The following is a 65,399-nucleotide window of genomic DNA, read 5'->3' on the forward strand; positions in this document are numbered from 1 at the left end:
TGCTGGGGAAAATGGAAGGAAAAAGGAAGAGAGGCCGACCAAGGGCAAGATGGATGGACGGTATCCTTGAAGTGACTGGCTTGATCTTGAAGGAACTGGGGGGCGGCGATGGCTGACTGGGAGCTCTGGCATGGACTGGTCCATGAGGTCACAAAGAGTCAGAAGTGACTGAACGAATAAACAACAACAAAATCATTTCACTTGACGTTTTTAATTCACTAGACCACTCTTGTGACTTTGTGCCATAGCTTCTGCTGTTTTTCCCTCCTCTACACATTCCTTTTGAAGTGTTCTTAAGTTGTTATCATTTTCTTATCATTATACGTTTCTTCGTACTAAAATTTTCTCTTGATTTTGTCTTTAATTCTATTAAGCTTTAACCACAAGGGGGCACCGATGACAGGGGAGGAATATTTCCTTTGTTCTATATGCCATTTTCTTTTGTTACTCAAATTGCTTTTTAATTGTTTTCCTTTTGTAAGAGACAGTCCTTATGTTTTTATGCAATAGTATGCTATTATTCAACAATCCACTTTTTTTTTAAAAAAAAAAATACCCTTGAAGAACTTCCTCACTGTGAGGGCTGTTTGGCAGTGGAACTCTCTCCCCCGGACTGTGACGGAGGCTCCTTCTTTGGAGGCTTTTAAGCAGAGGCCGGATGGCCATCTGTCGGGGGTGCTTTGAATGCGATTTCCTGCTTCTTGGCAGGGGGTTGGACTGGATGGTCCATGAGGTCTCTTCCAATTCTACTATTCTATGATTCTATCATTCTAAGTGATGTTGAAACTTCTGCCTCATACACTACCAACAGAAAGCAATCTCTTCTTCAAAGAGTAGCAACTTTCTTTCTGACTCTGTTTCCAACAAAGAGGTTGGAAAGAGGAGAAGAAGATATGAGGCATGGTTCCAAAATGCCAGGAACTAAAACTTTGAATCAGCGTTTCTCAACTTGGGGGTCGGGACCCTTGAGGGGGTTGCAAGGGAGCTTTCAGAGGGGTCGCCAAAGACTGTCAGAAAACACATATTTCTGATGGTCTTAGGAACCCAAATCCCTCCAATATTTTGTGTTGGTCATGGAGGTTCTGTGTGGGAAGTTTGGCCCAATTCGATTGTTGGTGGGGCTCAAGGGACTCTTTGATTGTAGGTGAACTACAATGCCCATTATTTAATATCAGTCCTACCATTAAGTGTGTCTGCCTCTAATCAAAATATGACATGAGCGTGACAGTACATCAGCAGATAAGGAGGTTTTGGATCTTATGAATCCCATAGCTTTTCCTTGAACTCCCTTGCCCTGGGCATTCCCCTTCCAGCATATCTTCTTTTTGTGTGTGAGCACTCATTCCAGCTAAGAATTTTCTGCTCAATGAAGGAAGCCTCCAAGGGTTTCCTATTTCCTTTCTTGCAAGGTTATGTCCCCTCAACTTTAATAACTGGAAATAATGTTTTGGTCCCAACAACAATTAGTGCATAGCTACGCTTTTGCTACCTTCTCAGTAAAGCTTTTTTCTTTTGCTTGAAAGCAAGACTTTTATTTAAGAGACAGGCTAGGCCTACACTTAACAAGGATGGCATGCATGATATCCGCCAAACCCCAGTGGGATCACCAACCACCAGGTATAAAATTAGAGTTGGCCTTCTGCATACAGATTCCTCATCCATGGTTTCAATGGCCCTTTGAAGGGCTGGTGGGGCCCCTGATGAGAATGAGTTTGATGCCCTTGCCATAGATCAGTGGTTCTTAACCTGTGGGTCCCCAGATGTTTTGGCCTTCAACTCCCAGAAATCCTAACAGCTGGTAAACTGACTGGGATTTCTGGGAGTTGTAACCAGAACACCTGGGGACCCACAAGTTGAGAACCACTGCCATCGAGGTTAGCTCCGTCATTGCCCATCTTTCACTGTCAACTGAAGACATGGATGTTCCGGAGCGCGTTTGAATAAATAGCTCATCTGACTTGGTATCTACTCTTTGTTTACAACCTTAATGGCACTTTATCTTGTTCCTCACTCTACATGCTATAGCACTTTAAGTGAAATTGTTTCCTTGTTCCTTCTTTACTCATTTTGATTCTATTCTTGAACCTGGTGGAATGATGTATTAGTCACCCTCTGCTGTGCAGAACAATTTGATGTTCCGGTTTTTAAGTAGCTATTACTGTATATACTCGAGTATAAGCCTAGTTTTTCAGCCCTTTTTTTAAGAGTGAAAAAGCCCCCCTCGGCTTATACTCGGGTGAGGGTCCTGGTTGGCTTATATTTGGGTCAGCTTATACTTGAGAATATATGGTACATTTATTATCTTTCTTTATTATTATTGGTATTATTACATTTATTATTTTTCTCTACTATTGTTGCTACTATTACATTTATTTTACTCTATTTTTATTATTATTATTAATACATTTATTATTTCACTCTGATCTTATTATTATATTTATTATTTTACTCTATTTATTACTACATGTATTATTTTCCTGTATTTATTATTATTATTATTATTATTATTATTATTATTATTATATGTATTATTTTACTCTATTATTATTAAAAGGATACATAAGCACATTTACATTGAAGTAGATGAGAATAATGATTTAATCAGAGTCGGAGAGTCTTATCTTAAATTAGAGTTTTATATAAATATTCAAAATCATTTTACCTACCGATGCCTCAATTAATGTAATTTTATTGGTATCTCTTTTTATTTCTGAAATTTACCACCCTCGGCTTATACTCAAGTCAATGTTTTCCCAGTTTTTTTTTGCGGTAAAATTAGGCTTATATTCGGGTCAGCTTATACTCGAGCATATACGGTATGTTGTTTTTATCTTGTATTGCATTGTTTTTAAATCTCATTGTTTTAGTGGATCATGTGTATTGTATGCTATGTTGTCATAATCTCATTGTAAGCCGCCCTGAGTCCCCACAGGGAGATGGTAGCGGGGTATAAATAAAGTTATTATTTTTTATTATTATAGAGGATTCAATGAACTGAAGGAGAGAGAGGCTTGAAGTTGAGTATCATGTGGCCTTTTGTTTCGGAATACCATTGCGTCTTCCTGACATCAATGGGACACATGAAGAAAACTTGTGGAATTCCTTGTGGAATCTGTTTGCTGCCAAATGATCTAATATGGCAGGCTGTAGATCTGGCTTTGAGATTTCAGAAAGATATACTAAACAAAGGCTGCCTTAACATTAAGCACCCCTCCAAAGAGAATAATGAGAGAAGAAAGATTGATATCAAATTTATGGCCCAGAAAGGAGATGGTAAAACCAGAACCTGGAAGAGATTTGGATGCTGATGGCCTCAGATTTAATTGTCCTCACAATTAAAATTGATACAAAACATGCTGCTGCTGCTCAGTCACATAGTCGTTTCTGACTCTTCATCACCTCCTGGATCAGTCCACGCCAGAGCTCCCTGTTGGCCGTCACCGCCCCCAGTTCCTTCAAGGTCGAGCCAGTAACTTCAAGGATACCGTCCATCTCACCCTTGGTTGGCCTCTCTTCCTTTTTCCTTCCTTTTTCCCCAGCATCATGATCTTTTCCATGCTTTCCTGTCTCCTCATGATGTGGCCAAAATACTTCAGCTTTGCCTCTACTATTGGGCTCTATTGCCTCTACTATTGCCTCTACTATTGGGCTCTATTGCCTCTACTATTTCCTGGAGGATGGACTGGTTGGATCTTCTTGTGGTCCAAGCCAATCTCAGGATTTTCCTCGGGCACCAGAGTTCAAAAGCATCTCTCTTCCTTCGCTCAGCCTTCCTTATGGTCCAGTTCTCGCATCCATAGGTCACTATGGGGAATACCATTGCTTTGACTATGCAGACCTTCGTTGCCAGTGTGATGTCTCTGCTCTTCACTATTTTGTCAAGCTTGGCCATTGCTCTCCTCCCAAGAAGTAGACCTCTTCTGATTTCCTGGCTGCAGTCTGTGTCTGCAGTGATCTTCACGCCTAGAAATATAAAGTCTGTCACTGCCTCCACGTTTTCTCCTTCTATTTGCCAGTTATCAATAGGTGTGGTTGCCATAATCTTGGTTTTCTTGACGTTTAACTGCAACCCAGCTTTTACACTTTCTTCTTTCACTTTGGTGATAAGGCTCCTCAGCTCTTCCTTGCTTTCGGCCATCAGAGTGGTATCATCTGCATACCTAAGTTTGTTAATGTTTCTTCCAGCAATTTTAACTCCGGCCTTGGATTCCTCAAGCCCCGCACGTCGCATGATGTGTTCTGCGTACAAGTTGAATAGGGAGGGTGAAAGTATGCAGTCCTGCCGCACTCCTTTCCCAATCTTGAACCAGTCTGTTGTTCCGTGATCTCTTCTTACTGTGGCTACTTGGTCTTTCTCCGGAGACAAACAAGGTGACTTGGTATCAGGGCCGGCCCCACTATAGAGGCACCTGATGCCGCCGCCTCGGGCGCAGGCCCGGGGGGCGGCGTCAGGCTGGGCGGGAGGCGGGGCACCGCCCTGACGGTGCCCCGCCTCCCGCCCAGTGCGCCCTGGCCCGTCTGGCCTTTTCTAGCTGGCCAGACTGCAGCGGAGGTCCCTGCAGGCCGCAATCGCGGCCTGCAGGGACCTCCGCTGCAGTCTGGCCAGCTAGAAAAGGCCAGACGGGCGAGCAGGAGTAGCGTGGGAGGCGGAGCCAGCTCTGACGCCGCCCCCCCCCCACCCAGCGTGCCTTGGCCCTGCCTCCCACGCAGCATGGGAGGCGGGGCCAGGGCACGCTGGGCGGGGGGGGGGCAGAGCTGGCCCCGCCTCCCACGCTACTCCCGCTCGCCCGTCTGGCCTTTTCTAGCTGGCCAGACTGCAGCGGAGGTCCCTTCAGGCCGCAATTGCGGCCTGGAGGGACCTCCGCTGCAGTCTGGCCAGCTAGAAAAGGCCAGACGGGCAAGCGGGAGTAGCGTGGGAGGTGGGGCCAACTCTGGCGCCGCCCCCCCGCCCAGCGTGCCCTGGCCCCGCCTCCCACGCTGCGTGGGAGGCGGGGCCAGGGCACGCTGGGTGGGGGGCGGGGCCAACTCTGGCCCCGCCCCCTCACTATTCGCCCTGGCCCCGCCTCCCACGCAGCGTGGGAGGCGGGGCCAGGGCACGCTGGGCGGGGCCAGGGCGCGGGAGGCGGGGCCGGTGGCTGGGGCGCTTTTTAGCACCCCCGCTTCACATTAAAAAATATCTCCGGCCGGCCCTGCTTGGTATCCCCATACCACCAAGAACATGCCATAGTTTATTATGATCCACACAGTCTAAGGCTTTAGAATAGTCAATAAAGCCGAAGTAGATGTTTTTCTGAAACTCCCTGGCTTCCTCCATTATCCAGCGGATATTGGCAATTTGGTGTCTCGTTCCTCTACCTTTTCTGAACCCAGCTTGGACATCTGGCAACTCTTGCTCCATGTATTGCTGGAGTCTGCCTTGCAGGATCTTGAGCATTACCTTACTGCCATGGGAAATAAGGGCCACTTTATGGAAGTTTGAGCCTTCTTTAGCGTTTCCCTTTTTTGGTACAGGGATATAAATTGATTTTTTCCAATCTGATGGCCAATCTTGTTTTTTCCATATTTGCTGGCATATGGCATGCATCACTTTGACAGCATCACCTTCCAAGATTTTAAACAACTCAGCTGGGATCCCGTCGTCTTCTGCTGCCTTGTTATTAGCAATGCTTCTTAAGGCCCATTCAACCTCACCCTCAGGATGTCTGGTTCTAATTCACTCACCACACCGTCAAAGCTATCTTCTATATTATTATCCTTCCTATACAGATCTTCTATACAAAACATACATCTCAGCAAAGATCACCAGAGTGGAAAGAAATGCTTGCCACCCAGCAATCAAACCTATCTCCCTCCCTGGAATCTAGATGTTCACACACAGTAATTCCAGCAACATAATAGATTTTTCTGGAAACTGCGATGAAGTGAGTTATAGAATATCACATGAAAACGTGTGTCAAAACAAAGAACTTTTGAGCCAAATCCAGCTTGCCATGTCATTTTATGTAGTCCTCCAGATGCTGGATTCCAATTCCTGTATCATTAGACATCATGACTAGAGTTGATGGGAGATGTGATAGAGTCACACCTGGAAGGCTGCAGTTTGTCCTTTTTTGTCCGGAGGGTGGAGTTTGTATTTAAATGCAAGGCTTGTGGATTTCACATCAGACTTTCAAATATCAGAGCTATAAATGCTCTTGGGCTCCACACAGTGGATATAATCAAAAGTGGTGGGAGTTGTTGTTCAATTATGCCTGGAGACGCAAACTGGGTGCAAACTAAAGAACACCAAGCACTATGTTATAACATTATAGCTGGTCCTCTGGATTCTTCATCCATGGATCTCATGGCCCTTTTAAGGTAGCCAAAAGGCTGATGTAGCCCTTGATGAAAATGAGCTTGATTCATCTGGTCTACACTGACCATGTAATACCATTTCAAACTACATTTTATAGCAGTGTAGATGGGACCAGAGTCTTCTGAACCTGGTGAAGAAGAGAAGGAAATGGGAGAGGACATGCTGTTTCTTGGCAATCCGCTTACTAGCATCCTGCAAACCTTTTCAGAACAAACAGACTCCAATGGAATGGGGGAATGCTGAGATGGCCTCAGTCTCAGGCTGGATTGCCATCTGTCTGGGGCGCTTTGAATGTGATTTTCCTGTTGCTTGGCAGGGGGTTGGGCTGCATGACCCATGAGGTCTCTTCCAACTCCACGATTCTATGATTCTTAAATGATTCTCAGCTTAAGCCATTTGCAGAATTGGTGTGATAAGACCTGAAATTGAGGAACAGGGAGCTTCTGTTGTGAGAGAATTGGCTGTCTGCAAGGACGTTGCCCAGGGGATGCCCGGGCGTCTTGATGTTTTTAACCATCCTTGTGAGAAGCTTCTCTCATGTCCCCGCATGGAGCTGTAGCTGATAGAGGGAGCTCATCTGCACTCTCCCCGGGTTAGATTTGAACTGTCAACCTTCAGGTAAGTGACCCAACCTTCATGTCACCAGTCCTGCCGGCACAAGGGTTTAACCCATTGCACCACCGGGGGCTCCTTATCTCTTTGGTGTGGGAGGCGTTAGACACATGTGATTGTACTGAGCATGTTCAGACTCAGGACTTCATTTTGTATTCAGTATGTGTTTGGTCTTCAATGAAAGCAGGTTGCTGTTTGGACTTCAATGGATGCATGTTTGCTTTTGGACTTCAGTGAGTACAAGAGTACAACTATACATAAAAACTATGTACAATTGATTAAGAATGATACCCTGTGTACTCACCACAGAGAGAAACCTACATTCTATCCATAACTGAACTCTAATAAGAAATGTATCTGCATGGTGAATTAATGCAAGATGTTTGTGAGTAAACAAGACATGTTAATTTTCAAAGACTTTATTTTTGAGTGCATATTTTAACTAAGAGCTTTCAAGGGAGTGTATATCTTTGGGGCAATTTCAACTTCAAAGAAACAACCATCCTCTGCTAACCAAATATATTTTTGTAGGGGCATGTCTTTATCCTTGGCAGTTTAAAGACATGGTTCTTCAATTTAACAGCAGAGTTACCTGTGTGCCATTCCATGAATATCACTTGTTCAAAGGGTTGACTTCTAACAAGGTCATGCTTTTTTTGACTAGTGGTTTTCAAAAGGTGGTCTCCACATGTTCATAGAGATTCACATTTGTCAAATGGATATGTGCCCAGAGACTGGGTGCAGTTATTTCAAATAGGTTATGGGATTTACAATAGTCCAAAAGAAAGCCCGTCATGTGCATCATTGCTCTGTGGTCTCTGCAGTCACCATAATTGACTTCATCACACAGGGCCTTTTTGACCAACAACTGAAGTGGAAGCATTGTACAATGCTTCCCTCAGAACATGGGATAATTCCCAGACAGGTGTCCTGATGGTCTAGTTTTTCTAAATCATTTCAAGTAAGATGGTGATCCTCTCCTTCCTACAGTCTTGGGGAACTCAATCCCCTCTATTGTGGAGATCCTTGTTTTTATGACCCCAAATAACTTTCTGGCTCCAACTTTTCTTCTTCAGTTGTATGTCATGGTTGATTTGCAGACTGATACAATTCAAGTCTGGTTTATCGCTCATAAATTACTTTCCTTCTCAGCTTAGATCTGAACAAGAACAAAATGCTTGGATACACTGTGCATTTCCGAATAGCATATATTCATTTAAGAGGACAGCTTATTCTCCATTTTATTTGATTGCCATAGTTTACTGGAAAGTACTTCCTACTGGGATGTTTATATATGATGCCTGATGAAGTAGAACACTCTAGCCAGTAGTTAAATATGTTGTTTGCATCTGAAAGGACATGGGACCGATTCATTGTTTTCTGCTAATTGTCAATCTTGCAAACAAAACACACTTTAACTGAAACCTACTAAAATCTGGGAACAGAGACTTCCTTGCTTAACTGTGAAGATAGCTGCCTCTTGTTGCACCAGGCTTGATGGCTCAGTGGAAAGTATTGAAAATTGATACCTGCATTGTATGGTGAATGGACAGTTAACAATCCAATTAGTTTATGTTTTGTCTAGAACTTTTCATTGGTCTACTCTTTGTGCTTCTACCACAAAATGTTCTGATTGTCATGGTTTTTCAATCCAGCATTTTCCCAGTTTCCTCTGGGGAGCACAGTTTTCCAAACAAGGAAGGACTTCCATCTCCATCTCTGTAGGATTTGAGAATTTCAAGCGCATCTAAGCAGACATGATATAATCCAGACATGAAGTGCTTCTACCTATGGTTTTTTCTCCTCCTCCTTCTCCCTTCTGAGGTAAGGTTTAGAGACATATCCTATGGCATGTGTATCAGAACCAATAACACAGTGACTGCTTTTTTGGTATCTTCTGGGTTTGGTTCCAGGACCTCCCTTAGATACCAAAAACTGTGGCCGCTCAAATCCCATTATAGACTATGGCATAGTAAAATGGTGGTCCCTTATATAAAATGATGGTCCCTTATACAAAATGGCAAAATCAAAGTTTGCTTTTTGGATTATTTTTTTGGTGGGGGAGACATTTTCAAGCTGTAGGTGGTTGAATCCATGGATGGTTGAATCCATCACCCTGGAGCCAAACCTCAATAGATATCAAGGTGCCACTGTGTCTCTTCTAGAAAGAATTCAGTTTGGTTTAATCTAATTAAATGAGAGTCAATTTTTGAGGGAAGGATGAGGTCTTTATGAACATTGTTATACATTTTTTTTGTTTTCTAAAACAGTATGTGCTTTACTGTAAAATATAGCAAAATGTGAACAACTTGGGGCAAGATACATTTGGATGAAATTCCACCATTGCAGAACAAGTTTGAAATAAAAGGTAAAGGTAAAGGTTTCCACTGACGTTAAGTCCAGTCGTGTTCGACTCTGGGGGTTGGTGCTCATCTCCATTTCTAAGCCAAAGAGCCAGCGTTGTCCATAGACACCTCCAAGGTCATGTGGCCGGTATGACTGCATGGAGCGCTGTTACCTTCCCTCCGGAGTGGTACCTATTGATCTACTCACATTTGCATGTTTTCGAACTGCTAGGTTGGCAGGTGTGATATCCCCTGAACCCTTGGGCCGTGATCCTGCCTCCATTATGGACCACAGTGACGAGGAAATGGGGTTTGTGCCGATTCAGCAAGACTCTGCCTCTTTCCAGATGCTCCCCATTGACAATTCTAGTTCACAGCTCATTAAAAAGGCCCTTGAAACGGAGCCTTCTCCCACCAGTTCCCCTCCCTTTGATAGACGAGTGTTTTGGGAATCTAGTAGGTTTGAGAAAGCTGGCAGGAGAAGGAGCGCGCGATTAGCAGCTAGAGAATCTGCTGATTAACCTGTTTTCCCCTGAGAATTCTCAGGGAGGATCGCATCTGGTTGAAGATGCTGTTTTAGCTCTTTTCCCAAGGGAAAAGAGCATTTGGACACCTGCTCTGTGAATTGATTTGAAGTTCCTTAAAAGTTCTGTGTGCTGGCTAGCCAGCGTGGAGTCAACGTGTCAGTTGGAGGATTAACTTCACTTCCAGCCAAGTGTGGACCGCGTTTGGATCCACTACCTTCCAGCCTAGCCATGCCTTACCTAGCCGTGTTTCCTTGCCTTGTCTCGCCGTGATTCCAGCCTTGCCTTGTCGTGTCGTGATTCCAGCCTTGTCTTCAATTCCTTGCCTTGGACTTGCTTTGAACTCTAGTAAAAGACTTGGACGTTTCCCCACTCAAACTGCTTGGAAGTTTGAGTGCGTTTCGGTTTTTGGATTACAAACTTTAAACTCTAATATTAGACATTGGACATTATATTCTTGGGCTATATTTGACCTTTCCTGAAAGGTCTATTGATGAACTATATCTTCTACTTGTTTTTGTTTTATTTCTTCAATTCTTTAATAAAGATATTAGATTGTTGATTGGCCTTAGTGTATTGGTTTCCAGTGCTCTCGCAGCCTGGGGTGTCACAGCAGGAGCTGGGGCTAACAGTAGGCACTCATTCTGCTCCCGGGATTTGAACCTGGGACATTTCGTTCTGCAAGTTCAGCAGCTCAGCGCTTTAACACACTGCGCCACCACCAAGGCCCAAGTTGGAAATAGCCATAGTCAAAAAATAGCATTACAAAATTATGGGGTGTTGGCGTTTCATTTCAAAAGTGTTTCTAAAGTATACTTAGTGATAATTTCGTTGCTATAACAAGAGTAATGAAATTTCATTACTTTTTCGTTATAGTAATTGCACAAGTAGGGGAACTTCAGGGGCATTTCCTCCCTCATTTTTACAGCTGTTGAGGTGAAACTTGCTACAATGGTAGAACACATTTACCACTGTTATCCCATCAAGTTTCAGAAGGTTTTACTTATCCACAGAGTTTTGGGGAATTTTCAAAGTTTTTATAAACAACATTAAAAAACACAAGAGCTATCTCATTGAATATTCTACACAATAACACAAGATAACAGGGGATCATCCTCCCCCACATCATACATCTACTGATTTTAGGGAATTGCTTAAATGTTGACATATTTTTTTAAAGCTACAACAGCTATTTAATTGACTGTCTCTCATATTAACCAATAGAACTTCCATTTAGGGATTTCTTCCCAGCCCAGCACACAGATTTACTTACTAGAAGTATCAGTCAGTCCTCTTCGCAGATTCAACAATTTATTGGAAGTTGGCTGCTACTATGAAGGAACAAATCTCTCCCCTATCCTGACTGGGGCTTTCTGATGCTGAGCAGAATTCTGGGAAATGTAGTTTAGGGCAGGGCCTTTTGAATTCTCTGCCCAAGGGCTCCTCACCTTTCCAAACTACATTCCCCAAAATTCTGTGCTTTTTCCCCAGCAAATTCTGATTTTTCCCTTTTGCTTCCCTCTCCTAATGGTGAGAGGCCATTAATTTAAAGAGAAAAGGCAGCCTTTTTGGCTTTGCTTTGCTTCCTTGCACCAAAAATGAAACTGACTTTGGGAGGCTTCCAAGGTTTACAAAATGTAAGTTTCAGTTCTTCGGTTTTTGGTGCGGATCAAGCCCACGTGTCTGAAATCACCTCGTAAGTATGAATTTAACTAATTTGATCTGACTTACGAGGACTAACTAAAAAATTGCACACCCTAATAGGTTTGCTGTGTGATTTTAATGTAGTGATGTGAGAATCCTTCTGTTGTGGATCCATGGCACATTCTCATTGGAGCCAACATGATGAAGTGAATATTCGGTGACTTTAGGATGCTAGATTGAAGGGAACTCTTTGCTTAAGGGTATGAATGGATATTTCTTGAAAATTGGTTTGCTTTGGGTTAGATGAATCAATGGTCTGAAGTTTTGTGAGACACATTGCTGTGAACTTTTCTTCTACTCTGCTGTACATGAGGAAGTGTCCGTTAGGAAATCAAAGCAGTTCATGCTTCAGACTTGTTACTCATTGTTCTTGTGGCAGAACTACAAAAGCGGATACACAAAGATCATCTCATTACATTTTAATAGCTATAGTTTTTAGAAGCTTGCATCTAATGTTCCTTCCAGCTTCTTCTAAAACCTGCTGTCTTCTAGAGACCTTTTAAAAAGAGAGATATCTTTGTGGGTTTTGAAAATTGAAATTGAAACCCACTAAAGGGACCATAAGCCAGAAAATAGTAAACTTTTGCCTATATATCTTTGCTTCTGCATATGCCCCTCCCTTTCTGTGAGCTGGTGCCTTTCCCCAGAAAGTTCCAAGGAGAGAAGAAAGCTCAGAGTAAACAAGTTAGGTCATTGATATCACTTGTGCCAAGTGGATGTGACAGGTGAGGAAGACCCTCAGCCATTGGTCAATTTTAGATAAGCCAAAGGTATATATTCTTTGTTAACTGCTCACAATTTGTGATGGCCATTTGCATGGTACGGGACCCATTGAAATGGGTGCCTATGGCTGTTTGCCTTATCATAGCTGTGATAATAAACTTTGCTTTTTGCATCTCTTATGAGACTGGGCTTCCTGCCTGATTTCCCTCCTGAGCCAGGACCCATTGAAGGTAATTGTCTTACACCACCATAGGTTCAGTTATAAATGATTTTCTTGACTATTCTAATTTTTGGCAAACATTTGTAGGAAACCCGGATGCTGAGAAGAGTGAAGAAGCTGATAGAACCCAAAGATGAACGTCTTATATCAAAGAGGACCACAGATGTATGGATTCCACGTGAGTAACTCATGATGGCGTAATGATGGGTCGGATGCACTGGAGATGGGAAAATCTCTTTCATTTTTCTGCTACATTTGAATTATAAATCAAATATAGGGTCCAATTAGACACGTTTCTCCCCACTACGTTATGTGATCTCTGCCACTGCATTATTACTCAGTCATAGTTTTCTGAGCATTGGGAAACTTCTTTATTTTGCCAGGAAACAAATAGTATAGTCACAGTTCACAATCCAGAACAGGTAAAACTTCATAACTCATCCACAAAACTTTGCTGAGGGCATCAAAAGTTTCCTTGTTGAAATACAATTCCCAGAAACCCTCAGCCATGTTTGGAATGGGATTCTGGTAACTGTACTACACAAAGTAACATTTTCAAGACCAAGCTCTTTGACTTGAACTGAAGAATAGTCTGACACAACCTGCTGTTGACACAATAGCAAAACGAAGTCAACAAATCAGATTTGAGGGTAATACCTATCCTTTTTTGTCACCACAAACATGTGTTTGGGAGACATAGTTGATAGAAGTTTGAACTATCAGCTTCTACATCTTACTGCCCTCCAGATATTTGGGACTCCAGCTCCCAGAATCCCTACCCAGCTTGTCCAATGTTCAGGAGCCTAAGTCCAAAATACCACAAGTTGTGCAGGCCTGATCTAGCATAATTCTTAACCACAACTCTCACCGTGTTTTCTCTTTTTTTATGTAATACATACCCAGAATACATCCCAGCCCAGTTCTGTCCTGGATCGTGCAAGAAAAAGTGTGCGACAGATGAAGAGCCAGAACCAAGAGTCTTATGCCAAGTGTCCTCCGACATCTACTGCTGTAAAAAAAAATTGTGAGAGGAAAAGATCACAAGATTATGACTTCTCAAAGCAAATAGCTGTGCCATAGAATTCAAATAACGGAAAGGAGAAAGATTTAAATAGAAGCAATAGAAATATTTCACATTTAAGTTACTTGATGGTTGGTTCACCAGTGGAGAGTTCCTTCCAAATGGAGGATATCTCCAGACGTAATGAAAAACCTCTAAACAGAAAAAAAAGAAGACCTAGTGACCTTTGTATACATCTGAGAAAGTTTTAGCTTTGCTTGGAGACAGATATGCGTGGAAGGAAATGAGACCATTGGAAAAGAACCTTTTGTATGAACACTGGGATTAAAGTCATTAATAGCTTGTACTGTGTGCATTCTTCAAACATACGTACTTTGCTCCTCCAAAAAGAATTATGTTCCTTTTGGATGCCAGCTTTCTTGTTGCCATCCAGAACATTCCCAAAAAGACACTACTGGCCCTAAATTTGCAGCAGAAGCAGCTTGACATTACTATGTGGCTAAAATTCATTCTCTCTCTTTCTAGTTTCTATCTTCTAAATGGGGAAAAAAACACAAGCTTGTAGAATCTGCAGCTGTTTGTTCTTGCCTGTCCCTACTAGTAAGGAAAATATTTGGCCACTTTGCTCTTCTCCCGCTGCTCTGGGCAGTTTTCTGCTGCCCTGGAATTGGAGCAATGGATTTGAATTACAGGAAAGGAAATTCCAATTGTACATTAGGAAGAACTTCCTGTCTGTAAGAAGAGCTGTTCAGCAGTGGAACTCTCTGCTCAGAGTGTGTTGGAAGCTCTTTCTTTGGAGGTTTTTAAACAAAACCTGGATGACAATCTGTCAGGAGTATATATTGAAAAAGAAGCCCTCAAACTGAAGACAAAGGAATATAGGGAAATGACCCTCCTTTTCTAGGGAGAATGAGACAACTTTTTGAGACCAAATACAGTTTAATCAATAACCAGAACGTCACTCTCCCAGGTCTGAGGTCAGTGCTCTTAACTGTAATGCCACCCTGGCTGTTATGTATTAAGTTTGCCTCTTTTCTTGCAAACCACAGTTTAGCCCTAAGTAATACTTACTTTCAAGGATTAGAAGTTGGGCCAGCTCAGCCCCGGGCATCTTTCTGGCTTCATTTTCATCAAGATTAACACATTAGCAAGAGAAATGATCTCTCAGAATTCAGAAATCTTGAAAAGATCATTTCATTTTATGTCAGGTACTCTGTTTTAAATATTTATACATGAGTCCAAGGTATTACACAAAGAATACATTCCAAGATCTTTTGTGTAATACAATGTTCACATTATTTTTGATCTCAAATGAATGATGTCCTGGACTTTTGGCTGAAATATACCACAGAACTGTGCTGGAGGAACTACAGTAGAGTCTCACTTATCCAAGGCTCACTTATCCAAGGTTCTGGATTATCCAATGCATTTTTGTAGTCAATGTTTTCAATATATTGTGATATTTTGGTGCTAAATTCGTAAATACAGTAATTACAACATAACATCACTGCATATTGAACTACTTTTTCTGTCAATTTTTTTGTATAACATGATGTTTTGGTGCTTAATTTGTAGAATCATAACCTAATTTGATGTTTAATAGGCTTTTCCTTAATCCCTCCTTATTATCCAAGATATTCATTTATCCAAGGTTCTGCCGGCCCATTTAGCTTGGATAAGTGAGACTCTACTGTAGTTGTTTATTTTATTTTATTTTTTTCCAACATTTATATCTCGCCCTTCTCACCCGAAGGGACTCAGGGCGGCTTACAACAAATGGCAACAAATTCAATGCCTACACATAGTTAAAAATCATAGCAGTAGATAGAATCAATTAAAAACTATTAAATACAATATAAACATTTAAAACATATGGTTAGATCAATTCATCCAAGAAACATCATGCTGTAGCCATAAATCGGTCCATGTTGTCAATCCGTTGTAGCGGATTGGTGATGATAAATGGAAGATCTTACGTGTGTCTGCGATCCAGAGTCACCTGCAGAATAATAACATGCCACTTTGGTTTGCAGAACAAAAATACAAGAACTTTACTGATTTCAATGTCACCACAATTTGGAAGCACCCCTGGCAGTGAGACCAGGGAGGTGCTGTTGGCAAAAACCCGGGCTGGTGTTATCAGCCCCAGCAATTTCAGCTCTTCAGCCAGGTTGCCCAGACGTTGAGAGCTCCATTGGCGAGCTAGGAAGACAAGCCAAAAGGAAAAACAGCTCTGGAAGCAGGAGTGAAATTCAGCCAATGATGATGATGATGATGATGATGATGATGATGATGATAATGCGTTATTTTTATACCCCGCTTCCATCTCCCCGAAGGGACTCGGGGCGGCTTACATGGGACCAAGCGTGGATAAAAACAGCAAACCAAACAAAAACATCCAAAAATACAGACACAGATATTAAAATTCAACACTCTAAACATAGCAAAAAGTATAAAATGATAATCATACTAAAACATGGATTTGGCACCCAAGTAGAGGGGGTAAAAATGAACTGGGCAAAGTGCAGAGTTTATTCACGTGAATAAGATGCTAGCTTGTGATTCCTCAGAAAGAAGTTAGAATATCAGAAACAGCAAGCAGTCTCCTTTTATACATTTTAATTTCAAAATTTCCCGCCACCTGGCATCAGGAAGTCTCGCGAGGGCAGGACCAGCTGGCGAGAGCGGGAAGCTGGTACCAGGACCAATCAGGAGCCCAGCCTCAGCCTCTCGACCAATCACAGAGAGGGGGCTTGACCGACAGCCGGGGATGGGGGGAGACAAAGGTTTAAGTGGCGGATAATGAGTCTCTTTATTTAAACAAGAAAAATAATAAACATGATTGAGGGCATCTTGGCCCTACCCAGAAAAGGTTATTGTATGCAGGATGAACATGACCATGCCCCATCAAGGGGGCCGACCCAGTGATTCCGGATCATGGCAGTTCTAAACAGTACATATGATACAATCATGCAAATTGCAGAGGCAAGGGGTTTTGGAGGAAGCAATCAGGTTTTCTTGCGAGCCGAAAGGTCCCGGTCACCAAGACACCTTTGTGTTGAAACGGTACTTCCCCGAGGTGGACGGGGAGAGGTGATGGGGCCATCTGCCCTGCCCGAATGGCTATGGCGTTACAGATGTCCAGATAATGTCCATAAGCTTGAGGCTGGGAGAGGCTGAAAAAAATCCCCTTAGCAAAGGTTTCGTCTTTGGCATGCAGACTCGAGGCAAAAACATGGAAAAGGGCCACAAAAGACATGGCCATCCGGACTGTGTTTAGACATAAAAAAAAAAACAAGAAAAATAAAGTCCTAATTAGAGGGAGATAAATAATTGTTTTTTTTCCCATTACTGCCAGTTAGAAGGCTAAGCTCTGCCCACTTTGTCTCCTAGCAACCCACTCAGCCATTTAAAGGCGCCCAGGGCCTCTTCAACCAGGCCTCTTCCACACTGCCTAAAAAATACAAACTATTTCCCCTTGACAGAAAACCCCCAAGCTCTGAAGCCATAAGGCTTCTCTGTCCCATACAAAGGATGCCCTATGTAGAAAGCGGCCAGGCTTTTAAGCTGCAAGACTATTCAGTGCAGATCAAGCTGGCCAAACAAGGATTCCTCTACTAAGGAAGTAGCCAGGCTTCAAAGCGGCTCTTTGATTGAGGGTGCTACTCCAGTTACTCCAGAAAACGGCCAAGCTTTAAGGCTGCAAGGCTATTCACTGCTATTCCACCTGGCCAACATATGATTCCCATAAGCCACAGCAACGAGTGGCCGGGCAAAGCTAGTCATATTATAAAACATAATATCAGGGTAGAAGAGTAATGCAAGGGAAAAACACGTTCGGGAAACTTAGCATTCACGAGATATATAGTTTCCCAAGTACTGTCACGACCCAGGCGGCAGAGGCACCAATAACCATACACAGAGGCCAGAATCTAACTAATATCTTTATTGAAGGAATATATAAAGTTAATAAAAACAAGTATAGAAAATAGTCCAGAATTAGACCCTTCAGGAAAGGTCAGAATTAGTCCAAAAAAGCAATGTCCAATAAGAAATATTAAGGTCCAAAGTTGTAATCCAATAACCGAAACACTCACTTTGCCAAGCAAAGTGAGGGGAGATGACAAGGTCCTTTAGTCCATAAAACTTGAGCGTGGCTAGGAAATAACTTGATACTTGAAACAAGGCTTGAACGTGGAACAAGGTAACTAAGAACAAGAACAAGGTCCGTGGAATAACTTGGTAAAATCCGTGAAACAAGGCAAGGATTAGTCCTGGGAAACAAGGCAAAGTCCGTAGGTAAACAAGGCTGGGAAGCAAGGCGAAGGCTGGATAGCAAGGCAAGGCTTGAGCTGAAGCGAGGCTTGAATCGGAGCGCGCTGTCCAGACACAACTCGCTCCGCAGGCTGACGAATTGACTCCGCGAAGTTGCTACGCGGGCAAAACACCTATATAGAGTCCAACTTTCTCACCAGAGCGGTTCTCTGGGAATCAGAAACGAAAGCTAAACTCTGAGACCAGATGTTAAACTCCTTAAAGATTCTCACGAGAACCAATGTTAATTGGCAACATTCTTAGCTGCTATCCTCGCACTCCTGCGCGAAGCTGAATCCAAACTTCTCTGTTGTTTACAAAACTCCCGGCGCAAGAACACGGGAGAAGTAGGCTCTGGGGTTGTTTGACATACTTCTGGGGCACAACTTTCTTGCAGGTGCAAGGTTTCCAGATCTGCCTGGGAAGTATCTGGCTGAGAGGAATCCAGTTCAGACTGGGAAGGTAAAAAACCCAAGTTTTCATCTTCATCAGGGATTACAATGTCCTGAGCAGGACTACAAGGCCCATGGTTCATCACACTATCCCCCTCCTCAGGGCCCCTCCCAAACTGGGGTCCTCTCCCCGAGGCGCGAGGTCGCGGTTTGGTGGGATAGGTCAGATGGAAGCGACGGGTTAGATCAGGAGCATGGACTGTGGAGGCGTCTTCCCAAGAGCGTTCCTCAGGCCCAAAACCCACCCAGTCAATGAGATATTGTAGGCGGCGGCGATGAAAGCGAGAATCCAAAATGTCCTCAACCTCGAACTCCTCCTCCCCATTCATCAAAACAGGAGGGGGGGCCGGTTGGTCTGTATCAGGACGCACACCATCCGCCGGAAGGAGCAGGGAACGGTGAAACACTGGGTGAATGCGCATTGAACGCGGAAGTTGGAGTTTGAAAGTCACGGGGTTTAATTGCGCCACCACTGGATAGGGGCCAATGAAGCGGGCATCTAACTTCCGGCATGGGCGGTGGGAGGGCAGAAAGCGAGTGGACAGAAAAACCCGATCTCCTACCTTGATTTCGGGGCCCGGCTGGCGGTGTTTGTCAGCGTGGCGTTTATAGTCCTCCTTGGCTTGGTCCAGTTGCTGGAGCAAAAGTTGTTGCACCGCTGTGAGTTCCTGCAGCCAATCCTCTGCTGCGGGAACTTCTGAAGTTTCAATGACAGGGGGAAAGAAACGTGGATGGAAACCGTAGTTTGCAAAGAACGGCGTTTCTTTTGTAGAAGCTTGAACTCCATTATTGTAGGCAAACTCAGACAGTGGTAACAGAGAAGCCCAATTGTCCTGTTGGTAGTTTACATAACAGCGAAGATACTGCTCCAAAGTGGCATTAGTGCGCTCCGTTTGCCCATCTGTTTGGGGATGATGAGCTGAAGATAAGCGAGAGTCTATGCCCAGTAGTTTTTGTAGTGCCTTCCAAAAACGAGAGGTGAATTGAGATCCACGGTCTGTGACTAAACTCTTGGGCAATCCATGTAGTCTGAAAACATGCTGAAGAAATAGATCCGCAGTTTCTTTGGCCGTGGGGAGGCCTTCGCAGGGAATGAAATGGGCTAACTTGGTGAATAGGTCCACCACCACTAAGATCGTGGTGAATCCACAGGAAGGTGGTAGGTCAGTGATGAAATCCGCGGAAATTATTTCCCATGGGCGAGATGGGGTAGGAAGGGGGTGTAAAAGCCCTGAGGGCTTCTCCCTTCGTATCTTGGAGCGCTGGCATACTGGGCAGGTGTTGACATATTTTTCCACATCCTTGCGGATCTTGGGCCACCAAAAATCTCTTAGGATCAAATGCATGGTTTTAAATAGTCCGAAGTGTCCTGCTGGTTTGCAGTCATGACACAGACGAAGCGCTTTTTCCCTGCCCGGTCCGGGTGGGATATAAACATGATTTCTATAGCAGAGCAGCCCATCTTTAAGCGAAAAGGGAAAATGCAGACCTTGGCGAAGTTGGTCCTGCGCCCAGGCATCTGCTTGCTGACTAGCCCTGATTTCTTGAGCACAGATGGGTCCTGGAGTAGGGGAAATTGAACCAATGGGACTGGATTTGGTGTTCCCCACTGTGAGCGTGGCAAAGTTCTCAGGTTGTAGCAGTTGGGATTCAAAGGTCTCCTTGCGTCCTGCAGCGTATTCCGGTTTACGTGACAGGGCGTCTGCTTGCTTGGTTTGAGCTGGGGTCACATAATGGATCTGGAAGTTGAAACGTTCAAAGAATAAAGCCCAACGTTGCTGCCTCTGATTTAGTTTGCGGGCAGTTCTTAGATGTTCTAGATTACGATGATCAGTGTGGACTTCAATGGGGAATTTGGCCCCTTCTAGCCAATGTCTCCAAGTTTCAAAGGCTGCCTTTATGGCCAGTAGTTCTTTTTCCCAAATGGTGTAATTCCTCTCTGGTGTGGTTAGTTGACGAGAATAAAAGGCACAGGGATGGAGGTGTTCTCCCACCGGTTGTAAGAGTACAGCCCCAATTGCCACATCAGAGGCGTCCGCTTGCACCACAAAAGGGGTTCCAGGATTTGGGTGCTGTAGAATTGGCTGGGAGGTGAATAGTTTCTTCAGTTGCTGGAACCCTTTCTCTGCTTGATCAGTCCAGCGGAAAGGCTGCTTTCCACGGATGCAGCTAGTGATGGGGTCGGACCAGCGGGCAAAATCTGGAATGAACTTGCGGTAGTAGTTCGCGAACCCCAAGAAACGCTGCACCTCTTTCTTGTTAGTTGGCGCCCGCCATTCCAATACTGCTGAAACTTTGGCTGGATCCATGGAAAGCCCTAGAGGCGAGATGCGGTAGCCAAGGAAATCTACCTCTTGTAGATCAAAAGCGCATTTTTCTAGCTTGGCATAAAGTCCATGATCCCGCAATCGTTGCAACACCATTTTGACGTGGTTCTCATGTTCTGATTGTGATCTGGAAAACACCAAAAAATCGTCCAGGTAGATTATCAAGAATCTGTCTAGATAGTCCTGAAAAATATCGTTGACAAAATGCTGGAACGTTGCGGGAGCTCCGCATAAACCGAAATTCATAACTCGGGACTCGAATAATCCGAATTTAGTCTGGAAGGCGGTCTTCCACTCGTCCCCTTCTCTGATGCGAACTAGATTATAAGCCCCCCGAAGATCCAGCTTGGTGTAGACCTTGGCTCCTCGAAGTCGGTCCAGTAGATCCGAGATTAAGGGCAGGGGATAGCTGTTCCGCTTGGTGATATTGTTCAATGCTCTGTAGTCCACCACCAAGCGTAATTCCCCTGACTTCTTCTTCACAAACATCACTGGGGAGGCGGCTGGGGATTGAGAGGGTCTGATGAACCCCTTGCGAAGGTTTGTCTCTAAGAATTCCCTGAGAGCTTCTTGCTCTGGTTCAGTCAGGGAGTAGAGATGCCCTCGCGGGATCGGGGCCCCCTCCACCAAGTCAATGGCACAGTCATAAGGTCTATGTGGGGGTAATTTTTCGGCTTCTTTCTCATTGAATACATCCCAATACTCGGAGTACTTCTTTGGCAAGGTGATGATGGGCTCGGAGTCTGTGGCATGGCATACCTTGGCTACGAGGCAATGGTTTTGGCAGTACGGTGAAGCAAACTGCAGTTCTCTGTTGGACCAGGAGATGTTAGGGTCGTGGAGTGTCAGCCATGGAATTCCCAAAATCACAGGGAAATGGGGAACCTCGGTAACAAAGAAGGAAATCTCTTCCATATGTTCCCTTATCCACATCCTGGTGGGTTCCGACCACTGGCTTACGGGGCCCGTCTTGAGGGGACGGCCGTCTATGGCTTGCACCACACGGGCATTCTTGAAATCATGATATTGTAATCCCAGAGAGTCGGCATACTCTCTATCGATGAAATTGTTGGTAGCTCCAGAGTCTATCATGGCGTGGATCATGACGGGTCCCCTTTTTGCTGACCATAATGTGACCACGAGAAGGAACAGGACCCCGGTTGGCGGCTCTTGGATGGATTTTTTGACCGGGTTGGCGAGCCTCTCTACACCCGGTCGTTGGCTTCCCCCGCCGGCTGTGTGCCAGTCGGCTCAGACGCCTTCGACTCCGTGGAGGACGCCGCCGCAAGACGGGCGGCAGGCTTCCCTTTGGCTGGGCACTCTCTGGCGAAGTGGCCCCCGTTCCCGCAGTACCAGCAGAGGTTCAAGCGTTGACGACGGGCCTTCTCGGCGGCATCTAGTCTGGGACGCACATTGCCCAACTGCATCGGCACCTCCTCGCCTCCTCTGGGGTATGGGGTTGGCGGCGGGGGTCTCCACACCGGACGTGGCTGAACACTGGCGGGAGCGGGGGGTTTTGCCCCGGCTCTACCGCCCTGGCCTCGAACCCATTGTTTCCTGTTGGCAATCATGACTTCAGCCCGTAAACATTGATCAATGAGTGCCTCGAGGGTCTGGGGAGGATCCACCTTGGAGATTTCTTCCAGCATTTCAATGTTGAGACCCTCCCGAAATTGTCCTCTGAGGGCTACATCGTTCCAGCCGGTGTTGTGGGCCAGCACGCGGAACCCGGCTATGTACTGAGACATGGGTCTGTCTCCTTGAAGGAGGCGCCGGAGTTTGTGACCGGCTGCCTCCAAATTGTCCTCGATTCCCCAGGTCTCCTTAAGGTGATCCAAGAAGCGTTGTGCTGAATTTAGGTGGGGGGAGGCTTGATCAAACAGGGCCGTCGCCCAGCTAGCCGCTGGTCCATCTAGAAGACTGTAGACCCACGCCACCTTGATGTCTTCTTGGGGAAACTCGGCATCACGGGCCTCTAGATAAGCTTGACATTGGCGGCGGAAAACATGAACCTTAGCAGCTTCCCCAGAAAACTTGGTAGGCAACGCCATGGCCGGGAGGCGAACTCCGCGCTCCCTCAACCCTTTTATTTCTCCATCCTGCGCGTTGAGTCTGTCACGGATGCGGTCCACTTCGTCCTTGCTGATGGTGTAGCTGAGCGGCTGTCCAGCCGGCGCGGCTCCGGTAGACATCCTGGCCTCGGTTAGTTGGTGCTTATGGGTGGCGGAGTCAAACTGTCACGACCCAGGCGGCAGAGGCACCAATAACCATACACAGAGGCCAGAATCTAACTAATATCTTTATTGAAGGAATATATAAAGTTAATAAAAACAAGTATAGAAAATAGTCCAGAATTAGACCCTTCAGGAAAGGTCAGAATTAGTCCAAAAAAGCAATGTCCAATAAGAAATATTAAGGTCCAAAGTTGTAATCCAATAACCGAAACACTCACTTTGCCAAGCAAAGTGAGGGGAGATGACAAGGTCCTTTAGTCCATAAAACTTGAGCGTGGCTAGGAAATAACTTGATACTTGAAACAAGGCTTGAACGTGGAACAAGGTAACTAAGAACAAGAACAAGGTCCGTGGAATAACTTGGTAAAATCCGTGAAACAAGGCAAGGATTAGTCCTGGGAAACAAGGCAAAGTCCGTAGGTAAACAAGGCTGGGAAGCAAGGCGAAGGCTGGATAGCAAGGCAAGGCTTGAGCTGAAGCGAGGCTTGAATCGGAGCGCGCTGTCCAGACACAACTCGCTCCGCAGGCTGACGAATTGACTCCGCGAAGTTGCTACGCGGGCAAAACACCTATATAGAGTCCAACTTTCTCACCAGAGCGGTTCTCTGGGAATCAGAAACGAAAGCTAAACTCTGAGACCAGATGTTAAACTCCTTAAAGATTCTCACGAGAACCAATGTTAATTGGCAACATTCTTAGCTGCTATCCTCGCACTCCTGCGCGAAGCTGAATCCAAACTTCTCTGTTGTTTACAAAACTCCCGGCGCAAGAACACGGGAGAAGTAGGCTCTGGGGTTGTTTGACATACTTCTGGGGCACAACTTTCTTGCAGGTGCAAGGTTTCCAGATCTGCCTGGGAAGTATCTGGCTGAGAGGAATCCAGTTCAGACTGGGAAGGTAAAAAACCCAAGTTTTCATCTTCATCAGGGATTACAATGTCCTGAGCAGGACTACAAGGCCCATGGTTCATCACAAGTACATAAACTGGCCAGGCTCTCTAGCATGGGGAAACTAAGGGGAACCTAGGGTGGAAGGCAGAGAGTATGTCATGAGGGAAGAAGGAAAAGACTCGGCATCTGGGGATCCTGAGGAGAGGGAGGGAGAGCACTGAGCTCATTATCAGGCGGCAAAGTGCTATCCTCCCTTTCTACGCCCTGCACCTGAAATTCCTCGTTAGAAACAACATCATGATTTATTCCCATGGGAACAACTCCCTGCTCTTCATTTCCCACAGCTGGAACACTCCTATAATTCCCAGCATCAGAGTCATCCTCGAATTCATCCTGAATCCCATCATTATGCACATATAACCCAGAATCTTCATCAGAGTCATGCAAAGGCACATTATAATCACACAACGGCAAAAGCTGAACCACAACAAATGCACATTTTTATTGTCAGGACGAGACGGAGGGCGAAGAAACAAAGTGAGTATTGAAGCGATCCAGGTGTATTACAACTCCTGGGGTAACTACCCCGGATTTTCATGCAACACCAAGAGATCAAAAAAAGGTAGTATTTACAATGGTCCCTCTGATCACTTACAGAAATCTACAGTCATAAACAATCCTTTCTCAGTCCACAAATTTGCTTCAGAGAAGAATACAGTCCTGGTTCTTCTCCCTCTTTCCTCAGCAGCAAAGTAGGCCTCAAAATAGTAAGGCCTCTCTGTATTCAGTCAGCACTGAAAACTTGTGCAAATATGTTCTGCAGCAGCAGAACAGAAACAGTATCAATTGATCCCCAGATCTTTGCAGGCTCAGCCAATCAGCTTCATGCACTTAATTTTCCAGTTAACACACACAGCACAGTGCCTTTGCGAACCATGACACTAGTGATGTCTGTAGAAGTCTCTCAAGACTTCCAGTTGAATTCTGTGGTCAAAATCTGGCAGAATTTGAACTTATAATTGCACTCTCAACCTGATGAGAACACTTCCCTAGGCATTAGCATGACTCTTTGGTATTCAAATATTTTTGTGAATACAGTAGAGTCTCACTTATCCAACATTCGCTTATCCAACGTTCTGGATTATCCAACCTTTTTTTGTAGTCAATGTTTTCAATATACCATGATATTTTGGTGCTAAATTCGTAAATACAGTAATTACTACGTAGCATTACTGCATATTGTACTTTTTCTGTCAAATTTGTTTTATAACATGATGTTTTGGTGCTTAATTTGTAAAATCATAACTTAATTTGATGTTTAATAGGCTTCTCCTTAATCTCTCCTTATTACCCAACATATTCACTTATCTAACATTCTGCCGGCCCATTTATGTTGGATAGGTGAGACTCTACTGTAATTGGAACTGTATTCAGTGAGATCACATTGTAAGATAGTCTAAGTGTTCAATGTCGTTCCAGACTGTCTCCATCCAACAAAGTGAATAGCAATATGGCCATATTTTAAAAGACATAGGAAAAAGGTTATGCAAGGAAAATGGAAGAAAGTATTTTCAGCTGTTACACCCTAGTTGTGGCATACCCTCCCCTTGGAGACCCAATTGGCACAGACAGCAGGTCTGGTTCTTCCTCTTTCCTTTCAAGGCACCAACACTTATCCTGACTGACTGCAACTCTCCACTGAGGGTCTGGATGACAGCAGCGAACTCCAGCTGGCCAAGTCATAGAATCATAGAATATCAAGTTGGAAGAGACCACATGGGCCATCTGGTCCAACCCCCTGCCATGCGGGAAAAGCACAATCAAAGCACCCCTGGCAGATGGTCAACCAACCTCTGTTTAAAAGTTTCCAAGGAAGAAGCTCCCACCAGACTCTGACGCAGAGAGTTCCACTGTTGAACAACTTGTATGGTCAGGAAGTTCTTCCTAATGTTCAGGTGGAATCTCCATTCTTAATTTGAACCCATTGCTCCAAGTCATCATCATTATCATCATCATCATCATCATCATTTAATTACTTATTAATCGCCCTCCATCCAAGATGCTCTAGGCGATTTACAAGATAAAATTGTAAAGGATAAAAATACATACATACAAATATTGATAAAATTAACATAGATTTTAAAAAGTCCAAGTTTCAAGGGCAGTGGAAAACAAGTCTGCTTCCTCTGCCTTATGAAACCCTTTGTCACGCCCAGGGCAACGAGAGCACTAAGAACCGACACACGGAGGCCAAAAACTATCTAATATCTTTATTAAGGAAATATGTAAGAATAATAAAAACAAGTAGGAAATATAGTCCAATAAAAGACCTTTCAGGAAAGGTCAGAAATAGTCCAAAATTATATTGTCCAATATTTTATATTAGAGTCCAAAGTTGAAGATCCAAACCGAAACACACTCTATTTGCAAGCAATAGAGTGGGGAAACGTCCAAATTCTTTCCAAAGTTCAGAGTAAGTCCACAGCAAAGTTAGAAACAAGGCTTGATACTAGGAGCAAGGTCCAAGGCTGGAAACAAGGCAAGATAGTTCTTGAATACTTGGCTAGACAAGGCAAGGCAAGGAACTGGAGATGCGGACTTTGCGAAGTCCACACTTGGCTGGAACCACGAAATCACTCCCGAAGTAGATCTGTTGACTCCGCACGGAATTCTTCGTGTCGGGCACTTTTATCCCGGTTTCATTTCTCTGCAAAGCAGGTGTCCAGCTTCCTTTCCCAAGGGAAAGGAGAACGAAACACATCTCCCTCCAGATGCGTTCCTCCCTAGAGTTTCCCAGGGGAACATGTCTAATTAGCGTCTTGTTTAGCTGTTATTCTCAAGCTCCTCCGAACCTGCTCTTTCTCGCTCCTGCCCATCGCATAGAACTGTTTCCTGGGAAAAGGAGGGGAGGCAGTGGGAAAGGCCTGGTCAAGGTCTTCCGTAATGGGCTCTCGGGCAGAAACATCAACAATAGGCATCTGGAAAGATTCCGGCTCTTGCTGAGCCGGCAAAAATCCTCTGTTTCCCTCCTCATCAGCCACAATGGCACTGGGATCAGGACTCTATGGCCCATGGGACATCACACCCTTTCACATATTTGTACATGGCTATCGTGTCTCCGCTCAGCCTTCTCTTTTGCAGGCTAAACATTCCTAGTTCTTTAAAATGCTCCTCATAGGGATTCATGGTCTCCAGACCTTTGATCATTTTAGTCGCCCTTCTCTGGACACCTTTGAACTGTGCTTCCCAGAATTGGACACAGTATTCCAGGTGAGGTCTGACCAAAGCAGAAGAGAGAGGCACCATGCCTTCCCTTGAACTAGACACTAGACTCCTTTTGATGCAACCCAAAATCCCATTGGCCTTTTTAGCTGCTGCCTCACACTGTTCAACTTAATGTCCACAAAGATTGCAAGATCCTGTCCACACGTATTGTTGTCAAGCCAGGCATCCCTCATTCTGTATCTTTGCATTTCATTTTTTTCTGCCTAAGTGGAGTATGCTATATTTGCCCTTGTTGAAGTTCATTTTGTTAGTTTTAGCCCAACTATCTTAAGCTGTTCTGCCAACCTAGCAGTTTGAAAACATGCCAATGTGAGTAGATCAATAGGTACCGTTCCAGCGGGAAGGTAACGGCACTCCATGCAATCATGTCGGCAACATGACCTTGGAGGACAACGCCGGCTCTTCAGCTTAGAAATGGAGATGAGCACCAACCCTCAGAGTCAGACATGACTGGACTTAATGTCAGGGAAACCTTTACCTTTACTTTATCTTAAGCTGTGGCATAGTTTTCCAACACACCTCACAACCCTGCCATAGATGCTGGCAAAATGTCAAGAGAGAATGCTTCTGGAACAGGGCCATACAGCCCGGAAAACTCACAGCAACCCAATGCAATAACACTTTAGGAAGAAGCCACTCACAAAACCTGTACAATTTCAAAAAAACTGAATTGGACAGTTCTCTTTCTAGTGTCCTTTTTCATTGCAAGTGCTGAAGGGCAGAGTATTATTTTCGTATTTTTCTCATATTGACAAACTTGAAGCTCAAGATTTTTTCCCTAAGGACCTTTAAAACAACAATTTAAAAAATTAAGACAAGCCTGCTAATTCTGAGAGGCAATTAACTCGACATACTTGTAAGTCTTTTCCTAAGGCTGCTAATCATGCTTGTTGTCTAATCATGCAATCACAAATTTAGTTTGATGTCTATCGTATATAGTATAGTATAATGTTTTATGGACAACCTCAGTGACCTGAGGCCCAGGGAATTTTAGTGGCACATGTCGTATTTCTTAAGCTTGTTATATATGGTTTACTAGCTGTGCCCAGCCACGTGTTGCTGTGGCGTTGTCTGGTGGTGTTGGTGAGAACTTGTAGAGGTAGTGGTGGTATTGAATGTCTGTTGTATGGCTGTCTTTATGTTTAGTATGCATTTGGTTGTTTGTGTATGTGAAAGTGGTGAGGGTAGAGGGGGGTCTATGTCCCTGTGTAGTATTGTATAAGCAGATAATATAAGATTATAAATGGGTAATATATCTGTGTGGAAGGGCCTTGAGTCTACACTGCCATATAATCCAGTTAAAATAAGATAATCTGTATTTTATAGGCAGTGTGGAAGAGGCCTGAGGCCTAACTGTGCCTGTCCCCTGGGCTGAGTAGGTTGCTAGGAGACCAAGTGGGCAGAGCTTAGCCTTCTAACTGGCAGCAATTGGATAAAAACAATTATTCCTTTCCCTCTAATTAGGACTTTATTTTTCTTTTCTTTTCTTTTTGTTGTATGAACGTAGAGGCATGGATGAGGGGTTGTGTTGCCAAGTTTAGTGTTTCTGGGATGTGTAGTTTTGTTGTTTTGTCCTAGGCCGAATTTTTTTTTATCCTTTTAGATAGATGTAATGTGTTATTTGTTTATCTGTTTTATTTGGGGTGGCACAATGGGTTAAATCCTTTTGCTGGCAGGACTGCTGACTTGAAGGTTGGGTTGCTGACCTGAAGCTTGCCGGTTCGAATCTGGGGAAAGCGTGGATGAGCTCCCTCTGTCAGCTCCAGCTCCCCATGTGGGGACATGAGAGAAGCCTCCCACAAGGATGGTAAAAACATCAAAACATCTGGGCGTCCTTTGGGCAATGTCCTTGCAGACGGCCAATTCTCTCACACCAGAAGCAACTTGCAATTTCTCAAGTAACTCCTGACACGAAAAAAAAAAAAATGGGGTCATGATGTTGTGCTTTTGTATCATGTAATTTCTGTTGCTTTAACCATTGTTCACCACTTTGAGTCCCACCCATGGGATAATAAAACTCCAACCATCACCCAAGTCAAAAAAGGAGCACAATCAAAGCCCTGACAGACTGTGCACAAAGAATCTGCGAACCTCACCTCCTCCAAGGTGAACTAAACCACCTAAACTGGGCTCTACAGGCCAATGGAGACTCCACCACAGACATCAGAAGAGCTGCAAGGCCAAGAACAAGCCATGAGAGTCAAGACAAAGATCCACCCAGAGGAAAAGTGTTCTTCCCATACATCAAGGGAACTACTGACCGCATAGGGAAGCTGATGAAGAAGCACAACCTACAAACTATCTACAGACCCACGAAGAAAATCCAACAAATGCTACAGTCAGCGAAGGACAAGAGGGATCCTCTCTCTTCTGCAGGAGTCTACCAGATACCATGCAGCTGTGGACAAGTCTACAGAGGGACCACCAAACGCAGCGCCCAAACAAGAGTCAAAGAACATGAAAGGCACTGCAGACTAATTCAACCACAGAAATCAGCCATAGCATAGCATTTGATGAACCAGCCTGGACACAGAATACTATTTGAGAACACAAAAATGCTGGACCATTCTAACAACTATCATGTCAGACTACACAGAGAAGCCATTGAAATCCACAAGCATGTGGACAACTTCAACAGAAAGGAAGAAACCATGAAAATGAACAAAATTTGGCTACCAGTATTAAAAAACTCAAAAATCAGAACAGTAAATAAAAAGCAATACTCTGAAAACAGAGGATTTCCAGACATGAATCAACCAAGGGCAGTTAACGACTCTAAACAAAGGATGCCCCAGAGGCAGGAAGAAGACAGCAGATAAGCTTTTCAATGCTAATCAAAGTGATTAACTACACAACATTCACACTGACCTCTCTCACCCTAGACTTTCCACAGATATATATTAACCTCTTTGCTTAGTTTTCTCCATACCTCACAACCTCTGAGGATGCCTGCCATAGATGTGGGCGAAACATCAGGAGAGAATGCTTCTGGAACATGGCCACACAGCCTGAAAGACATACAACAACCCAATTAATACATTAATGAATACATAAATAATATAGGTTTCCTAAATGGGCCATTCTTTAATTCCCATTTATGTTCTTGCTAACTCGCTCATTCACAAAATAAGAACATCTGTGGTGAATTTCACAAGGTGGTTATGTGGAGGAAAATAATCTTTTGGTGTCCCTTATAAATTAGAACTTAAAAAAAAATCAAAATCCGTGGGACTGATAAAACGGCACACACGAATGCTATCTCTTTAGATGTTGCAAGCTTGAAACCAACATGATGCAACAACCATGGAAAGCAGCAGGTAGGGCTGCTGTTTTGTATGGTTGGCTCGGTTTTAGACATCTGGTGTTTGCAATATCATGAGCTTGCCTTTTATCTTGACACCTTTGAGATGCCAAGATAAAAGCAAAACATTCAGATAGGCACCCTTCTGTAACAACGCTTCTGTTCTGCCAATGGCTGGGGCTACTGATAAGTCTGAATGACATTATGAGAAGTTTTGGAGATTTAAACTCAAGAGAGGCACCTGAGTTCTGCATTGTCGTGGATCGACACAGCTCTGGGCCATCTTCCTCTGCAAAGTGGAGTGAAGAGGAGAAAAATGATTGATAAGGAGGCTAGGAAAGGCTGCAAAACACATGGTTTTTGCATGAACTGACCGGGAAGAGCAGGATTTCCCCCTATTCTCTTCTCTCTTTGTGAGTATGTCATTTGCACTTTAAATTCAGTTTGTAGCAGTGGAAGTAAAGAAGGAAAGAGGGCAGAGGAGAGGAGATACAAACTAGAACATTTTAAAAGTACAGTAGAGTTCCAGGTATCCAACATAAATGGGGGGGGGGGGGTGTCAGATAACCGAAACTGTTGGATAATAGGGAGGCCCTATTATCCCTCCTTGCAAGCCGAGTGCTTGCCAGGAGGGAAAAGTCTCCTCTCTCCCAGCAAGCAATCGGCTTGGAAAGGCTCGCTGCTGCCTAGAAAAATTGCTGTTTTGCACAGGAGGCTTTTCCAAAAGCCCGCTGCTGCCTAGAAAAACAATGGGGATGCGACTATTCTGCGAGGAAAAACAGAAATACAGTAGAGTCTCACTTATCCAAGCCTCGCTTATCCAAGTCTCTGGATTATCCAAGCCATTTTTGTAGTCAATGTTTTCAATATATCGTGATATTTTGGTGCTAAATTCGTAAATACAGTAATTACAACATAACATTACTGCGTATTGAACTACTTTTTCTGTCAAATTTGTTGTATAACATGATGTTTTGGTGCTTAATTTGTAGAATCATAACCCAATTTGATGTTTAATAGGCTTTTCTTTAATCCCTCCTTATTATCCAAGATATTCGCTTATCCAAGCTTCTGCCGGCCCATTTAGCTTGGATAAGTGAGACTCTACTTTAATGTGGAGGTAGTTATTATGTGATGAAATTATGTGATGAAATACAGTATATATAGATATGTTTAGAAATGTGTTTCTCTATATATTGTACTGAAAGGAGAGGCAGGTAATAAATCTGTTCCATGCACACATATTATTATGCATATATGCAGATATTGCTATCTATATAAATATACGCACAATTGCTCATATGTGATATCGAGCAGATGTGTGTACATATAGGTATACTAGCTGTGCCCGGCCACGGTTGCTGTGGCATTGTGTGGTGGTGTTGGTGAGAAATTGTTGAGGTAGTGATGGTATTAAATGTCTGTTGTATGGTTGTCTTTATGTTTAGTATGCACACTGAAGTGGATTATATGGCAGTGTGGAGTCAAGATAATCCAGTTCAAAGCAGATAATATAAGATTCTAAATGGGTTATATAGCTGTGTGGAAGGGCCTTGAGTCGAAACTGCCATATAATCCAGTGCAAATTAGATAATCTGTGGAAGAGGCCTAAGTGAGGCCTAACTCTGCCTGTGCCCTGGGCTGAGTGGGTTGCTAGGAGACTAAGTGGGCGGAGCTTAGCCTTCAAACTGGCAGCAATTGGATAAAAACTATTATTCCTCTCCCTGTAATTAGGACTTTATTTTTCTTTTCTTTTTGTTGTATCAACCTAGAGCCGTGAATGATGGGTTGTGTTGTCAAATTTCGAGGTTGGGGGGCCTGTAGTTTTGTTGTTTTGTCCGCTGCCCTGACGCCATCACTCTTTTATATATATAGATATGCAGATATACACACACAAATATACATACATATATTATTATGCAGATATCGCTATCTATATAAATATTCATGCAGATATTTCTCATATAGACAGCTATCAAGCAGATATGTGTGTATGTGTGTGTCTATATACAGTAGAGTCTCACTTATCCAACATAAACGGGCCGGCAGAATGTTGGATAAGTGAATATGTTGGATAATATGGAGGGATTAAGGAAAAGACTATTACACATCAAATTAGGTTATGATTTTACAAATTAAGCACCAAAACATCATGTTATACAACAAATTTGACAGAAAAAGTAGTTCAGTATGCAGTAATGCTATGTAGTAATTACTGTATTTACGAATTTAGCACCAAAATATCATGATATTTTGTAAACATTGACGACAAAAATGCGTTGGATAATCCAGAATGTTGGATAAGTGAGACTCTACTGTATTATTATTATGCAGATATCGCTATCTATATAAATACAGTAGAGTCTCACTTATCCAACATAAACAGGCCAGCAGAACATTGGATAAGTGAATATGTTGGATAATAAGGAGGGATTAAGGAAAAGACTATTACACATCAAATTAGGTTATGATTTTACAAATTAAGCACCAAAACATCATGTTATACAACAAAGTTGACAGAAAAGGTAGTTCAATATGCAGTAATGCTATGTAGTAATTACTGTATTTACGAATTTAGCACCAAAATATCAGGATATTTTGTAAACATTGACTACAAAAATGCGTTGGATAATCCAGAACGTTGGATAAGTGAGACTCTACTGCATATTAAATGCATATATGCAGATATTGCTTATACAGTAGACTCTCAGTTAACCGGAACTCTCAAACAACTGGCAAAAAACTCATAATACAAAATACATATAAAATAATAAATATACATATTTAATAAATAAATAATAATAAAATACATATTTAATAAAGGAAAACTGTTACATTAAGTTCGTCTCAATTTGCATGTAATTGATGTATTTCAGTATTAGTATTAAGTCAATACAAAGCATGGTATAGCAAGGGGTATAATTTTACTTAGGGCTGTTTTTAATAGTAACTCTCAAGCAACCAGAAGCTATATTTATCTGGCATCCCTATGGGTGCCGGTTAACTGAGAGTATGAATATCCCGTTGTTCTGCTATATGCAGAAGCAGAAACCGCTCTGAGCCACATACATGTCGCAGCAATCCATATGTGAACTGCAATTCTTGCAATGGTGAGGCTGAAACCGGGAGTTTAGCAAACAATGGCACACAAAGGCGCTCGGCCCCTTTAAGAAACCCGGCAACTTGGTTTATGTTGGACCCTCCGCCTCCGCCTCCTGGGCTCCCACCAGCCAATCGCGGCGCACCGAGCGCCCGTCACACCAGCCCTGCTGGAACCGGATTGGCCGCCCTCTTCCTGGTGCGAGCACCGCGCGGCCGTCGAGGCCCGCCTATCCATGGCGCGCCGCCCGCCCATTGGCTGCTGCTAGGTGACGTCGGTTGACAGGGAGAAGATGAAAGGGGAGGAGGATGCCTCAGATGGGCTGAGCACCTGGAGAGCGAGGCTGAGGTAAGGCTGGCCCGCCTCATTGGGGACTAGGAGCTTGAATGGGCCAAAGGAGGGAAAATAAGACTGGGGAGGGTTATGTAAACAGACAAAATATCTAAAATTATATGAAATGATATATTATGAATTTTAGATGGCGTTCTGGTTGTTTGAATATGTATCCATGCTCTATGTACTTTTACACTTGGATGTATATATGTTGATATGTTTCAAATCACTGTATATGTTATATTTTAATGCCTCAATGAAATAACAATTAATATTATCGTTGTGTTGTCGAAGGCTTTCATGGCCGGAACCACTGGGTTGCTGTGAGTTTTCTGGGCTGTATGGCCACGTTCCAAGAAGCATTCTCTCCTGACATTTCGCCCACATCAATGGCAGGCGTCCTCAGAGATTGTGGGGCCTGTTGGAAACTAGGGAAATATGATTTATATATCTGTGGAATGTTTATACCCTGTTTCCCCTAAAATAAGACATCCCCAGAAAATAGGACCTAGTAAAGGTTTTGCTGAATTACTAAATATAATGCCTCCCCCGAAAGTAAGACCTAGCAAAGTTTTTGTTTGGAAGTATGCCCGCCGAACAGAACACCAAAGCATGTAGGATCGGTAAATGTACCTACCATAATGTTGTACATGGAAATAATGGTAATAACAAGACATTCTTGATAGGATTCAGTTTGTCTGGTTATGTGGTTTGTGATGACAACTACTGTACAGTATATAATAAATGTTCATTTTTTTTGTTCAACAATAAATGTGAATTCTTCTTCATGGAAAAATAAGACACCCCCTGAAAATAAGACCTAGCACATCTTTGGGAGCAAAAAATAATATAAGACACTGTCTTATTTTTGGGGAAACACGGTATATCTTGTCTTTTTGAGGCACGTGTGAATGTTGCAATTGGCCAACTTGATTAGCATTGAGTTGCCTTGCAGCTTCAAAGCCTGGCTGCTTCCTGCCTGGGGGAAGTCGACACAGGGACCACCAAACGCAGCATTGCCCAAATACAAATCAAGGAACATGAAAGGCACTGAAGACTAACTCAACCAAAGAAGTAAGCCATAGGAGAGCAATGTGTTGTCGAAGGCTTTCATGGCTGGAAAATTATACGAAATGATATGATACTATGAATTTTTGATGGTGTTCTGGTTGTTTCACTATGTATCATTGCTCTATGTACTTTTAAACCCATAGGAGAGCACTTGATGAACCAGCCTGCACATGGCATATTATTTGAGAACACAGAAATGCTCAACCACTTTCACAACTATCATGTCAGACTACACAGAGAAACCATTGAAATCCACAAGCAGGTGGATAATTTCAACAGAAAGGAGAAAACTATGAAAATAAACAAAATCTGGCTACCAGTAATAAAAAAACCTCTAAAATCAGGACAGTAAATAAAGAACAACAGTCAGAAAACAGAGGAATTCCAAGCATGAATCAATCCGGGGCCAGCTAACACCTCCCAACAAAGGATTCCCCCAGGCAAGAAGCAGCCAGGCTTTGAAGCTGCAAGGGTATTCAATGCTAATCAAGATGATTAATTGCAACATTCAGGCATACAAAAGTTCTTTCTCCCACCCTGGACATTATTCCACAGATATATAAACCCCACTTGCCTAGTTTCCAACAGACCTCACCGCCTCTGAGGATGCCTGCCATACAGGTGGGTGAATCATCAGGAGAGAATGCTTCTGGAACATGGCCATACAGCCTGGAAAACTCACAGCAACCCTATTATTATTATTAGTTAGGATTTTTTATTTCATTTCCACTACCTGAGATGGGAAACAACATATTAAACTGTTATTATTAGTTGTGATTTCATATTTCATCTCCCCATTACTGGAGGTGGGAAACAACATATTAAATTATTATTATCAACACAACGACGTTGTATGGCACAGCAAACAAGATAGATATGCTGGATTTTATTATTAATTGTAATTTTTAATTTCATCTCCCTTTTAATGGAGGTGGGAAACATCACATTGATTTTATTACTGTTATTGGTAGTCATTTCCCATTGTCTCTCCCTATTTATTGTGGCAGATAATATTTCACTGATATCTCTTGACTGAGATACAAAGCAGCTCACAGCATTAAAATCAAAAACAATCTGAAATCCACAACTTATACATAAACCCCGTTAAAATATTAGTTGCTGTTATTGTTGGGACACAAAGTGACTCAGTTAAAAACAGACAATATTTTAATATTGGTATTTTAGTTGTATAGCACCATGCACTGTAAAATTGTTGTTGATGATAATGCATTTTATTTGTTACCTGTTTCTTCTGAAGGGTTGAGGCAGGCATACAATAAAGTCAAAACAAACAGTAATAATTGGGATGATAGAGTACATCTATCATCTGTAGAACTGTACACTGTAGAATTAATTAATGCAGTTTGTCACCACTTTAATCTTCCATGGCTCAGTGCATTTGAATCCTGTTCTTTAGCCTTTCCTTCCACTAAACCACAACTCGCATTGTACTGAGCCAAGTGGTGTCAAACTGCATTAGTTCCACAGTGTAGTTGCACCCTGAGAATTTGAATGATTAAGAGGAATAGCAGTTGGTATTGGTGAGGAAGGATGGATTTTTTCCCCATTGGATTGAATCATGCTGCTTTCACCTTTCCAGCCTGCTCAGACTTTGCCAACCTGAGATCATGGAGGTGTTGAAGAAATGGCTGGGGCACCCTGAAGAACTCTACAACTTAGTGAAGTTCAAGATGGGCGGTTATAAGGCTGTGATGCCCAAGATGGAACAGGTAAGTTCATGTGTCTTTGTGTCACCTTGGCCCCACCTCTTTTCCTCTCCTTTTAATTTGGTTCTTAGGACCCTTCCACACAGCCATATAACCCATAATATCAAGGCAGATAATCCTGCAACATCTGCTTTGAACTGGGCTATCTGAGTCCATACTGCCACATATTCCAGTTCAAATGAGAATATGTGGGATTTTATTCAGTTGCATGGAAGGGGCCTTAGTAATTCCTATAATTGTTCTTGCTGGAACTCTAAACTCTGAAAAATGCACTTTGCACCAGTTCAGATGGCCTATAGATTGGGACCAGAATGTCAGTTGTGTAAACTCACAATTTCTCCCTCTCCCTCCTCCGTAACTGTTTGTGTGTGTAGCTTCAAGCTGCCTGTGGATTTGTGGTAACCCCATAGATTTTATAGGGCTTAAAGGTGGAAGTTGTGGTTCACAGGTCAAGAGTGTGTAAAAAGGATTTCTCCTCTCTCCAACTCTGTTGCCAAAAGATGCATGACTTAATATGTTTTTGTGTACATCTGTGATGTACACAAAAGAAGGTGCTTTAAAATGATGCATTCGGGCTATGAAACATAGTTGAATGAATGTGAAGTGACAAAGATAAAATACAAAAATAAGGATGAAATGTTTTAGAAAGTGAAATAAAATCCAACATGATGAAACATGAAATCTAGCATTATGAAACATGAGGGGCTAGCTATTTTTCAGTGGAAAATACAGATGGGCATCAACTGAGGTTAACTGGCTAGTAGCATCTTCCCTGATCTTGAGATCTAAAGATTCGAAAGGTTATTTGAACATGTGCAAAGTGCTTTTTTAAAAAAACAACAACTGAGATTAAAATTTCCAAATAGCTAGTCAGGCGTAAGATACAAGACCCAAACATTGCTTGCCAGTTTATTTATTTACGACATTTATACCCCACCTTTATCTCGGAGGGGTAGACACTATAAATTGTTTATTTCTACATTGATTTCAAACAGGAACACTGTTTGCTGCATTTAGAATACAAAGTTGCAGTTACTTAGCATAGGTTGACCATTGCTTAATGTGGAATAATAGTAGCAGGAATAGAAGAATAGATTCTGATCTATATCACTCATCTTTTCAACATCACCTAATTACTAGATGCTGCTTCTTCAAGGTACAAATGTCATCAGCCAGCTGGTTGTTAAATGTAACTGTTGTGAAGTAAGCATTGAATGACAATGAACTTTCACCAGTATGTTGGGTTTCCAAATCTGTGTATGTTTTCTTCATCTCTGTATACCTGGGGGCTGTTCTACGTGAAATATCCTCTCTATGTTATTGCCACAGGAGCATTGTTGCAAGTGCCTGTAAGGTCTTCCTCTTTGATTCTATCTCAAGAAACACCTAGGTGGTTCAACTTTATGATGTGGCTTGGAAAATTATCTTTAAATTGCTTATGTCCTGGACTCAGTACTATTCAATATCTTTATCACTAACTTGGATGATGGAAAAGAAAACATACTTCTCAAATTTGCTGATTACACCAAATTAGGAAGGATAGCTAGTCCCCAAAGGACAGGATCAGAATCTAAAATGACCGGAACAGATCAGAAAGCTGGCCCAAAACAAAATAAAATGAATTTCAACAGGGAAAAATGTAAGGTACTTCATTTAAGCAGGGGAGACATGAAATACACAGGTATTAGTCAGACTTACCCTGGAATAGCAGTGTCCAGTTCTGGGCACAATTCAAGAAGGATATTGACAAGAAGGAACCTATCCAGAGAAGGGCGACTAAAATGCTCAAAAGTCTAATGCTCAAGCTTTATGAGAAGCTGCTTAGGGAGCTGCGTGGAAAAAAAGGTTGAGAGGAGACATGAGACCATTGTCATGTCATATTGAGGAGGAAGAAAGTTTTTTTTTTTTTTGCTGCTTCAGAGACAAAGTGTGCATTACACCGTAGAATTAATATAGTTTGACACTACCTCAGCTGCCATGGCTCAATGTAATTTTACTAGTTCTTTAGCCTTCTCTGCCAAATAATGTTGGTGACTCAACAAACTACAAATCCTAGTATTCCCTAGCATTGATCCATGATAATTAAATAATTCCCTAAGATATGGAGCAATGGATTCAAATTGCAGAGAAAGAAATCCCAACTAAACATTAGGATAAATTTCCTGAAGATGACATCCTAGGATAAACTTCCTGGTGGTAAAAGCTATGTGATGCCCTTTCAGATATTTAAACATGACTCTCACGTCCTCTGTCAGCCTTCTGAAAATACCCAGCTTCCTCAGCTGCTCCTCATAGGCCTTGGTTTCCGAACCTTTGACCATTTTGGTTGCCCATCTATGGACATGTTTGTTTGTCCATGTCCTTCTTGAATTGTGGTGCCCAGAACAGAAAACAGGATTATTCCAGGTGAGGTCTAACCAAAGCAGAACAGAATGGGCCTGTGACTTCCCACAGTATCTGGATACTCGTAAAGGTAAAGGTTTCCCCCTGACATTAAGTCTAGTGGTGTCCAACTCTGGGGGTTGGTGCTCATATCCATTTCTAAGCCAAAGAGCCGGCATTGTTCGTAGCCACCTCCTAGGTCATGTGGCTGGCATGACTGCCTGGAGCGCTGTTACCTTCCCACCTATTGATCTATTCACATCTTTGCATGTTTTCCAACTGCTAGATTGGCAGAAGCTGAGGCTAATAGCGGGAGCTCACTCCGCTCCTCAAATTTAAACCGCTGACCTTTCGGTCAGCAAGTTCAGCAGTTCAAAGGTTTAACTTGCTGCACTACTGAGGGCTCTGGATATTATCTTGCTGCTAATGCAACGTAGAATTAGAACGGCTTTTTAAACTGCTGCCTCACTCGGATGACTCATATTCAGCCTCTGGTCTACATTGGGTTCCCTCAGGATCAAGTTTGGAAACTCGTTTGTTCAAAATATTGGCAGCCTGATTGATTTAAGAATGAACATAGCACACCTATATTAAAGTCACTCCATTGGTTGCCAATTAAGTTCTGGGCAAAGTACAAAATTGACATTTAAAGCCCTACATAGTTTGGGTCCAAGTTACCTACAAGATGGCCTTCTCCTGCACAATCTGCCCTTTAGGACACTGACGCCCTCTGGGCTTTCCATTAATTCCAACCAGTCAGACCTGACTGGTGACTGTCACCCAGAGGACCTTTTCATTGGCCGCCTTAAGATTCTAGAATGACCTGCCAGAAGAGATCAGACAGCTAAGTCAGCTATCAGTATTTAGGACAGAATTGAATTCCCATCATTCCGGCAGGCCTACCCAGTCAACTTTCAGTCATGAGTTTTGATTTACATTCTATTGCTACTATATATCAATCTGTGTTTGGTTCCCCTTTCTCATATCTGTGCACCTCACAGGTGCTTACCTGTTCGAATGTATCTCCCTCTATGATACACCTCAGATGGTAAAACTGCTCTCAGTTCCACCCCCCTCACAAGCACGGGTGGTGGGGATGAGAGACAGGGTTTTCTTGGTGGTGGCCCCTCATCTATTTATTTAGCACACTTATATCCCACCCTTCTCAACCCCGAAGGAGACTCAAGTTGCTTCTGAGACACACACAAATGCACAGTCTCCCCCCCAAAAACAAACAAACAAACAAACAACCAATTCAAACATAACTAGTCTGTGTAATTCCCTCCCCAGTGAAATTAGATCAGCTGTCTCCCTCCTGACCTTCAGGAAAAAAACAAAAAAACAAAAAACATGGCTCTGGGATCAGGCCTTTGGTCAGTAATGGGAGCAGAGCAATGAGAGACTACAATTTCATAATGACAACTTGGACTAGCCCTGGAACATGTAATTTTAATGGATGTTTTAATGTTATGTTTGAATTGTTGGTTTTAATGCTTTATTTATTTATCGATGTATTTTTATATGCGGCATCGAATTGTTGCCTTTCTAAGGCCACTCTGGATCCCCTTTGGGGTTAAGAAGGGCAGGATATAAGTGTGGTTAATAAATAAGTATTGCCTAAGTGCCCGGTGGGGCAGCAGATTAAACCACTGAGCTGCTGAACTTGCTGACCGAAAGAATCCAGTGAGTGGGGTGAGTTCCTACTCTTGGCCCCAGCTTCTGCCAACCCAGCAGTTTCAAAACATGCAAATGTGAGTAGATCAATAGGTGCCGCTTCTGTGGGAACGTAATGGCGCTCCATGCAGTCATGCCGGCCACATGACCTTGGAGGTGTCTACGGACAACGCCGGCTCTTCGGCTTAGAAATGGAGATGAGCACCAACCCCCCAGAGTCGGACACTCATACATGGTTTCTGTAGTCACTTGGTTTTTATGAAATTTGTATCGGATTGATGATGATAAATGGAAGCTGTTACTTGAGCCCACGATCCAAAATCACCTGCAGAACAATAACATGCCACCTAGGTTTGCAGAACAAAAATACAGGAACTTTGCTGATTCCAAGAGATCAAAAACAGTAGTATTTACAATGGTCCCTATGATCACTTGCAGAAGGCCATGGTCATAAATAGTCCTTTCTCAGTCCACAAATCTGCTTCAGAGACTAATACAGTCCTGGTTCTTCTCCCTCTTTTCTCAGGCCTCAAAATAGAAGACCTCTGAGTACACTGCTCTCTTCACCAGCAGTACTCAGCCAGGAACTGAAAACTTGTCCAAACTGGTTCTGCAGCAGCAGAACAGAAACAGTATCTAATCAATCCCCAGGTCTTTGCAGGCTCAGCCTTCATTTTCCAGTTAACACACACAGCACACCATGACAAAATTGACTCATGCATATTTGTAAGTAGTGTTCCTTCACTTATTGCGGGGGTTACATTCCAGGACCACCTGCAAAAAGTGAAAATCCATGAAGTAGTGACACTATATTTATTTTAATATTTATACATCATTTTAGTAGTTATGCACTATTTTAAGTCTTTATCAACCAATTGTGTGTTGATAAATCGCCTCCTTCTTCTCCCATTGCCGCTTGGGCTCCTTTTCTTTCCCTTCGGCTTCTCCTTCCTCCCTTCCTTAGGCTGTAAATTGTAATTTTTTATTACAGTAGAGTCTCACTTATCCAACACTCGCTTATTCAATGTTCTGGATTATCCAATGCATTTTTGTAGTCAATGTTTTCAATACATTGTGATATTTTGGTGCTAAATTCGTAAATACAGTAATTACTACATAGCATTACTACGTATTGAACTACTTTTTCTGTCAAATTTGTTGTATAACATGTTTTGGTTCTTAATTTGTAAAATCATAACCTAATTTGATGTTTAATAGGCTTTTCCTTAATCTCTCCTTATTATCCAACATATTCGCTTATCCAATGTTCTGCAGGCCTGTTTATGTTGGATAAGTGAGACTCTACTGTATTTATAATAATCTTTTAGTTTATTGAAAAACCGCGAAACAGAGAATCCGCAAAAAGCGAACTGCGAAGTAGTGAGGGAACACTACTGTAAAGTTTTTACTATTTTGATTCATAGGTAGGCAAAGGTTTCCCCTGACATTAAGTCCAGTCGTGACCAACTCTGGGGGTTGGTGTTCATCTCCATTTTTAAGCCGAAGAGCCAGTGTTGTCCGTAGACACCTCCAAGGTCATGTGGCCGGCATGACTGCATGGAGCGCCATTACCTTCCCACTGGAGCGGTACCTATTGATCTACTCACATTTGAATGTTTTCAAACTGCTACCGTGTTTCCCCGAAAATAAGACAGTGCCTTATATTAATTTTTGCTCCCAAAGATGCGCTAGGTCTTATTTTCAGGGGATGTCTTATTTTTCCATGAAGAATTCACATTTATTGTTGAACAAAAAAAATGAACATTTATTATATACTGTACAGTAATTGTTATCACAAACCAGCATAACCAGATAAACTTGAATCCTATTAAGAATTTCTTGTTACTACCAATATTTCCATGTACAACACTCTATGGTATGTACATTTACCGATCCTGCATGCTCTAGTGTTCTGTTCGTTGGGCATGCTTCCCAACAAAACCTTTGCTAGGTCTTACTTTCAGGGAAGGCCTTATATTTAGCAATTCAGCAAAACCTCTACTAGGTCTTATTTTCTGGGGATGTCTTATTTTAGGGGAAACAGGGTAGGTTGGCAGAAGCTGGAGCTAACAGCGGCCGCTCCCGGGGTTTGAACCTGGGACCTTTCGGTCTGCAAGTTCTTTAACACACTCAGTGCTTTAACACACACCGCCACTGGGGTCTCATGATTCATGGTGTCTCTGAATTGATTATTTTATGCGCATGTCTTTCAAAGGGACAGGTAGGATGGCTCTGTGAATTGGGTCTCAAACCCTTTCTAAGCCTCTTTTGAGCTACTGCTTTGTTTTCACCTCTGCTCTATCCCTGACTTTCTCTCCAATATTTATCAGTTTATGCGAATGTCTCCATTAGACTGGACTTAATATTAGGAGTGATAAAATAAAGGAAACACAAACAGCTAAATAGTTTTGGACCAAAAGCGGGCAACAGCAACCGCATTTAAAACTTATTTATTATTTATTATGCAATGCTTTTGACACAAAATAAATAAATATTAGGAGAAACCTTTATACCTTTACCTTTCTCCCTCTTGAAATTCATTGTGTTATTTTTGGCCCAGCTCTCGGCATTTGGACAAACTTGGGCCCTCCAAGGGGTTTTGGACTTCAACTCCCACAATCCCTAACAGCCTACCGGCTGTTAGGAATTGTGGGAGTTGAAGTCCAAAACCCCTTGGAGGGCCCAAGTTTGCCCAATGCCTGCTCCAAGTTTGCAACTTGATCTAATTGCGCCACCCAAGTCCTTGGTAAAGATATTGAATACTAGCGTTCAAGAAGCAGTTGTGGAAGAGGAACCTCCCCTTTGTAGTAGAAGTTGGAGGCGGGAGGGTTCTGGGAGTTGTAGTCCGCAACGACCCGCCCCCTTGGTCGCCCACCCCCACCCCCAGACCCAGCTTTGAATGCTGGAAAAAGCCTTGGAAAGGCGAGGGTTAAGTGGCTGCTGCTGGGGCGCAGAGGAGTTGCCCCGGGCGTTGTAGGGAAGGCTCTTCTCCCGTTTCTTTTAAAGCAGGGAAGCGGGGGAAGGGCCGAGGGGGTGGGCCAGGGGTTCCCCTTCCCCCCGGAACCGTTTTCCCCGGGATTGGGCTTGGTCGGCAGCCATGGGAGGCCTAGTTTAGCCGTGCGCTTTGGCCACTTTTACGCACGGCTTTTGCGCCCTGGCTGCTTTTACGCACGGCGCGCCCTGCCTCCTCTCCATGGCCACCGCTTCCAAAGCAGCTGTCTCTTTCTTTAAGCGCTCGCTGGCCCTGTCCCCGCCCCGAGGAGGAGGAAGGGGGTCCGGGCGTTGCAGCCACGGGGCGCCGGGGTCTTCCTTGGGCTCCGGAGGGGGCCTGGTGCGCCTCCAAGCAGCCTCGCCCTCGCGGCCCCGCTTCCTGACCGACGCGCCAGCCGCCAAGCCCTCTCCTCCTGCGCTCTTCTTCTTGCAGGACTCGCTCAGCCACAGCCTCCGCCTCTGCTACAAGTACCTCAACCAGACCAGCCGCAGCTTCGCCGCCGTCATCCAGGCCCTGGACGGAGAGCTGCGGTGAGTTTGGGTTCGTTCGAGTTTGGGGGAGCTTGGCTAAAAGGGGCCCACTTTTGGAGTGCAACTTTGGGTTTCCAGATCCTCCTCACCTTGCCACCTCCCATAGTTTCCTCTCCTTCCCATTGTTCTAATCTTGAGAACCCATTCTTCCAGGCCCAGAATCGTAGAGGGTTGTGTTTTCCAGGCTCTATGGCCATGTTCCAGAAGCATTTTCTCCTGACGTTTTGCCCACATCTATATTTAATTACAGTAGAGTCTCTGTTGGATAAGTGAGACTCTACTGTATTTGTTGTTGTGTTTCCCAGGCTCAGTGGCCATGTTCCAGAAGCATTCTCTCCTGACGTTTCACCCACATCTATATTTATTTATTTCAAACATTTATATCCCGCACTTCTCACCCGAAGTGACTCAGGGCAGCTTACAAGTAATGGCAGCAATTCGATGCCCGTACAAAATCAGTATCAAAACAATGCATAAGACGGTTAAAACTATTAAAAATACAATATAAATTACAGGGTTGTTGTATGTCTTTCGGACTGTGTGGCCATGTCCCAGAAGTATTCTCTCCTGACGTTTTGCACACATCTATGGCAGGTATCCATAGATGCCTGCCATAGATGTGGGCGAAACGTCAGGAGAGAATACTTCTGGAACATGGCCACACAGCCCGAAAGACATACAACAACCCTGTGATCCTGGCCATGAAAGCCTTCAACAATATAAATTACGATGTATAAATTTAAAACGTAAAATCAGATCCGTTCATCCTAGAGCAATAATGGGCAACCTTTTCCGCTTGGTGTGTCAAAATCACCAGAAAAACCTAGCATGACTTGGGTGGTGTGTCACTTCGAGAAAAAAACCATAATTTCGCAATATGTATAGTTTAAATAACAAAAATATCTAAGTGCAATATATAACTGTATTCAATAAATCAAAAACTATTTACTACCATTATTTCAATGTACAACAATCTATGGTACCTCTTGCAGTTTCCATGCTGATTTATCTCTATTCTAGTTTCAATGTAGTCATGAATAATGAATAATATAATAATAATATAATAGTAATAATATGATATATATAATTCCCATGGGGTAAACAACAAAACCACTGGACCAAATCACACCAAATTTGGCCACAAAAGATATAGTCATCCAATCAATCTGCATGCAGCTGCGTGTCAGCAAAAATGGCTAGGCGTGTCAGTGCTGACACGCGTGTCATAGGTTGGCCATCACTGTCCTAGAGAAACCTCATGCTTTGTCCTTAGTTCAGTCCGTGTCATCTTTGCCATTTATTGATTAAAAGTCTAGGCACATGTTTTTAGGGCTTTTCTGAAGCCCAGCAATGTTGGAATTTGTCGCCTATCTCTGGGGAGGGTGTTCCACAGCCGAGGAGCCTCCACCGAGAAGGCCCTGTCCCTCGTTTCCACTAGCCGCACCTCCGAGGCAGGTGGGACCGAGAGCAGGGCCTTGCCAGATGATCTCAGGGATCTTGCTGGTTCATAGGAGGAGATACGTTCAGACAAGTAGATTAGGCCAGAACCAGAATCTATAGCAGGCATCCTCAGAAGTTGTGAGGTACAGTAGAGTCCCACTTATCCAACATAAACGGGACGGCAGAACATTGGATAAGCAAATATCTTGGATAATAAGGAGAGATTAAGGAAAAACCTATTAAACATCAAATTAGGTTATGATTTTACAAATTAAGCACCAAAACATCACGTTATACAATAAATTTGACAGAAAAAATAGTTCAATATGCAGTAATGTTATGTTGTAATTACTGTATTTATGAATTTGGCATCAAAATATCATGATATATTGAAAACATTGACTACAAAAATGCCTTGGATAATCCAGAACCTTGGATAAGTGAGACTCTACTGTATATTGAAAAAACTAAGCAAGGAAGGTTTATATATCTGTGGAAGGTCCAGGGGTGGGAGAAGGAACTCTTGCCTGCTGGAGGCCAGTGTGAATGTTGTAATCAATCACCTTGATTAGCATTAACGGCTTTGTCAGATTCATGTCCTGGCTTCTTTTGCCTGGGGGAATCTTTTGTTCAGAGGTGTTAGCTAACTACACATGCATTTTAAAATTTTATGATTCACGTTTTAATAGAGTTTAATAGAGTTTTTAATTGATGTGTTATTGTTGTAATATTTATTGATTTTGATAGTGTTTTATTGAATGTGTTCTGGGCAATGTAAATTGCCGACTGTTGTAAGACGCCCTGAGTCCCAACGGGTGAGAGAAGGGTGGGGTAAAAGTGATATAAATAAATAAATAAATAAATAAATAGCTGCCCCTGAATGATTCATGTCTGGAATTCCTCTGTTTTCAGAGTGTTGTTCCTTATGTACTGTCCTGATTTTAGAGTTTTTTTCAATACTGGGAGCCAGATTTTGTTCCTTCTCCCACCCTGGACCTTCCACAGATATATAAACCTTCCTTGCTTAGTTTTTCCCAATATATCTAACAATCTCTGTGGATGCTTGCCATAGATGTGGGTGAAATGCCAGGGGAGAATGTTTCCTGATCATGGCCATACTGCCCGGAAAACACAGAACAACCCTGTGATTCTGGCCATGATAGCCTGCGACAACACATAGAATCATAGAGTTTAAAAAGACCATCTGGGCCTTCCAGTCCAACCCCCTGCCAAGAATTAGGAAATCGCATTCAAAGCACCCCCAACAGATGGCCATCCAGTATTATAAAACTCTAAAATCAGCCAATAAAGAACAACACTCTGAAAACAGAGGAATTCCAGACACAAATCAATCAGAGCCAGTTAACACCTCCCAACAAAGGATTCCCCCAGACAGGAAGCAGCCAGGCTTTGAAGCTGCAAGGCCATTCAATGCCATCAAGGTGGCCAGTTGCAACATTCACATTTGCCTCAAGCTGACAAGAGTTCTTTCTTTCACCCTGGACTTTCCACAGACACATAAACCCCACTTGCCTTGTTTCCAATAGACCTCACAACCTCTGAGGATGCCTCCCATAGATGTGGGTGAAACATCAGGAGAGAATGCTTCTAGAACATGGCCATACAGCCCAGAAAACTCGTAGAAATAGGGTCTGTCTGAAAGGGCCCTGTCTGAAAGAGCAGCTATTGTGGTGGTGCTTGTGGTGATGATGATGATAATAATAACATTAATAATGGCATCTTTAAGTCACCTTGGTGGAGAGAAAAAGCAGGGTATAAATTAGGGCCAACTTGAGCCCCCCAGGTGTTTTGGACTTCAACTCCCACAATTCCTAACAGTCACTGAGGTTAATGGGGAAAATCATGAATTTAAAAAGCAATATTTTTAACCCCTTTAAAACACTATTGTGTTCTGCTGTAGAACCTAGAGATCATCTTCTGCCAGATGTTGGCCATAGTGTTACAATAGAGCAGACATGGGCAAACTTCAGCCCTCCAGGTGTTTTGGACTTCAATTCCCACTATTTCTAACAGCTTACTAGCAGATGGCCATTCAGTTTCTGTTTAAGAAGCAGACTGCCACATCCAAGGCAGCGTATTCCACTTTTCAACAGCTCTTATTGTCAAGAAGAGCTTCCTAACGTTTACTCATTTCCAGTAGTTGGAATCCACGGCTCTGTGTCCTGGTCTCTGGAGCAGCAGAAAACAGTGGATGCTGCAAAGGGAGAGCAATGTAACAAAAGCAGAGGCTTGTGTTTGTGGAAGACAGGATTTGGATTTGACAGTGACAGGGAAAGAGCTGGAATACAGATGGGGTAGCCAATGGGAGGGAAGAACCAACTATAGTTTAAAGAGTTGTGACTGATTGTAAGGTCAATGATTTAAACCAGTATATTAATGTGCTATCTCCCTTTGTCCTTATTAAGTGCATGTAGGGCCTGTCACTGTAACCATAACAACACAACCACATGTAAGAGGTCACACTGAAGCCCAAGTACCCAATCCATGAAGGGTTTAATTGAGAAGCAAAGGCAGAGTTGTTGAAACCCAAAGAATGAAACTAGATCCGGCCCACAAAGGGGATCAGTTACACATTCCAAGAACAACACTCCGGGCAAGATTTCTGGATTATGAGTTGTTCAGATAATTTTAATGAAGATCAACAAGTTGGCAAGAGAAATAATTATTTCTCTTGCCAGCTTGTTAATCTTCATTAAAACGAAGTTAGAAAAGTGCCTAGGGCTGAGCCCTGACTCCTAATCCTGGTAAGCAAGCATTACCAGGATTTAAACTTCAGCTTGCTGCATTACTGCGTCTTAATAAGATGATTTGTTATCACACAGTGATTTTTTGGGCTTAAAGAAAGATGCAAACTTGAGCATAACAAATCCAGGATATTATAATGGTTAGAAAGCTGTCCTGGGACATGGGGGATAGACGGTTCTGGTTATTATGAGCTTTGAAACCCAGTGTGTCATGTTAGGGCCCTTCCACACAGCCATATAACCCAGAATATCAAGGCAGAATAACCCACATTAGCTTTGAATTGGTTCATCTGAATCCACACTGCCCTATATCTGAGTTCAAATCAGATAATGTGGGATTTTATTCAGCTGTGTGGAAAGGCCCTTAGACTGATGATATATTCAGTTCATGCCTTTCACTTTAGCTCTGACTTTTACAGTGTCTTTCCTGCAAAAGTTTTGCCTGCTATTTTGTTTTGTGGGTAAAGCTTCCTCTTCCAGAGGCCTCTTGGTCAATTCCCTGTGCTAGCTTGCCCCATCCATACTTATTCTATTTCCTTTAATTTTTTCCAAATACAGATAACCTATTAGAGTAAACTACTATAAGTATTCAAATAATATTTTTAAAAGTCATAATAAAATAATTAAAATGTCCCATTTCAAATTTCTAGTGTAAGCTGTTGGTTGTAGAAATATTTTACAGTGATTTCAGTGGGGAGATTATTCTACACAGTGGGTGCTACAGTAGAGAAGCCCCATCTCTCTATTAAGACCAATGACATTTCACTGGGTAATAGTTTAATAATACAGACTTTGTCCTACAGGTTGCACAGGCCTTCTTGCTAAGAATTGTTCCATTGTGTTCTGAGTGACTTGAAGTTGTTGGAGTGGGCTTCAAGGAAGGGCTTTTTCTCTTTTCCCCCCATTGGCAACCAACTCGCAAATGACCTACTTCTCTCCTGTCTCTCCAGCCATGCAGTGTGTATCTTCTATTTGGTCCTGCGGGCTTTAGACACAGTGGAGGATGACATGACGATCAACTTGGAAACCAAGGTCCCCATGTTGCACAATTTCCACTCCTACCTTTATCAGCCAGATTGGCGATTCATGGAGAGCAATGAGAAGGACAAGCAAGTGCTGGAAGATTTCCCAACGGTGAGTCGTCGCCTCCCTGCTCTGATCTTCAGTGTATATGCTTGCTTTGTTCACCATGTTCTTCAACCATCACCACATGCTTTTGTATTGGGAGAGGAGGAGTAAAATAATGCACAATGGAGCATTAGTGACAACTTTTTTGTGGAGGCAATCTGAACTCTGTTCAATTTCGGTACGAGATACCATGTTGTGTAATATGGTTTGCCCAGCACAGCAGAGTACTGCAAAATGTGGGTCATATTTCTTGCTGGGTTTGGGCACACGTGACTCTCCACTGCCCTCCATTCTGGATTACCAATGTGCCATTGCTCTGTCTTGGGCCTTTACCCACTCGCTTTGCATTCTCATTGTCCTAGGGCAGCCTTTTCCTCAACTTGTGCAACAGTCATGCTGCTTGTTCAGGTTTTGCAATGATCCCAATGGCACAGTTGCGGCATCACTCTTCTGCATTATTTTTGTGTGTTTTCATACTGTGGGTATTACGTGGATTATTGTTTCCTGTGCCCAAATACCTCCACTGGTCTCCACAGTCCCTCTTAGAGTAAAAGAGTAAAATAGAGTAAAAATGAAACAGTGTTACTTTCTTTTGCCATCTGAGGAGGAACTTCAAAGGAAAACAAGGATATTTGGGTATGTTGTGTTAGAAATGACCCATGATTAGGACTGCGATGGGAAAAACAGGCTCGTGGCCCAGTGAATTGCTTACCACCCTCTTCTTTACATTTAGCCCTCTGTATCCACAGATTCTGCACGTGTGGATTCCATGACTTGAAATATTTTTAACCGTTTCCAAAAAGTAAGCCTTAATTTGGTTATATAGGTTCACTACACGATTATATATTATTGATCTTCAACATCCCTGTCTCTCTGTGTGTGTATGTTGGACCCAAAATCTAGCAGATACCAAAGGCTCACTGTACTGTGGAATATTTTTTTTAATCATGTGTTTCCCAGGCAGAAGTGACTTTCCAGGCACTTTTTTATTTTGTGTTTTTTTCTTGATTTTGTACAGCCCAAACAGACTATGGTGGTCCAACATGTTGACTTGGCCCCACCAACAGAGTGGAATTGCCCACCCAACATTAAAGTAGTCTAGGGTTATACAGGGTGTTTCAAAATGATTGACCCAATTTCAAAGCAGTATATTTCATAATGGCAACATGATACAATTCCACAAAAAGCTATAAGATCAATGAAACACATGCTGTACTGAAATTACAGATTCAGTCTTGCTGAACTGCAGAATACAAAATGCCTCATGTGAGGAGGGAGTCACTATCTTACAAATAGCTACGGACTGTTTGTGTGCTGGGAAAGGCATCTAGCATTAATAACTTGAAACCCTATGCCTCACCCTTTCAAGTGGTAAGAGTATCATTCATGAGTGTTTCATGGTTTCAGAGATACAGTGATTTTAAATTGGCTCTAACTTTTTGAAATGCTGTGTTTGGGCTTTACAGAGAAAAGTGTCAGCCAACTCTCCTGAACTGTATTTGTCCTACATCTGTTTGGAGATTTAGCTTATTTCCCTCTTGTGCCCCAGATCTCCTTGGAGTTCCGGAACCTGGCCAAGGTCTATCGGGATGTGATCGCTGACATTTGCCACAAGATGGGCCTCGGGATGGCCGAGTTCTTGGAGAAGAAGGTGGAATCCGAGAAAGAATGGGACAAGGTTAGTGGCTTCCCCATAGTGGACATCACCTCTTGATTGGCCTAAATCATGCCTTTACAAAGCTTTGGCTGCTGGAATGCACTCTATCCATGTTCAGACTTTTCAAGGCACAAACATATTACCGTTTCCTTTTTAAAAATGAAAGCTGAAAGAGTTATGTCTATAGGTATGACAAAAATGAGCCATTCTCATGAGGTAGGATAAAAGAAGAATTAGATTTGTAGTTTAGTCTAATTCATGCCTATGTGAAATTTCCCTTTATATAAACCTAATGAAGCCTCACAATCTTCAGAAGAGGACTTTCCCTTATTATTTACACCCAGTACTATCACCCAAAGTCGGACTTCACTAGACTTAATGTCAGAGGAAAACCTTTACCTTTTTACTATTGTTTGGTTGCAGGGAATCTTTATGGTGCGTGTGTGCTGCATTTTTATCTTTGTTGACATGTTTTTACACAATGTTACGCTTTTTTAAATGGAATGTTTCATGATTATACCTCGTAGATCAATGTTTACATTAGCTACTGCTATTGATGAATGAGCGCTGTTTTATTCTGACTTTTATGACAACGGTTTATATGCTTCTGTTTTATTATGTTGTATTTTCTATTGCGCTTTTTTCATATTCTGCTTTTTAGGGACATTGTGCCTTGTGTAAGCTGCCCCAATTCCCTTTGGGGAAATGGTGGCGGGATACAATAATAAAATTAATATTATTAGTAGTATTATTAGTAGTAATATGTTCAGATTGTTTTTATGGTCAGCTTGACCTCATGGACCTCATGTTGGAAAAGGCAGGATATAACTCATAAATAAAAAGTCTGTCTATCCATGAAATTCAAAGTATGTCTGTCTGTACCACAAAGTCTGTTGCTAGGTGAAGTGGCCCCTTGATATCAATAGATTGACTGTTGTTAGGTGAAGTGACCCTCTGTGAAGTCACTGGGAAAGTAAGGTGATGTGTATGAGAAAAAGGGTGAAAGGAAGGAAAGAGTCACAGTGAGAGCCATGTTGCCATCGAGACATCTCAGAACTGGAGAAAGGAGAAAGGAGAGGTTAAGGAAAAGAAGGGAAAGGAGCAGCAAGGGAAGGAGAAAACAATATGAGGAGAGTGAAAGAAAAAGAAAAGGGATGAAAGCAGGGGTCAGCAATCCCAATGGTGTCTGGACAACGCCATGTATATATGCTAGTAAATAAATACCTGGGCTGGATTTCTCTGGCAGGTTTAGACAGGTACTGTGCCTACCTGCACCCAGCTGTCCTCAGGGGAAAAACCACACCCATTGTATGCGGGAGAAACAAGGCTTCCGAAAGTTATGCCAAGGGGAAGAGATTGCATCGCAAACCACTTTCCAGCACCCAAGCAGCATCAGTTAAGGATCAAAACAAGAGAGCAAGCCAGATTTCAAAACCCGCCACCTGTTAGTTAGGAAGGATGCTTTTCCAGTTTCTCCCTTCCTCATGTTAGTACAGTTATTCCTCAATTAAAACAAAGAAAATTAGTTTCTTGGATTTTTTTTTTTATCAGAAAGTTTTGTTCCAAAGGCAGAAATTGAATAGTTGGAGGTGTTCTGGACTTCAACTCTCACCATTCCTAACAGCCTCAGGCCCTTTCCTTTTCTCCCTCAGCCGCTTAAGCGGGAAAGGAAGGGGCCTGAGGCTGTTAGGAATGGTGAGAGTTGAAGTCCAGAACACCTGGAGGGCCGCAGTTTGCCCATGCCTGCAATTATAGCTAGCCCTAGGAAGGTCATATTACTCAAATCCATGAACAATCAAAACCTGCAAAGGTTAACCCCGCAAGTGTGGAGGTCTGACTATAAACAAAGGTATTTTGAATCTTAGGTTCTCACTTTGCCCTGAATTTTGCCATTTTTTGAACCTCTGTAGTATTGTCACTACGTCGCCGGTTTAGTGGGGATCGGCCTCTCGCAGCTGTTCTCTGCGTCCAAGCTGGAGGACCCTATTGTCGGCCAGGACACGGAGCTCGCCAACTCCATGGGGCTTTTCCTGCAGAAAACCAACATCATCCGCGATTACTATGAAGACCAACTCGTGGGCAGAGAGTTTTGGCCTCGGGAGGTAAGGAAAGCGAGGGGTGGGGCAGATGGCAGGGAGGACTGGCAAATGATATTTGGGCTAAGTGGTAGATGGTAGATTGTATTCCATCCCCGTCATCACTAGTCACTGGCTTGCTTATTCGGTTAATTTAGATACAACAATATTGCCCTGAACACACTGATTTCAGACCCAAGCTGGAGGGAAACTCAGACTAAACAATCTAAGGTTGCTTTGTGTTTTCCGGGCTGTATGGCCATATTCCAGAGGCATTGTCACCTGACATTTCACCCACATCTATGGCAGGCATCCTCAAAAGTTGTGAAGTCTGTTGGAAACTAGGCAAGTTTGGTTTATATATCTGGAATAATGTCCAGGGTGGGAGAAAGAACTCTTTCTTGGAATGTTGCAAATTGACCACCTTGATTAGCATTGAATGGCCTTTCAGCTTTAAAGTCAGGATACTTCCTGCCTGGGGGGATCTTTTGTTGGGAGGTGTTAGCTGGCCCTGATTGTTTCTTGTCTGGAATTCCTCTGTTTTTTTTTAGTGTTGCATAGGCTGTCAGTATTTTAATGAGATTGTCCCTTCACCTTTTCCCTGATCCCTTTACATTATCCACGAGCCCTACTCAGAGTTCTGCCCAAGTTCACCCACTACACATACAGTATTTTATGCCCAGGTTTTAAAGTAATTTGATGGGTTTTATTATGTTGGACTATATTTATTTTTTATATTGTTTAAATTCATGAACTGTGTTTTAACCTATTCTTATGCTGGGCTGGTCCCCATGTGAGCTGCCCCGAGTCCCTTCGGGGAGATGGAGGCGGGATATAAAAATAAAGATATTGCTATTATTATTATTATTATTATTATTATTATTATTATTATTATTATTATTTAATTTACAACCTTCACACTTGCCTGAGGCACACAATAGTTCTTTCTCCCACCCTGGACATTATTCCAGATATATAAACCAAACTTGCCTAGTTTCCAACAGACCTCACAACCTTTGAGGATGCCTGCCATAGATGTGGGCAAAACATCAGGTGAGAATGCCTCTGGAACATGGCCATACAGCCCTGGACATTATTCCACAGATATATAAATCCCACTTGCCTAGTTTCCAACAGACCTCACAACCTCTGAAGATACCTGCCATAGATGTGGGCGAAGCGTCAGGAGAGAGTGCCTCTGGAACATGGCCACACAGCCTGGAAAACTCACAGCAACCCAGTGATTCCGGCCATGAAAGCCTTAGACAACAAAACAATCTAAAGCTGAAAAAGTTGGATTGATAGCACAGTGTTGTTGTGCCTTCAAGTCATTTCTAACTTATGAAGAGCTAAGCAAAGCTCTTGTGGGGTTTTCTGGGACTGAGTGTGTGTCCCACCCAAAATTACCCAGAGGTTTCCAAGGCTGGGGGGGATTCCAACTCTGATCTCCAGGGTCTTAGTCCAACATTCCAATCACTTGTGTCACATTGGCTTTCCAGAACAGGATTGCACTCTTTACTCTTTAAAAATCCCAAGGACTGTTGGAAAGAGGCAGGGTGCATGTTTGTTCTTTTCTGCACAGAGGGTACAACCAAGTTAATGGTATTAAAGTACAGGAAGGTAGTTTTCAATTGAACATTAGAACCGATACTGTTGTTTTTTTTTCTCTCTTTTTAAAAAGTGCAGAAACAAAACTTATTTTCTGATACATTTATTCCACCTGGGTGAGCCCCGCAGAGAAGATGTGGCTCAGAATCAAGTGCCCTCTTATGAATCTGTTGCTCTTGGTGCATAGGAGCACAGAGGAGAAGCGATTTCCCCGTTGCCCGGATACCCAGCAGCAATAGCAGATTTTGGAGGGGCAGGAAAAAGATGGATGTGAATTGGCCATTGCTTGATATATAGGAATGTTGCTGAGTTAGATAGCCCTTGGGGTCTCTTCACATTCTGTGCTCTGTGAACACTTGGAAGAAAAGCTGAGAGGAAAAGTAACTGAAAGGGTTTTTGCATGGACCCAAAGGGAGTTTGGGTATACAGTAGAGTCTCACTTATCCAACATAAACGGGCCGGCAGTATGTTGGATAAGCGAATATGTTGGATAATAAGGAGGGATTAAGGAAACGCCTATTAAACATCAAATTAGGTTATGATTTTACAAATTAAGCACCAAAACATCATGTTTTACAACAAATTTGACAGAAAAAGTAATTCAATACACAGTAATGCTATGTAGTAATTACTGTATTTGTGAATTTAGCACCAAAATATCACGATATATTGAAAACATTGACTACAAAAATGCGTTGGATAATCCAGAATGTTGGATAAGTGAGTGTTGGATAAGTGAGACTCTACTGTATTTAGGAGGCTTTTCATATATTTTAGGAGGCAAAAAACCTAATAATTTGGCTAATATTTTTAAAAATATTCTTCTTGGGAGTTAGTGGCACAGCAGGTTAAACGGCTGAGCTGCTGAAGTTGCTGACCAAAAGGTCTGGTGAGTGGAGTGAGCTCCTGCTATTAGCCCCAGCTTCTGCCAACCTAGCAGTTCAAAAATATGCCAATGTGAGTAGATCAATAGGTACCACTCCGGTGGGAAGGTAACGGCACTCCATGCAGTCATGCCAGTGGCCACATGACCTTGGAGGTGTCTACGGACAACCAAGGCTCTTTGGCTTAGAAATGGAGACGAGCACCAACCTCCAGAGTTGGACACGACTAGACTTAATGTCAGGAAAACCTTTACCTTTACCTATACCTTTTTGGGAGTTGTAAGATGTTGGGGATGTGGCAGAGGCTAGCATGCATTTTAGCAATCTAGGTTTAGCTGTTGGAGCATTGGACTAGGACCAGGGTTGAAGTCTTACTCAGCAAGCCTCTCTCTGTAAGGGGAAGGCCATGGCAAACCTCTGATGAAATCTCCACAAGATTCACTATAAATCTAGCTAGCTTGAATGTGTATAAGAATGATGCAACAATTGCAGAAGTAAAGTGCAAATCAGAATGGCTGAATTTCTCAAGTCTTTTTTGGGAAGGAGTGGAGTGGGAGACTTCTAGATGTGGCATTGCCACATCCCACCCACCCCTTCTTGCTAGGCGTTCCTAACCCTTGGGTGTTCCCAGGTGTGGAGCAAGTATGCAAAGAAGGTGTCAGATCTGGCCAAGCCCGAGAACATCGATAAAGCCGTCCATTGCATGAATGAGCTCATCACCAATGCCTTGCATCACGTCCCCGATGTCTTGACGTACTTGTCCCGACTGAAGAATCAGAGTGTTTTCAACTTCTGTGCCATCCCCCAGGTAGGTTGGGGTGCTCTGACTATCTTTGCACCATAGTTAACACCTCTTTGCCAACTCTACCCTCCATTCCCACTTAAACACCCAGGAGCTGGATCACACAAAAGTATGTTCAGGGTGAATTGATGATCCAGCCCACTCTTGCCAGTAAGCAAGGTTGCGGCAAGAAGTTACGACAGCTGTTCTTCTGATTGTTGTAGAATCGCTTGGTAGTGGGAGCAGTCTGGAAATACTATATTCTGTCTGTATATTGATTGGTATCTGAACAGACCATTTTGCCTTATCAGGCTGCTAGCTGTTTAAGGTGGGTTTGCATCATTTGCATAGTCTTATTACATTATGTGATCTTACTGATGTATCTCTGTGCAATTGCAATACAGTAGAGTCTCACTAATCCAAGCCTCGCTTGTCCAAGCCTCTGGATAATGCAAGCCATTTTTGTAGTCAATGTTTCCAATATATCGTGGTATTTTGGTGCTAAATTCGTAAATACAGTAATTACAACATAACATTACTGCGTATTGAACTACTTTTTCTGTCAAATTTGTTGTATAACATGAAGTTTTGGTGCTTAATTTGTAAAATCATAACCTAATTTGATGTTTAATAGGCTTTTCCTTGATCAGTCCTTATAATCCAAGATATTCGCTTATCCAAGCTTCTGCCGGCCCGTTTAGCTTGGATTAGTGAGACTCTACTGTATGTGAATGTCAGCCAAATAGCTATATCATGTCACTTACTGTGATAGAATCAATGCAGACCATTTTAAATTAGAGCAATAGTATCTAAACAACAGAAATAGTTAAACATTATATACATGCACATACACATACACATTATATTTCGCTCTATCTCCCTGAGGGGACTCAGGGGAAGTACAGTAAAGTATGGTCCCCATATCCAGGGAGGATACATTCCCAGACTTATATGGATATGCAAACTGTTGATAACAGCAAACAGTATTGAATTGAAGCACTTCGCCACCAAGAATACTATTGAGTGACCCTGGACAGCTCAAAGCCACTTGTGTCAAACCCAAGGCTCGTGTGCCAAATCTGGCCCATCATGTCATTTTATGTGGCCCTTTAGATGTTGAATTACAACTTCTTTGTTGTGATACAGCAACATCTCGAAGTCTGCAGTTTGTTCTGTTTAGTCAAGAGAATGGAGTTTCAATTTAGATAGAAGGCTTGTTGATATGTCTGTCTTCAAAATGTCCTTTAAGGTTTCCCCAACCAACCTCAGAGCCACCAGTGCTGTTGGTTTGCAATTCCCATTATCTCCAGTCTGCATGGTAGTTAATCAAAAGTGATAGGTGTCGACGTTCAACTAAAGATCACTGACCACCATGTAAAAAAATTATAGTTAGCCCTATGTATCCTTGTATTCTCCATCCATGGATTCAATGACCCTTTGAAGGCAACTATAAATCTAATGTGGTCCTCCATGAAAATGAGTTTGACACCCTTGACCTAGACCATGCTTAGAGTGGACATATTTTGTCATCCATAGATAAGTGAAACTGTAGATACAGGAGGCATACTGTATGCTACATTGGTTAAATGATTCCAAGTGAAACCGGAAACAGTTTAAAACAATGTAATTGTGACATATCTTGCCTCTTCGGGACTCAAGGCAACTTGCACATTAGAACAAATTCAGCAGAAATAATTTATATAAGTACATAGAAGTTCCAATATAATTAAACAATCAGTAGTTAAAAGTGGTTGAACATTAGTTCCAAGCAGATAAAATATTGATGGAATCTTTGAGCCCGGGATGTGGCCACCCTTTTATGGAGTTGCGTTAAGCTGGATTCTTTTTATGTGATTTCAATCTCTTTTCTCTTGTTTTAGGTAATGGCCATTGCCACCTTGGCAGCCTGTTACAACAACCAGCAGGTCTTCCGTGGGGTGGTGAAGATCCGGAAGGGGCAAGCCGTCACACTGATGATGGATGCCACCAACATCCAGGCTGTCAAAGCCATCATGTACCAGTATGTGGAAGAGGTGAGTTGGATGTCAAGGACAGAATAATTTTTTTAAAAAAACTTTCTAGTAAAGTAGTTTCCACCTGAACATTAGGAAGAACTTCCTCACTGTGAGGGCTGTTTGACAGTGGAACTCTCTGCCCCGGAGTGTGGTGGAGGCTCCTTCTTTGGAGGCTTTAAGCAGAGGCTGGATGGCCATCTGTCGGGGGTGCTTTGAATGAGATTTTCCTGCTTCTTGCAGAGGGTTGGACTGGATGGCCCAAGAGATCTCTTCCAACTCTATGATTCTATGAAATCCTCCAGTTGGAATCTTATTACTTGAGAGTATATCAATTAAATCACTTGTGAAATGGAGAGCTGACAGGGTTGCTGTGAGTTGTATTGCCATGTTCCAGAAGCATTCTTTCCTGATGTTTCGCTTGCAGCTATGGCAGGCATCCTCAGAGGTTGTGAAGTCTGTTGGAAACTAGTCAAGTGGGGTTTATATTTCTGTGGAATAATGTCCAGGGTTGGGAGTAAGAACTCTTATCTGTTTGAGGCAAGTGTGAATGTTTCAATTGGCCACCTTGACTAGCATTGAATAGCCTTTCAGCTCCAAGGTCTGGCTGCTTACTGCCTGGGGAAATCCTTTGTCGTGAGATATTATCTGGCCTTGATTTTCATGTCGAGAATTCCTCTGTTTTCAGAGTGTTGTTCTTTATTTACTGTTCTGATTTTAGAGGGTTTTTTTAAATACTGGTAGCCAGATTTTGTTCATTTTCATTGTTTCTTCTTCCTTTCTGTTGAGATTGTCTACATGCTTGTGGATTACAATGACTTCTCTGTGTAACCTGTCGTGGTAGTTGTTAGAGTGGTCCAGCATTTCTGTGCTCTCAAATAACATGCTGTGTTCAGGTGAAATCCACAAGTCCTTTTCTCTTACTGGGTGTTGACTCCTCTCTTGACAGATCTACCAGAAGATACCCAGCACGGACCCCTCCTCCAGCAGAACCCAGCAAATCGTCGCCTCTGTCCGCTCCATGAGTTTGCCCGGAGGGGAGCTGGTCTCTCGGACCCATTACTCCCCCATCTACTTGTCCTGCGTGATGCTTTTGGTGGCCCTGAGTTGGCAGTACCTGAGCACGGTGTCCCAGGCAGCAGAGGAATACGTTCACACGGGAGAGAACTGAGACCGACACGGTTTTGTTTTTTGAAGGGAGAGACATTTCAGACTTAGGAGGACTTGAAGGAAGTCCCCGGACTTGAAACCTTGAATTTATGCAAACCTGTTTAGACTGGAAGCTTTCACCTCTAGAAACAGCTGCTAACAAACCGAGGTTCCTGAATGGAGGCAACCCCCTCACTCTCCCTTTTCCTTTGTCGGATGGACTGTTGGATGGACTAGTCTTTTTCTGAGTCTTAATATTTTGTTTCCTGCAGAGTGTTTGATCTGCAGTTTTTGTTTCCCCTTTTTCCTGATGTAGGATATTTTTTAACTAGGAAGTTGGAAGGTGCCTCTTCGTTGCTTGTTAATTTTGACAATAAAATACAAAATTGCTGTGACCCAAGTGTATTGAATTGACACTCTGGCCGGCATCCTATTGCATAAGTTCCTTCATGTATTGTCAAAGGCTTTCATGGTGGGGATCACAGTGTTGTTGTATGTTTTCCGGGCTGTGTGGCCATGTTCCAGAAGTATACTTCTGGAACATGGCCATACAGCCCGGAAAACATACAACAACCCATGTATGTGGTTGTATTTTGGGGCAAGATAAGCGCCGTCATTTCTAACTTAAGGCCAATCCTCTCATAGGATTTTCTTGGCAAGGTTTGTGTTGGCTTTCCTCTGAGGCTGAGATGGTGCCGCTTATTCAAGGTTCCCAATGGGTTTGTAGTTGAGCAGGGATTTGAACCCATGTCTCCAGTGTCCTAGTGCAGCACTCAGGCCATTACAACATCCTGGTTTTCCAATTGAAGGTTACGAAAGTGGAATCATGCATGCATTGTACATTGTTAAAGGGTGCATCACACGTATCATTGTGCAACTATGTGTGATTTTTTTTTTGGCTGTGCAACATTCCGATTCTTCAGTGAGGTTGCAAAGAATTAAGGACTTAACACTATGTCTCTTATGGAGGATTGTTCCCTAGAGTCAACATCTACAGCTTTGGTAGGACCTAATGTTTCCCCTTTGAAAGCCATGCATTCCTTACAGCAGAAATGGAGAGGGCGGGATCCTGAGGTGGGAATGTAGTGGGGATATTTTTGTGTGTTTTCATGCATTTGTAGGGAGGATTTGAAGGCAAGAATTGCCCCCCAAATTGCACCTCTTTTTGGAATTGACTTGCTTTGGGGAAACTGGTGAATTATTTCATGGGCTGCAAAAGGGGGTTCCAAGTGAACTATACTAAACCCTAATGTAGGGCAACTCTCAGCAGCCCTTATCCAGCATAAGTAAGTGGGAAGGCATTCTGGGAATTAAAGTCATATGGTTCCCAATCCTCTTCTTCGGTGTTAATCTGTTTGGAGAAGATTACCCTATTCTAGTTCTATTACCTCTGGAACATAGATGTAGGGAATATGAGGCCTGCTACATATCTGTTGGACTGCAACTCTCATTATTGCTGCTAGTGCAGCCAATGGTGTAGAATGCTGCAATCTACCACCATCATCTTTACTCTTGAAGGAGCCTGCCTTTATCCCAGGGGCAAGATGATGTTAGACTGTATGCCCCATCATCCCTCATCTTCAAATATTTAAGTTGGGGCTGATGGCAGTGGCAGTCCCGCAGCATCGAGAGAGCACAGTTTACATTTTGTGCAACAATGATCACCATCCACTTCCTTCGACCATGAGGAATCATGCAACTCTCTTAATGTTACTTAAAATGTGTTTGCTAAAGGGAAAGCACAGTTTTAGGTGTCTGTCAACTAGAGTGAAAATCTCAAATTCCAGATAGGATCCTGGGAGTTTTTCAGCTATCAAAGCACCAAGGCATTTGTAGATCAAAACCCGCATCCTGGAACTCAGCTTAGAAACAAACTGGAAGCTGAAGCTGTCATTTTCTAGTTGCCAATATATGTTTTCCAAAGACCAAACTAGATAAAAGCTGCCTCCTGCAGATACTTTTAACTGGAGATCCTGAATTTGAGTGGGGGTTAGACTTGATGGCCTTTGGGGCACCTTTCAATGTTATGATTTTTGGGGTCTCTATTTTACACTCTTTGTTGTTTCTGAGGCTAATTTAGACTCCAGAAAAAAACCCTGGTTGTTGTTACGCGCCTCCAAGTCAACTCTGACTTTTAGTGACCCAATCCCAGATACAATTCATTTGCCATTGACCGTTTCGGAGGCCCCAATGTATCTCCATGACTGAGCAAGGCTTCGAACTCTGGTTTTCCAAAGTTGTAGTCCAAAACTCAGTCCACTACACCCCTCCAGACCTCAATTCTCTGCATGTCAGGGACTCATCTGTTTAATAATGGAATGGAAAAGACTCAGCCTTTGAAATGTTGGACTCCATCCCTCAGTAGGCAGAAGTTCTAATCCACCATGATCTGGCCATTCTTACCCCTACTTTAAAATCACAAAATACATGTCATTTCCTTTGGATCAATGTTTTCTGTATAATTTAAAGGAGCTTATGGAGCAACCCTGTTTACATTCTGCAGTCATGTCTCGGATAGGGCTTGAGAGGTAAGGATTTGCCCTTTGGTAGTTATAGGTTGTTGACTGCTAGGATTCTTGCAAGGACAGAATTGCTGAGATGTGTGGACTTTGCTCAGCTTTGTTACAACACTCTTGTTCAAGCCTATATACTTAAGAGTTACTGCAACAGATTAGTTCGCCCTTATCTTTCGTGTTACATGCCTTTGAGTTGCCCGTCGGCTTACTGCAACCCAGAGGCAGTTATGCTAGTTCCTTCTTTGGAAACAGATACTAACTTCTGTTGAGCTGAGCCCCCAATTTGGTTTGGATCCCAATTAAGATTGGGTGCCCCTTTGATTTGGATTGTATCCAGCCCTTCTAGAGTTCTTTTTCTGTCCTGCCTAAATGGGTAAAATGTTAATGGGAATGAATAACATTTGGAAAGTTGTAGTTTTACAAGGTTTTCCATCTTCTCTCCCAGAATTCCATAGCATTGAGCCATGGAAGTTAAAAGTCACATCAAACTGCATTTATTCTACAAGACAGATGCACACCTCCACCTCCCAAGCCCTGAAAGCCAAAAAGGGATGTAGCGAAATGCACACCACTGACACATACTCTCCACCTTTATGCGATATTGCCATCTTCGCCTTTTCCAAAAGTTAATGTGTCTTATGAACGTTTTAGTTGACCTACCAAAAGCATTCCCTGTGACATGTACTTTGTTTTATGACCAATATTATTAGACCCTTCCAGCCAGTAACCAGGTTTATATTGCAGCAGATCTGACACCTCATGTCTCTTGCAAAAGCTACATTTTTGGACAATTGCTTTTCTAGCTGATAGCCCAAAGTCACTCTCACAAAAAGGATTACTGTATATACTCGAGTATAGGCCTAGTTTTTCAGCCCTTTTTTTAAGACTGAAAAAGCCCCCCTAAGCTTATACTCAGGTGAGGGTACTGGTTAGCTTATATTTGGGTCAGCTTTTACTTGAGAATATATGGTACATTTATTATTTTTCTCTATTATTATTGGTATTATTACAGTTATTATTTTTCTCTATTGTTGCTACTATTACATTTATTTTATTCTATTTTATTATTATTATTATTATTATTATTATTATTATTATTAATACATTTATTATTTCACTCTGATCTTATTATTATTGCATTTATTATTTTACTCTATTTATTATTACTTGTATTATTCTCCAGTATTTATTACTATTATTACAGTAGAGTCTCACTTATCCAACATAAACAGGCCAGTAGAATGTTGGATACGCGAATATGGTGGGGAATAAGGAGGGGTTAAGGAAAAGCCTATTAAACATCAAATTACATTATGATTTTACAAATTAAGCACCAAAACATGTTAAACAACAAATTTGACAGAAAAAGTAGTTCAGTACGCAGTAATGTTATGTTGTAATTACTGTATTTACGAATTTAGCACCAAAATATCATGATGGATTGAAAACATTGACTACAAAAATGCGTTGGATAATCCAGAACGTTGGATAAGCAAGTGTTGGATAAGTGAGACTCTACTGTACATGTATTATTTTACTCTATTATTATTAAAAGGATACATAAGCACATTTACATTGAAGATGAGAATCATGATTTGATCAGAGTTGGACAGTCTTATCTTAAATTTGAGCTTTATGTAAATATTCAAAAACATTTAGCCTACTGATGCCTCAATTAATATAATTTTATTGGTATCTATTTTTATTTCTGAAATTTACTATGCTCGGCTTATACTGGAGTCAATGTTTTCTCAGTTTTTTGTGGTAAAATTAGGTGCCTCGGCTTATATTCGGGTTGGCTTATACTCAAGTATATACATACGGTAAGTACAGGTTGAGTATCTCTTAATACTTGCATATACATAATGGCACCATGAGATTCAGAGCAAACCTTAAGAAATGGGGCCACAAAGTGGAGTCCATGGCATGCAAGTGTGGAGAAGAGCAAACCACAGACGACCTACTACAATGCAGCCTGAGCCCTGCTATATGCACCATGGAGAACCTTCTCACACCAATATCAGAGGCACTCCAAGTGGCCAGCTTCTGGTCAAAGGGAATGTACTATAATGCCAAGTTTTTAACTTTTGTGGTTTTTCTATACATTATAACTATATTCCCAATTCACTTCTGACACAATAAATAAATAAATATACATACTTAGGTATCATAAACATGGAGCCCATGTCCAACATAACATTACGCACATAGCCTCAGTGTAATTGTGTACACAAGACAGTCTGCCTTCCACATTTGCATATCCTTTATGCATATACATAATGAGAGATCTTGGTGACATTTCATTATGTATATGTATGACACATACATATGTATAAACAAGTTGAAACACAAAATGTATTTATGTTTCTTATACACCTTCCACACATAGTAGAGGTAAAGGTTTTCCCTGACGTTAAGTCCAGTCGTGTCTGACTCTGGGGGTTGGTGCTCATCTCTAAGCCGAAGAGCCAGCATTGTCCGTAAACACCTCCAAGGTCATGTGGCCATAGGCATGACTGCATGGAGTGCAGTTACCTTCCCGCAGGAACGGTACCTATTGATCTACTCACATTTGCATGTTTGGCAGGTTGGCAGAAGCTGGAGCTAACAGTGGGCGTTCACTCCGCTCCCCGGATTTGAACCTGGGACCTTTCGGTCTACAAGTTCAGCAGCTCAGTGCTTTAACACACTGAGCCACTGAAGGCTCCATCTTCCACACATAGCCTGGAGGTAATTGTGTACTCAAAACAGTAGCCATATTTGTGGATTTGAGCATCTCTTAATACAAAGCTTTCTAAACTCTGTTGTGACATGTTCGTGGGTCAGCTGCAAGGTGTAAGTGTGTTGCACAGACTTAACAGGAGTATGACAAAAATCTTGGTCGTGTACATTATCTTACAAACTATATATATTTAAAATACCAATGAAATGTTTTCATGAGATACATTGTGTCCCCATGCATTTAGTTACAGTAGAGTCTCACTTATCCAACATAAACGGGCTGGCAGAATGTTGGATAAGCGAATATGTTGGATAATAAGGAGGAATTAAGGAAAAGCCTATTAAACATCAAATTAGGTTATGATTTTACAAATTAAGCACCAAAACATGTTTAACAAATTTGACAGAAAAAGTTCAATACGCAGTAGTAATTACTGTATTTATGAATTTAGCACCAAAACATCAGAATGTATTGAAAACATTGACTACAAAAACATTGACTACTAAAAGGCAGACTGCGTTGGATAATCCAGAACGTTGGATAAGT

General features: G+C 42.6%; 1 protein-coding gene and 2 long non-coding RNA genes across 4 annotated transcripts; 2 read left to right on the forward strand and 1 right to left on the reverse strand.

The window, feature by feature from the left end:
- The first annotated feature begins 8,263 nt into the window (after positions 1 to 8,263).
- LOC134295968 (uncharacterized) lies at positions 8,264 to 13,850 on the forward strand. Its single transcript, XR_010002500.1, has 3 exons — positions 8,264 to 8,791; positions 12,571 to 12,661; positions 13,387 to 13,850. It is a non-coding gene; the product is annotated as an uncharacterized LOC134295968 (long non-coding RNA).
- A 10,343-nt stretch (positions 13,851 to 24,193) lies between these two features.
- On the reverse strand, positions 24,194 to 33,464 carry LOC134295969 (uncharacterized). Its single transcript, XR_010002502.1, has 2 exons — positions 33,377 to 33,464; positions 24,194 to 30,014 (listed from the first exon to the last, which is right to left on the reverse strand). It is a non-coding gene; the product is annotated as an uncharacterized LOC134295969 (long non-coding RNA).
- Positions 33,465 to 33,615: 151 nt separating this feature from the next.
- LOC100560926 (squalene synthase) lies at positions 33,616 to 60,010 on the forward strand. Of its 2 annotated transcripts, XM_003225549.4 has the most exons (9): positions 33,616 to 33,755; positions 36,412 to 36,541; positions 44,019 to 44,116; positions 49,272 to 49,455; positions 50,999 to 51,127; positions 53,017 to 53,208; positions 56,305 to 56,481; positions 58,335 to 58,487; positions 59,416 to 60,010. In XM_003225549.4, exons 1-9 carry the CDS (start codon positions 33,700 to 33,702, stop codon positions 59,635 to 59,637), a joined length of 1,341 nt encoding a protein of 446 aa, XP_003225597.2. In that variant the 5' UTR covers positions 33,616 to 33,699; the 3' UTR covers positions 59,638 to 60,010. The 2 variants fall into 2 exon arrangements, with proteins under 2 accessions (XP_003225597.2, XP_016851824.1); XM_016996335.2 differs by lacking the exons at positions 33,616 to 33,755; positions 36,412 to 36,541 and having other exon boundaries at positions 43,511 to 44,116.
- The last annotated feature ends 5,389 nt before the right edge of the window (positions 60,011 to 65,399 follow it).

This window comes from Anolis carolinensis, chromosome 1 (assembly GCF_035594765.1).
Source record: "Anolis carolinensis isolate JA03-04 chromosome 1, rAnoCar3.1.pri, whole genome shotgun sequence".
In the NCBI taxonomy this organism is placed as follows: domain Eukaryota; kingdom Metazoa; phylum Chordata; class Lepidosauria; order Squamata; family Dactyloidae; genus Anolis; species Anolis carolinensis.

What these genes read in the sequence shown, in the direction of transcription:
- LOC100560926 (XM_016996335.2), top strand. Translation starts at nt 43,788, where the DNA reads ATGGCCACCGCTTCCAAAGCAGCTGTCTCTTTCTTTAAGCGCTCGCTG. An exon ending in CCGAGAAAGAATGGGACAAG is followed by an intron (nt 51,128 to 53,016) that starts GTTAGTGGCTTC and finishes GAACCTCTGTAG; the next exon opens with TATTGTCACTACGTCGCCGG. An exon ending in ACTTCTGTGCCATCCCCCAG is followed by an intron (nt 56,482 to 58,334) that starts GTAGGTTGGGGT and finishes CTCTTGTTTTAG; the next exon opens with GTAATGGCCATTGCCACCTT.